This window comes from Marmota monax, unplaced genomic scaffold (assembly GCF_021218885.2).
Source record: "Marmota monax isolate L192 unplaced genomic scaffold, Marmota_monax_Labrador192_F-V1.1 WCK01_AAM20220418_F8-fsc00102, whole genome shotgun sequence".
In the NCBI taxonomy this organism is placed as follows: domain Eukaryota; kingdom Metazoa; phylum Chordata; class Mammalia; order Rodentia; family Sciuridae; genus Marmota; species Marmota monax.
This window is the reverse complement of record NW_026692494.1, coordinates 6,913,115-6,975,000: the sequence shown is the minus strand read 5'-3', so window position 1 is coordinate 6,975,000 and position 61,886 is coordinate 6,913,115. Positions and strand designations below refer to the sequence as shown.

Genomic DNA, 61,886 nt, shown 5'->3' with positions numbered 1-61,886 from the left:
ATCAGATTTAGATGATAAAGGATGAGTATTATATTAGTAATAAAGGAGGCAGTGCAGCTATTCATTTCACATACTATAATATGAATATCTTATTATTAAAAGCTTCATGGCATACATTATCTTAGGTTTTGATACAATAATATGCATATCATATTAGAATTAAAAAACACAGGCAGTTACTATATTCAATTTTGATGCTATAATATGAATATCATATCAGTATTTAAGCCCACAGGACACCTATAATATTAATTTTAGGTTCTATTGTATGGATATCTTATTAGTATTAAAGATCACAAGGCAGATATTGTATTAGATTTAGATTCTATAATATGAATATTATATTAGTACTAAAATCCACAGGGAACCTATTAAATTAGTTTTAGATGCCATAGTAAGGATAAAATATTAACACTAAATCCACAGGCAGGTAATATATCAATTTTCAAAGCTATCATATGGATAAAGTTAGTACTAAAGGTCACAGGACAGCTGTTGTATCAGTTTTACATGCCATTATATGGCTATCATGTTTGTGTTAAAGATCCACAGTGCAGCTATTTTGTCAGTATTATCTAATAATATGAATAAGATAGTATTGAAGGCCACATGGCAGCTATTCTATTTGTTTTAGATGCTGTAGTACTATATTACATTATTATTAAAGACTCCAGGGAAGCTATTTTATTATACTTAGATGGTAGAGTATGGATATCATGTTAGTATACTATAAAAGGCTGCAAGAAAACTATTATGCCACTTTTAACAGCTATAGTATGGATGTTTTATTAGTATTAAAGGCCATAGAAGAGCTATTCAGTTTTAGATACTATACCAAGGATGTTATATTAATATAATAATTAATAATAATATAATGATAATATAATGATTATATTAATATAATACACAGGGAATTTACAATATTAGTTTTATGGGTTATATTATTATTAAAAGTTATGGATGTTATATTATTATTAAAGTCAAAGGGTAGTTGGTCTGGGGTTGTGGCTCATTTGTAGAGTGCCTGCCTAGCACATGTGAGGCACTGAGTTCAATCCTCAGCACCACATTAAAAAACATAAATAAAGTAAAGGAATTGTGTCCATCAACAACTAAAACAATATTTTAAAAAATTCACAGGGTAGCTATTATATAGTTTTTTATGTCACAGTATGAATATTATATTAATATTTAAGGCCATAGGCAAGCTAATATATTGCTTTAGGTGGTATATGTGAATATCATATTAGTATTAAAGGTCACAGGCAAATATTTTATTAGTTTTAGATGCTAGTTTATCAATATCATATTAATATTAAGGGTCCTTGGCAAATGTTATAATTTGGATATCATATTAGTTCTAAAAGCCACAGGGCAGCTATTATATTAGTTTTAGATGCTATAATATGGATATTGTATTAAAATGAAAGACCACAGGAAAGGTATGTGATTAGTTTTAGGTCCATAGTATGGATATAATATTAACACTAAATTACACATTTCAGCTACTATGTCAGTTTTTGATGCCTTAATATGGATACCATATTAGTTATACAGTCCACAAAAGAGCTATTATATTCATTATAATTTCATAGTATGTTTGTATTAAAAGGTCACAGGCAGCTCTTCAGTTTTAAAACTAATATTATGTCCACATTATAGCATGTAAAACTGATATAACAGCTTCCCTTTGGCCTTAATTGTAAGGGTTCTGTGTTTGGGACTGGGGTCTCTGATGGCTTCATGAATGTGGCATACTTGGTGGCTAGGAAGTTTCTGTGCAAAGATGTGGAATGCCTGGATGCTAGGAAAACTTCTGTGCAAAGACACGGGATGCCTACCTGCTATAGCAATGTCCTGCATTAGAAGGCTTTGTGCTGGAGTCTTATCAGCTTTGGCCTTGATCTCAGGCACACAGCTCCTGGGAATAAAGAAACACTCTTGTTATACAATAAAAATGTTTCACCAAGCTCCCATGCTCCTGGACCTGTCCATCTAACAGTAACTGTAAACAACAAACTTTATTGATAGCTACACAAAGCTTCTAACATTGCATATTGTAACTGTAGAATGTAACTGAGGAATAAGCTGCATAACGATGCTAACTCTATAACCTTCCAAATAACACAATAAACATTAGTATATTACTGATGCCAATGACCTAATGCAACCTATTGATATAAATAAAGCTGGCAGCTTGACCATTCTGCCATTCTGTCATTCTGACTCTGCATCTTCTCTCTATGTCTCTTTTTATTTTCCTTACATTTAATATTAATATCCATACAATGATCTATAAAAGTAATATAATAGCTACCCTGTGACCACATTATTGATACTACATTAATATCAGAGGCCACAGAGAAGCTATAATATTAGTTTTACTTGCATTATCATGGATATCATAGTAGTATTAAAGGCCATTGCAGGTATTATCTAAGTTTTGGATGCTATAGTATTTATATCATAATATGATTAAATGCCACAGGGTAACTATTAATTTTAGATGCTATATTACTGATATAAGAGGCCAAAGGGCCACTATTATATTATTTCTAGATAGTACAGTATTGTTTTTGTAAGCTTTTTTGCCATTGTGTCAAAAATTCCTGACAAGAACAATTTTTAGAGAATTAAAATTTTATTTGACACTTATATTTTCCATGTCTCAGTCCATAGAAGACCAACTCCACAGCTCTTGACCAAACGATATAGAGGTAGGAAGCAAATCAGAACATGACAAAGAGGAAGCAGAGAGTTATGCTCACCAGAGACAAATATATACTCCAAAGAAATGCCCCCAGTGACCCACCTTCTCCAGCTACACACTTCCTTCCTACAGTTACCATCCAGTTAAACACTATCAGTGGATTAATGCACTCACTAGTTAAGGCTCTCATAACCAAATAATTTCACCTTTAAATCTTTCTTGCCTTTTCTCACACACGAGTTTTAGAGTAACACTTCATATCTAAACCATAACATTCTGCCCTTGGCCCCCAAAAGTTCATGTCCATCTCATGATGCAAAATACATTGAGTTCATATCCAGGAGTCCACATGTTCTTAACAGTTCCAGTATTACCTAAAAGTCTAAGTCCAAAACCTCTTCTGAAACTTAAGGAAAACTCAGCATGAGACCCCATAAAAATCAAAGCAAGCTATATAATCCAATATATAATGGCATGGATTAAACATTTCCATTCTACAAGTGATAAACAGGGACATAGAAAGAAGAGATGGGACCAAAACAAGACCAAAATCCAGCTGGGCAAACAAGATCTGTAGTTCCACATCAAGCATATTTGGGGCAAATAACATTGTGATATTCTCTCCAAAGGACTTGTGCATCTCCACTCCTATGGCTTTGTTAATAGAGGTCCACATGGCCTAGCTTGACTTGTGTTTGTTCAATTCCTATGGGTTTCCTTGGAAAATTATCCATGTTACTAGCATCTCTTAATCTCAGGAGTCCCCACTATAGTTTTCTTCATCCTCTCAGGGGCTGCCTGATGGTATTCCAACTCTAATACATTTTTCCTGACCTCCCAGGTTGTCCTTTGAAATCACAGTGGGAGCCTCCATGACCCCCTAATGCCAATGTCTTGCAAACTTAAAAAACCAGCACCATGTAGTTGATACCAAGATCTGCCACCATCTCAAGCAGTAGACAAACCTCCTAAAACCATGACTACAGCAACCTCTGAGTGCCTGGGCAGCTAAGCATGGTGAAATAACCTCTTAGGCCTCTCTCTTCAATCATGATGCCTCACTGATCTCTTCTCAAAGGAATTTTTATTTTTAAAACTTTGAGCAAGGCAAGATGGTGCCTGACTGTAATCCCAGCAGCTTAGTAGGCTGAGGCAAGAGGATTGCAAGTTCAAAGTCAGCCTCAGCAATTTAGCAAGGCCCTGAGCAACTCAATGAGATCCTGTCTCTAAATAAAATATTTAAAAAGGCTGAGGATGTGACTCAGTGGTTAAGTACCTCTGGGTTCAATTTCTGGTACAAAAAAAAAAAAAGAAAAAGAAAAATTAAATCTTTGAGCCTGAAACTGGGGTGGTTTTGCCAATTTCTGAGATGCACTCAAGTCTTCTTTCCTATTGTCTCTGGGCAAAGTATTTAGCATCTCTTTAGTGGTCATGATGTTTTAACAATCACACCTTCCTAAGCTCCAGTTTGACTCACACATTTAATTTGACTCTGAACAAATTAAAAGGTGTTCTTTTTTTAAAGATGGACACAATATCTTTATTTTATTTTATTATCTTATGTGGTGCTGAGAATCAAACCCATTGCCTCACATGTGCAAGGCAAATGCTCTACCACTGAGGTATAAATCCAGCTCCTACAGATATCATATTATTATTAAAGGCCATGTGGCAGCTACTATATTTGTAATAGATGCAAAATATGGTTATCACATTAGTATTAAAGGCCAATACGACATATATTATATATATTAATATGGTATAGTATGAATAGTTCATTTATATTAAAGACCACATGGCATCTATCATATTAGTTTTAGAATCTATAATATTGACAGTATATTAAGGAGAAGACAGCTATTACATTTGTTTTACATGCTATAGTATGGATATCACATTATTATTATTTTTAATATTTTTAGGTTTTGATGCACTTTATTTATTTATTTATATGTGGTGTTGAGGAATGAATCCAGCACCTCACACATGCTAGGCAAACAGTCTACTACTGAGCTACAACCCCAGCCCCTGAATATCACATTATTATTAAAGACCATAGGGAAGCTATTATGTCATGCTTACATGGTATAATATCAACATCATATTAATATAAAGGGCACTAGAACACGTATTTGATTACTTTTATTATTTTTAGATGCTATAGTACATATATTAATATTAAAGGCCTCAGGGAAGTTATTAATTTTTTATGTTAAATATGAATATTACATTAATAAAAAAATAGATGCTACAATATTAATGTTATATCAATTAAAGGCAAAAAGGTAGTTGTATTTAGTTTTAGATGCCATACTAGGATATCACAGTAATATTAAAGGCCACAGTATAGCTATTATATTAGCTTTAGATGCTATAGTATGGGTATTATAATAGTATTAAAGATCACAGGGCAGCAATTGCTTTACCTTTAGATTATATAATGTGAATAATATATTAATTTTAATCAACAATGGACTGCCAGTATATTAGTTTTGAATGCTATAGTATGATATCATATTAGCATCAAAGTTCACAGAATAGATATTACTTTTAGATCAATAGTATGAATATCATAGAAATATTAAAAGTGACAGTGCAGCTATTAAATCAATTTCAGAAGGCACACTATGAATATAATAATAGTATTAGAGGCCATAAGGCACCTATTGTTTTAGTAAGGATTCTACACTAGGGATATCATATTAGCATAAAACACCACTGTGTAGTTTTTTTAATTATTTTCAGATGCTACAATACGGATATTATATGAGTATTAAAGGCAATAAGACAGCTCTTATATCAGTTTTAGATGCCACATGTATATCACAATAGAATTAAAAGCCACAGGGCTGCTATTATATCCGTTTTCAATGCAATGCTATGGTTACATTAATACAAAAGGCCACAGAGAAGCTATAATATTCATTTTCAATACTATAATATAGATATAATAATAGTATTAAATACCATTATGCAGCTATTATATTTTATTTATTTACTTACATATTTATTTATTTATTTATCAGGGATTGAACTCAGGGGCACTTGACCACTGAGCAACATCATCAGCCCTATTTTGTAGTTTGTTTAGAGACAGGGTCTCACTGAGTTGCTTAATGCCTCACAGTGGCTGAGGCTGGCTTTGAACTCACAATTCTCCTGTCTCAGCCTCCCAAACCACTGGGATTACAGGCATGTACCACTGAGCCTGGCTTATAATGTTCTTAAATGCTTTAGTAAGGATGTCATATTACCTGTGAAATGCACATTGCAGATATTATATCAGCTTTGGACACTATATAATGGATATCATATAAATATTAAAGGCAGCTATCATATCAATTTTACATGCTGTAATAAGAACGTCATATTACTAATAAAGCCACAGGGAAGCTACTCTATCAGTTTTTAATGATCTAACATGAATATAATATCAGTATTAAAGACCACATGGTAGCTATTATATCACTTTTAGATGTAATTGTAAGAACATTACATTAGTATTAAAAGCTACAAAGATGTTATACTATATTTAGATGCTATGGTAAATATATAGGAATTAAAGGTCATAAGAGAACAATTATATTAGTTTAGATGCTATAATATGAATATCATAACAGTACAAAGGTAAGAGGACTGCTTTTAGATCATTAATAGATGCTATGATATGGATATCAGATTAGTACTAAACGCCATAGGGCAGGAATTATATTCATATAATTGCTATAAATGAACTTTATGTAATATTAAAAGGCCACAGGAGAATTATTATTTTAGTATTAGGGGTCACAGTATTGATACTGAATTAGTATTAAAGGCCATAGGGCATCTATTATATTAGCATTAGATGCTATTGAATGGATATTAATATGAACAGCCACAAAGAGCTATAATATTCCATTAACAGGCCACAGTATGGATAAAATATTAATGGCAAATGCACAGGATGCACAAGGATGCTCTTTCAGTATTTGAGATGTTGTAGTATACATATTACATTAATATTAAAGCTCCAAAGTTCAGTTATTATATTAGTTTTATATGCTATGTGATGACTATCTTATTAGTATAAGGAATTATATTAGTTTAGGTACTATACTTTGGATAACAGATTACTATTTTTTTTTAAAGAGAGAAGGAAAGAGAGGAGAGAGAGAGGGAAGAGAGAGAATTTTTAATATTTATTATTTATTATTTATTTTTCAGTTTTCAGTGGACACAACTGAAATCTTTATAAAATAATATGTGGTGCTGAGGATCGAGCCCAGTGCCAGGTTAGTGCATTACCACTTGAGCCACATCCCCAGCCCAAGAGATTACTATTAAATGCCAGAGGTCAGCTATTATGTTAACTTTATATGCTATCATATGGATATGCTATATTATAAGGTTTATTGCTATCATATGGATATTTCACTTAAAATGACAAGAAGCCTATTTTATTAGTTTTAGAGTGCATAATATGGATAAATTATTAATGTTAAATGCCACAGTCTAGCTATTAGATTAGTTTTAGGAGTTATAGTTTGGGTATCATATTACCTATAAGAGCCACAGGGCTAATATTTTATCAGTTTTAGATGCTACTATGGGTATCATATAAATATTAAGACCAAAGAGCAACTATTATATCAAGTTAAGATGCTATAATAAGGATGTCTATTGATATTAAAGGATACAGAGCAGCTATTATATCAATTTTAGATGCAATATTATGTATTACATTAGCTTTAAGGGCCACAGGGAAGATATTATATTAGATTGAAATGTTATAATAGGGATATTACTTTAGTATAAAAGGCTATAGGGAGGCTATAATGTTAGTTTTGGATGTTATGGCATGAATATTATATTAACATTAAATGTCACAGGGAAACTATTATATATCAGTTTTAGATGTTACACTCTTAATATCATATTAGTATTAAAGGCATCAGGGCAACTATTGTATTTGTTTTAGATCTATGACATGTATGTTATTATTTCAGTCATCTTTTTCACTGCTTTGACCAAAGGACCTGACAAGAACAATTTTAAAGGAGGAAAAGTTCATTTAGGGGCTCACAGTTTCAGAGATCTCAGCCAATAGATGGCCAACTCTATTCCTTGGGGCTTAAGGTGGGGCAGAAGAATGTGGTGAAGGAAAGTGGTGATCAGGAAGCAGAGAACCTAAGCTCAGCTCATCAAATATGTACCCCAAAGGCACAGCCTCAATGACCCACCTCCTCCAGCTACACACTATCAGCCTGCAGTTACCACTCAGTTAATTCCTTCAGAGGATTACTAATTTGGGTTAAGGCTCTCATAACCCATCATTTCACCTTTAAACTTCCTTAAATTGTCTCACACATGAGCATATCCAAACCAATTATTTGGTATTAAGGCCACAGTGCATCTATTATTTTAAATGCTGCAGTATGGATATTATATTAATATTAAAGGCCACAGGGTAGCTAATATATTTTATTAGCTTTGGATACTATAGGATGGATATCATATAAATATCAAAGGCCACAGGACAACTGTTGCATCAGTTTCAGATGTTCCAATATGAATATCATATTAAAATTAAACACTTCAGGTCAATAATTATGTACTATTAGATACTCAAGTATGGATATCATGTTAGCATTAAAGTCAACATGGCAGTATATTGATTTTAACACTATCCTATAAATATCATATTAGTTTAATGGCCACAAAGCTGATATTATATTAGTTTAAGGTGATACAATATCATATTAATACTATAGGACCTATTTACCAGTTTTATATGAAGCACGTATTTATCAGTTTTATATTTATAATATGTATATTAAATGAATATTAAATTTCATAAGAAACTTATTAAATTGGCTTCACAGGTTATAGGAATGATGTAACATTAATATTAAAGGCCACAGGACATCTATTACATCAGTTTTGGAGGCTATAATATTAGTATCAAAAGCTACAGGGGAGCTATTAGTTTAATATGCTTTAGTATGGATGTCACTTAGTATTAAATTCTATTGCACAGCTACTTACTTGTTTTAGATATTATAGTTTGCATCTATTAGTAATAAAGACCTCCGATATAATTTTTTTGCTATAATATGGAAATCGTATTAATATTAAAGGCCACAGAACAGTTATTTAATCAGTTTTCCATGCTATAGTATGAATAAAAAAACAGTAATAAAGGCCACAAGACAGCTATTGTATTAAATTTAGAGGTCAAAGTATGAATATTATGATATTAAAGTCTAGAGGGCAGCTATCATATTAGTTTTGAATGCTATACTATCAATATTAAAGGACACAAGGATGTTATAACATTAGTTTTTCATGGTATATTATATTAGCACTAAAGGCCACAGAGCAGTTATTACTTTAGTTTTAAAGAGCACAATATGTTTATCATATTACATATCATATTAAAGGGCCCAGGCAGCTACTATATTAAGTTGAGGAGCTACGGTATGGATATCATATTAGTATTAAAGTCCACAACGTATCTATTATACTAGTTTTAAATCCAACAGTATGGATATAATATTTGTCCTAAGGACACAGGACATATGTAATATTAATTTAAGATGCTATATTATGGATATAATATTAATATTTAAAGCCAGAAATCATCTATTATACAATATATGCTATTATATGGATATTATAGTAAGATTAAAAGACACAAATCATCTATTATGTTAGTTTGAGTTGCAGTAGCATGGATATCATATTGGTATTTAAAGCCACAGTGCCACTATTTTATTAGTATTGGATATACTGTAGCACAGATATCATATTAATATAAAAGCCACTGGGAAGCTATTATATTAATTTTGATGCTATACTATAAAAATTGTAATAGGTTTAAAGTTACAGGGCAGCTACTATATTAGTTTTAGATATAAATTAGCTATTATATCAGTTTCAGAGGCTACAGTACAAATATGTTAGTATTAAAGTGAACAGGTTAGATATTATATTGGCATATAAATGTCATAGGGAAGCTACTAAATTAGTTCAATATGCTATAATATTGACATTGCATTGATATGGAAGACCACAATTCAGCTATTGTATCAGCTTTAAATACTGTAGTATGAATACCTATTAACATTAAAGGCCACAGGGCACTATTATTCTAGTTTTAGAAGCTTTGGTATGGATATTTTATGGTTATTATAGATTACAGGCAGCCATTTCATCAGATTTAGATCAACAGTATATTTTATTAATATTAAAGTTTTATATTCTGTTATAATTATTATATGACTATGAAATTCTACAAGGCTGCTGTATTATCAGTTTTTGGTGCTATAGTATGTATGCACTATCAGTATTAAAACATCACTTGAAGCTATTACATTAATTTCAGAGGCCACAGTTTTTATCTCAATATTAAAGGCTACAAGGCAGCTATTATGCCAGTTTTAGATGCTACAGTATGGATATTGTGTTAATATTACAGGTCACAGAGCAGCTATTATATTAGTTTTTGGAAGGTATAGTATGGACATCTTTAATATTAAACACAACAGGCACCTATTAGTATTAGGTACTATAGCATGGATATTATTAGTATTAAAGACCACAGGGAAGCTATTATAATATTTTCTAGGTACCATAGAGCATATCATATTACCCTTGAAGGCAAAAAGGAAGCTATTTTATTTATTTTAGAGTCTACAGTATGAATATAATATTAGAATAAAAGGCTACATGGAGACTATAATGATGCTACATATGGATAAAATTAGTATTAAAAGGCTACAGGACAGCTTTTCTGTTAGTTTCAGAGGACAAAGTATTGATATTATACTAAAGTCAAAGGCTACAGGGCAGCCATTATATTAGTTTTAGATGCTATAGTATGGCTATCATATGACATTTATAGGACACAGGGCACATATTTTATTACTTTTAGATGCTATACTGTGGATATTAGTAGTAAGGACCAAAATTCAGATATTATATAAAATTCAAAGTATGTGGGCTGGGGTTGTAGCTCAGTGATAGAGAACTCACCTAGCATGTGTGAGGTGCTAGGTTTGAGCCTCAGCACCACATAAAAATAAATAAATGAAAATGAAGGCATTGTGTCCAACTACAACTAAAAAAATTTTTTTTTAAAACTTCAAAGTATATGCCCCTTTTACATATTTCATGTTGAAGTAATAACATATGTTAACTTATTATATTTTTATGCTGTCACTAGGTTCTAGGTTTTCCTTCTTAAAACGTGATCACTACACAGGAAAAAATGACATTTTGGAGATTTTATTTCAACTCATGATTTAACTTTCCTGAAAGAGTGACTTTATAAAAAATGTCTCTATTTTATTTCTATGCATACATTTTAGCAGCAATATAATCAAATATTTGTCACTGGGACAAATAGTCAAAGAACATCCATTTCCTCCAAGACCTCTACAGGAAGTGGTGAGACAAGAGAAGCAGAGGTGTCAGATCAGTCCCGGAGTGATATTAGATGCTGCTGTGTTGTGGGAAACTCTACCTTTTAGAAATCACAGGGAGCTATGGATGCCCAAACTCTTGCATGAGTATAAATCTAGTTGAAATTCTAAGTAATCTTATTGTCACTAGCTCATCATGAAGCTAATGATAACTAAAGGATCTATGGGGCTGGGGATGTAGATCAGTGGTAGAAAGATTTCCTAGCATGCAGGAAGCCCCAGAACCACAAAAGGAAAAAAAAAAGAATTTGTGTAATCAAATAGAAAATGAATAATTATTCCTCTTAAGGAAACATGTTGGACCTAAAACACTTGAGACTCTCAGAATCAAACTTCTCTCAATCAAAAACAAAGTAAGGTAAAAGTAATTTTTAAAATATTCCTTATAAAAAAATAGAAGTCCACAGAATTAAAAATTCTATAAAGGGCTAGAATGTGGTGCAAAGGCAGAGCATTTGCCTGGCATGTGTCAGGCCCTGGGTTCAATCCTCAGCACCACATATAAATAAACAAAATAAATAAATAAAATAAAAAGATCCACTGACAACTAAAAAAAATATTTTAAAATTTCTATAGAAAACTGAAAGAATATTAATCAAAAATTGAATTAGAAACACCTACTGCACAGAACTGGAGACCTGGAGGCCATGGGGAATTACATTACAAAATAACTCTGAAATAAGAAAATGAAACAATTAGCATACAAAACCTTGGACTGGTACTTAGAGTTCCCCCACTGGATAGGATCCTGGGATCATCAGGGCTCAAGGCTGACTGTCATCTGCCCTTTAACAAATTCTGATTTTATTTCAAATGTTCATGATCTACAGAGAAAATTAAAAAAGAGAAAAGTGACATTTCTAAAGTTATTTTATGGTATATCGCATTCTGATTCAGTCAAGATAATTCATCCAATGCAGGATGTCAGTGTTTACACAACGGACATTATTTGTGCACCATTACAAATATACTGCCAATTAGCACAGCAGCAAGGGAGCTGCTCATCCTAGACTAGAAGGAACAGAGTCTGGAGGAGGTGGAGGGAATGTCAGGAGGAGGAGGGGGCCTGGAAGATGGGTGGGGTCTGGAGAAGAGGCAGGGTCTTAAAGAGGAAGATGATTGGGCTGGAGTTATGGCTCCGTGGTAGAGGGCTTGCCTAGCATGTGTGAGGCACTGGGTTCAAACATTAGCACCACATAAAAATAAATAAACAAAATAAAGGCATTGTGTCCACGTGCAATTAAAAAAAAAGAGGAGGACGGTGAGGTCTGGAGGAGGGGCAGGACAGGAAGAAGGGAAAAATCTGGAGGAGAAACGGTCTGAAGGAGAGGGATAATGAGCTACAAGGGGGCAGGGCCTGGCAGATGGGTGAGACCTGAGGGAGGGACAGGCCCTAGAACATGAGTAGGATGTAGAGAGGCAGGGTAGGAAGGAGGGGGAAGGTGGTTCAGGAGGACAGGCAGGGCCAAAGAATATGGGTGGGGTCTGGAGAAGAGGCAGGACCCACGAGGGTCCCTTAGCAAGAGGGTCCTGGAGGGGTGGCTTTTTGCTAATTAAACTCTCCACCAAAATAAAAATGTGTGGCAGTGGTAGCTCAGTGGTAGAGTGCTTGCCTAGCATGTGTGAGGCACTGGGTTTGATCCTCAGCACCACATAAAAATAAATAAAATAAATGTATTTTGCCCTTCTACAACTAAAAAAAAAATTGGACAAAACTAAGCAAAGATTAAAGAAAAAATGTGGTTCATTATTAAAAATACAGGGGATGTATTTTTAATACATCCCCTGTATTTTTAATAAATTCTGGCTTTGTTAGAAGTAATATATTTAAACCTAAGTGGCTCAGAAGGCTGAGGCAGAAGGATCTTGAGTTCAAAACCAGTCTCAACAAAAGCAAGGCACGAAGCAACTCAGTGAAACCCTATCTCTATAATACAAAATAGAGCTGCCCCACACCAGGCATCTCCCTCAGGCTGCTCTGAGGAGAATGGAACACCAGGTGTCCCTAGAGACACGAACCACAAGGCTCCCCACACCAGGAGTCTTCCTCAGACAACTCTGAAGAGAAAGGAACCCCGGGCGTCACTAGAGACGTGACCCAAGAGAGTCCCCACACTGGCATCTCCTCCAGACGGCTCTGAGGAGAAGGGAACCCCAGGCCTACTTAGAGACATGACCTGTGAGGGTTCCCAACCCTGGTATCTCCCTCAGGAAACCCTAGAAACATGCCACACGAGGATCCCCAAGACAGGTGTCCCCCTTAGGCTGCTCTGAGGACAAAGAAACCCCAGGCATTCCTAGAGCCATGACTCACGAAGTCTCTAAGCCAAGAGTCCGCTGAGGCTTCTCTGAGGAGAAGGAAGCTCTGGGAGTCCCTGGAGGCATGACCCACGAGGGTCCCCAACCTGGGTGTCTCTCTCTCAATCTGCTCTGAGAAGGGAGCTCTGCCCCTCTCTGTGGAGTGACCCAACACTCCAGTGAACTGGGGCTCTCCAGGGTTGGTCCTGAGTGGGAAGCCAGCTCTCCTCACTCTCAGGGAGGCAGCATTAAAGATGGCGGCGAGGCCCTGCCCCTTCTTGACCACGCCCCTTTGGCCACGCGCAGGTGCTCCAGCCCCAAGCTGCTCACAGCTCAGAGGCGGGGCCTCACCCAGCTCCCTGGTGAATGTCAGTGCCTTCTTCCACCCTCAGCCGTTACTGAATAAAATCTGTTCCCACTGCTGTAACTAGGTCTGGCTGTGGCACCATGAGTAGTGGAATCTCAGGAGAGGAGAAATGGAGTCCAGGAGACCCCCTCCCTGCACTCCACCAGGCCAAGGGCTGCAGCAGCCTGAGCCAGGTGGGAAGAGGCACAGAGGGAGGCTTCCACAGGGAGTCTAGACCCTCACGCAGGTGCCCAAGGGCAGAGACCACCTCAAAGGCTTCTGGGACATGTAGTCTTTGAGACAGTGACTTAGCCAGGGTCTGTCCCATTTTAGAATCAGGGATTTTAAGAAAATCTGTTAATTCCCAGCCCAGGATGACCACTGTAGGAGGGTAGAAGAACCTGAGCTCAGACCAAATTCCCAGTAGCCTGTGGGAGCATTCCAGGTCATTCAGTCTGTCCTGCCTATACAGCTCTCACCATGGATGCCTCTGGGAACTGCAAGCTACACAGATGGGCTTCTCAGGGATTCTGGACAGTGTAGTCTGGTGCTCTACCCACACTGTCTTTGCCCTTCAGGACCATGGAAGCTGTTTGCCATGTGCTGGTCCAGGAACCCTGGAGGACCCTGGCAGTGGACTCTGGTGTTCTACCCATGCAGCCCTCACCCCAGAAGCCTAGGGGTTGCAAGTAGCACATTTACCCTCATAGTGCCAGGATTCTGGGTAGTGCAGTTTCGTATTCTACAATGCAGCCCAGCTGCAGAGGTCTCTGTGAGCTGCAGGCTACTCAGGCACCCCTAGTGATTCTGAACAGTGTAGTCTGGCATTCTGCCCATTCAGCCCTCACTCCAGAAGCCTATGGAGACTTCAAGTAGCACATTCACCCTCATACACCCACCCAGGATTCTGGGCAGTATAAACCAGCCTTCTACAATGCAGCCCCCCCCTCCCCTACAGAACTCTCTAGAAATTGCAGGCTACAAAGTCATTCAGGCATCCCTAGGGATTCTGGACAGTGTAGTCTGATGTTCTGCCCATGCAGCATCACTACAGTGGATTCTGGGAGCTGCAAGCCCCCAAGGATAATGGGTATTATAGCCTGGTGCTATGTTCAACTGTACAGTGACTACTTAGAGCTTGGAGCATCCAGGAATTCTGAGTATTGTAGTCAGTTCTACTCAGTCAGCCCTGACCGCAGAGGTCTCTGAGAGCTGTAGGCCATTGATTATTCTGGGTTGCGCAGTCCATCCTACCTAAGTGGACTTCACCATCAAAGCTCTGGGATCTGTGTAGCACAAGCCTGCCTAGACACCCTTGGGAGTCTGTGTAGTGCAATACAAAGCTTGCCCCAGCACTACTCAAAAGGTAGGTGTCTGGGAGCTGTAGGCCCCCAGGGATTCTGGGTAGCATAGTCCTGTCTTCTGCCTCCATAGCCCTCAGTGTGGAAGCCTCTGAGAGTTCCAGGCCACATGGACATGGGCACGTCCAAGAATTCTAGGTAGTGTAGTTCAGCTCCCTACCCTGTAGCCCTCACTATTGCAGATCCTGGAACTGTGATTCCCCCCTGAGGATTCTGGAGAAGGTAGTCCAGTGTTTTGCCTACATGCCCTTACTGCAAGGGCCATGAGAACTGAAGGCCACATGCTTGACTTGGTACTGAAGACCTCACTGTGGAAGCCTCCTGGAATTGCAGGCAGCACATTCACCAGTGTGTCCCCAGGAATTGTAGGTAGTATAGTCTGACCTGTATAATGCACAACTCTCACTTGGGAGGCCTCTGGGAGTTGCAGGCTGCATACTCACCTGGGAAACACACCTCACCAAGAACTCTGGATACTGTAGTTAAGCTCTCAGTCCAACAGTCCTCACAACAGAGGATCCTGAGAGCTGCTGATACCGAGATTTGTGGATAATACAGTCCTGTGTTTTTCCTACTCACTGCAGAAAATTCTGAAACTCAAATTCCCCCTTAGGATTGTGACTAATGCAGTTCAATAGTTTGCCCACTCACCACAGAGGATTCTGGGAGCTGCAGTCCCTGAGGGTTCTGGATAATGCAGTCTAGGGTTTGCCTGCACATTCCTGGTGAGGATCACAGGAGATGAAGACCCCATGCTTTCCCTGGGACCCTGGAGATTCTAGGAAGTGAGCTCTACCAACAAAACCATCACCACCAAATCCTCTGGGACTTACAGGGTTACAGGGTATGCAGGCATCCCCAGAGATTCTGAGCATTGAAGTCTGGTATTCTGCCCTTACAATTCTCACCCCCAGAGGCTCCTGGGCAGAGCAGGCACCCAAAAGTAATTGGCAGCATAGTTTGATTTTTTTGTCAGTACAGCCCTCTCTGCAGAGGTCTCTGCAAGTTGCAGGTCCCCAAGAATTATGGGTAGCACAGTCTGTCATTTGACCTATGTTGCCCTCACTGTAGAAGGCTCTGGTAACTGCAATGAGGATTCTGCAGTTACCCAGGATTCAGGTAGTACAATCCATCATATTCTTTGCATCTCTCATCCTAGAGGCTCCTGAGAGCTTCTTGCTGCATTTTCATGATTCCTTACCCTCAGGCCCCAGTGAGACTCCAGGCACTGGGTCCTCCCTGCATCATCTTGAGGGGGCATTTGTGTCCTCAGACACTCAAGCCACACAAAATACACTGACATACCATGATAATGAGCAGCCAAAGCCTCAGTAAGAAATACTGTTGTAAAATAAGTTCTCCTAAAATATTACCTGAGAAAGTAAAGAACATGGCAGAACTTACTTCTCAGCCCACCAGGCAGTGCACAGGAAGCTTCTTCCTCATGTTTTCCTCACATGGACCTCAGTCATCCTGAATCCACAGTGGAGCCTCCATGGGTAGGTGCCAAGGAGAAGGAAGCTCTGGTCCTCACCACAGACATATCCACCAGGCATCCCCAGTCCATGGTATCTTTCCAGGTGTCTCCCCAGGATTTAAAAAAAAAGATGGAAAAAAAAACCTCTGGTCTACACCTTAGATAGAGCCTCTAGGAGTCCCTAGATGTGGCATCTCTCAGGTGGATCCCCAGAAGAAGGAAGTTGGATTAGGGCACAGAACACAGCCCCCAAAAGCAGTTGATCACAGAAAGTTGTTCTGAGTGCCCCCTGCTGGCCACTGTGGGCAGTGCAGGATGCTGGGTGTTCACTGTTCAGAGCTGCACCCCCTTGTGCTAGGCACAATGAAGCTCTTAAATTCATAGTTCTGGCTATTCCAGGTCATGATTTTGGAAATTGAAAAGAAATAGAGCCTACCATCCTATGTCTTGATCAGAATGGATGGAGATAGCAAGTAGCAAAGTACATGACCCATACACAAAATTTCACTGATTTCCTATAATTCAGCCATCATGTAGGGGAAACAGTGAAATTTATAAACTGGAATAAGAAAAATTTTAAAGCATTAATATTTAAAATAGAGACCCCAAATTTGAAGTACTTACATGTAAATCTTAAAGTACAACCATACTTTCAGAAAATCTTGAAATGTTTATAAAGAAATCAAATGAAATATAAATAAATGCAGAGATAGTCTTTGCTCAGGTCTCAATATAATTAAGATGAAATTATCTCAAATCTGATCTGAAGATTCAGTGCATTCCAGAAATTCCCAACAAGCTATTTATAAACCTAGACTAGACAGCACTGACTGCAAAAGAATACACTTCAAGAAGCCACATATCTGGATGCCAGAACCTATCAAAATACTCCCTAGACTTGAATTTAAAATGTGAAACACTAAAACTCCAGAAGATATGCATGACCACATGTTTCATGATAAGGTTTGATATGTAGCCCCTGCAAAAAAAAAATCCATAAAAGATGGGGACGTGGCTCAGTGGTTAAGCTCTGGGTTCAATCCCAGCTACCAAGCAAACAAACAATAACAACAAGAAATCCATGAAAGAAAACCTGATGTGGACTATAGTAAATTTCTCTGTAAAAAAAAAAATCGTATAAAGGAAATGAAAAGACAAGTCAAACACTGGGGGAATCTTTGGAAGATATATGTCTAAAACAAACTTGTGTAAAAAATATACTGAGACATTCAACAATAAGAAAACATAATGGGTAAAGACATGAACAGACAACTCACAAGAAATATACGACATGGCAAAGAAGCATAGAAATGATTCTTAGTATCACCTGTCATGAGGAAAGCACAAACTAAGACCCCAAGGTGCACTGCACACCTACTGAGCTGCTAAGGTCTTTACTAAGTGTAGTATCAACCATGAGGATGATGAGCAGCCACAGGCACTCTTGTGCATTGCTGGAAGAGCACACAACAGTTCAACACTATCAAAAAACTGGGCATTTTCCCTAAAGTTAGACATGGTGTCACCACACAATCCTAAAAATATAGACAACTTCCTCAAAAATGTATATCTAGATAACAGCATGCAATTACATATAGTAGTTCTATTCACAATGCCCCAATACCTTAAGCAATCAGGATGTGCTTCAATGGGTGAACAAATAGCATAACTGCTATGAATCTATGCCATGGAGGCCCTGGTGTCTCTGAGCCGCAATCTTTAATCTTGGGGTCTCCACTACAGTTCCAGCTGCCTTCTCACTTCATACATCACACTCTCAGAGGCTGCCCACAGCAACTAACCATTTTCCTGGCCTCCCAGGTTTCCTTTGAAATCTCAGTGAAAGCCTCCATAACTCCCTAACTCCAATGTCCCCCAATCAAAAAAAAAGAAGATAATAGAAAAAGCACCATGTGGTTGATGCCAAGTTCTTTTACCATCTCAACCAGTAGGCAAGATTTCTATGACTATGGCTGTAGTATCCTCTGAGTGCCTGGCATGGTGAAACAACTTCCCAACCCCCTTGTTCAAGCAGGTGCACAAATGGTCTCAAAGAATTTTTACTTTTATAACCTTGAGCCAGAGATAGGTGAGATCTTTTCAATTCCTAAGATGCACACAAGCCATCTTTTATATTGTCTCTGGGTAAAGTAATTTAGCATCTCTGCAGTGGTGGTAATGTCCTGAACAATAACAACTTCCTTCACTCCAGTTTTACATTTTTCTGGGTAAACTGAAAATTGTTAAAATCTTTCTGCTCTGCTTTCTGATCTGATCCACAGTAAATTTGACTAAAGGTCACCAGCAATATCCATCTCACTACCTGAATGCTGTGTTGCCTTGAAATTTCCTTTGCCAGATTAATTAGTTGATCACCTTTTAATTCAACCTCATAGAATGTCTCAGGACACAGGCAAAATGTAGACAACTTCCTAGAAGGGTGTAATATGAATGCCCTCTAGTCGTATTTCAACACAGCCCTCTTCCTCTGAAACCTTACAACTCCATTCTTTGTTTTTTACAATCCTATTGGCATTTTAAACTTCTGAGAACCCACCAGAATCCCTCATTAAGCTCCACCTGCAGCATACTAAACCTTTCCCAGCTTTATCTCTAAATATTTCAAACTTCCTCCCCCCAAAAAAATCTCCAAAGACTACTGAATCGTATAGGTTATTCATAGCAAAAACCCACTCACTGATTTAGTCAGCTTTTTCACCACTGTGACCAAAAGATCTGAGAAGAAAAATTTTAAAAAGGAAAAGCTTATTTGCTGCTCATGGTTTCAGAGGTCTCACTACAAAGACACACAACCCAATTGCTCATTTAAAAGAATTTTTTTTTTTTTAGTAATCAATGGACTTTTATTTATTTATATGCAGTGCTGAGAATTGAGCCCAGTGCCTCACACATGCTAGGCAAGCACTCTACCACTGAGCTCTTGGTCCAAATTGAAGCAGAACATCATTGCCAAAACTGTAGAGAAGAAAAGCTGGCAAACAAGGAGAGGGAGGGAGGGAGGGAGGGAGAGAGAGGGGGGAGAGAGAGAGAGAGAGAGCACTCTTCTCCCCAGGGACAAAATATTAACCTCAAAGGAATGCCACCATTTACCCACCTTGTCCAGTTACACCCTACAGTTACCACCCAGTTAATCCCTATCAGTGGATAATTAGGTTAATGCTTTCATTAAGTTGGTGCACTGATGTAGGTTAATGCTCTCAGGATCCAGTCATTACACATTTAAATTTTATCTCATTGACTCACATGAGTTTTTTAAAGGATAACTCATATCTAAACCATAATAGCTATGGATACCATAAAAACATGAAAGGACACAGGGCAGCTATTATATTAGCCTTAGGTGCTACACTATGGATTTCATATTAGTATTAAAGATCACAGGGAGATACTATTTTGCTTTAGATGTTATAGTATGTATATTATATTTGGATTAGAGACCACAGGGCAGCTATTATATTAGTTTTTTACGTCATTTTGTGAATATTATTTTAGTATTAGAGGCCATGATGTGGACATTATATTAATATGGAAGCTGTTATATTAGTGTTCAAGGCTACTCTATGGACACTATATTTGTATTAGAGGCCACATATGGTCACAATAGCATCAAAGGCTACTATGGATAATACATTAGCATTAGAGGCTGCACACAGACAACATGTTAGCATTATCACTCCACCGTAACAGGATTATGACACTGCCATATCCAGGAAGGTGGCACATACCCTCTGGTGGTCATTAGGACCCAGCACAGAATGCTTCAATTCAGTGGTATATGGGCACCCCATGACATTCCTGAGAAATGGATGAAATTCAGTACTGTATCTAGATTACTCAAGGCCATGATTTTGGAAATTCAAACTAAAATGAAACCCAGTATCCTTGTTTTTTAAGAAATGGTGATTGAACAAATTATTCAAACCTTATTAAGTGAAATGAATGTAGACACAAACAGAAACTCCTACAAAAATTAACTCATAATAGTCCACAACTAAAATGTGATAAAACTAAAAAAAATCTGGAAAGAAATAAGAAAATCTATGTAATCTTAGATTTAGTAATGGTAGTGTATATTTGTTTCTGGGGGGTTTGAATGTAGGGCCTCACACTTGCTGTACAAACTTTCTAATACTGAGCTACATCGCCAGTCCTTGCTGATGAGATTTAACTCACAATACCAAATACCAACTGACTGAAAAAAAATACCAATAACATGGACTTTATAAAGTTCAATTTTTTACGAAGTGCACTGTTGCATGCCAACAACCCCAATTACTGAAAAGGTTGAGGCAGGAAGATTGCAAACTTGAGCCCAGCCTAGGAAATTTTTTAAAGGATGGGATTAGCTCAGTGGTAGAGCACTTGCCTAGTTTATGTGAGGCCTGTGGTACAATCCCCAGCACCACACACACACACACTCATACATGCACACATGCACACACACAGACACACACACACACACACACACTTTTTTCCTACTCTGTAAAAGATGGCACATAGTTATACAAAATGATGCTCAGCATCCCATATCATCAGGGAATCATAAATTAAAACAATAGTGAGGTAGTATGGCACATCTTTTAGAACTACTGAACTAAAGAAACAGCAGTGCACCAACAGCTGCAGGATGTGAGATACCAGCAGTCTCAGGCATTACTAGGAGAACATGTGGCATGGCCATTTTGGAAGATGATGTGCCAGTTCTTCCCAAAGCAAAAAAGTCCAATCTATAACCCAGTAGTGTCCCTATAAATCATCTTCTTTTAGAGAAATTCTTTGAAAAACTATGTCAAAACAAAACTAGCATGTAATTATGAATAGCAGCTCTATGATGCTGATCAGATCATAAATAAGAATGTCCTCCCAGGGCTGGGGATGTGGCTCAAGTGGTAGCGTGCTCGCTTGGCATACATGCAGCCCAGGTTCGATCCTCAGCACCACATACAAACAAAGATGTTGTGTCCGCCGAAAACTAAAAAATGAATATTAAAATTCAAAAAAAAATGTCCTCCCATACCTGAATGCATAACCAACACAGAATATAAAGGAATGAACTACCACCCTACACAGAGAAATAGATAAATTCTACCTGGTACACTAAGTGAAATAAGCCAGGCTGAAGAGGCTACATGCTGTATGGTTTACCTTTTATGACATTCTAGAAAAGACAAAATTACAGAGGAAGACTTGTGCAGGATGAGGCCCAGGTGCCTCCCAGCACAGGAGTCTCCATCTACATGGAGTTGCGGTGCACCACCCTTCCTGTGGTTTTTCTCATGACCATCCTCCATCCTGAAGCTTCCCTAGAGCCCACCAAAAGTCCTTATTAAAGCACAAGCCCCTCCTAGGCCCCCAGGAGATTCTGCAGGATTTAGGAGCTCTGTGCAAATAACCAAGGTAAAAGAATCAATATTAGGACAAAAAAATGCTCCAAACACCTCTGTCACTCAGCAAATATGAAGATTTTAGGAGTGCTGCACCAGGAACTGGGTGCAGAGGCTGAATGTGTATTTCTTATTATGTCACAGCCCATAATCTGGAGCAATAATGAATTCATTGCTCATAATGGAACAATGAATTAATTATATGGCAGAAACTGGGAGCTAGATTTCCCACTGATGGGGTGAGAAGTTATGATAAACAAGGGGTGAAGGCAGAGGGATCTATGTCATAATGGGTCAGAATCCACTGATTGCAGATCAGTATAAACTCACATTTTGCTTAATACATTCACAGATGGTTCCACATAAACATAGTTATAACTAGGGGGTATGAAAAGATTAGAATACACATAAACTTCTTTGCATTGTCAGTTGTGTGGATCAAGATGAAATATTTTTTATACACTGTTTAAAGACTTTTATTTTATTTGTTTATTTTTATGTGGTGCTGAGGATCGAACCCAGTGCCTCACACATGCCAGATGAGTACACTGCCACTGAGTCACAACCCCAGCCCCTGCCAGATGAAAGATTTTAATATCACTCTCCAATCAAGGAGCCATGACTCTTTGAAGAAATGGCTGATACTAAAAGTAAGACAGTAAATATATAAGTCAGGGTAATTTAAATATCAGAAAGAAAAAACTTTGGGACAAAACCAGAAAATATGTTAAAGGACAACAGGAGAGAATGGAAAGAATTCCCAATGGTTAAAGTAGGGATAAATTGAGCAGGAAAGTATTTTTTAAAAAGGGGGGGGGGGACAAAAATCAGCTTAAGCAAATTATCCAGATGACTGATATATATAAATGACTGAATACACAAACAAATGAGGTTGAGTAGAAACCTCTTGTGCAGAAGAATTCTATAGAATTGAGAGAGACACAGTCATCAAGGAGGTAGAGCTAACTCTCTGATCCCTAAGCGTGGGCTCTGCATTACGACTTCCTCCCGAAGAACAGACAATGTGGACATGCAAAAAAAGAGTAACTTCACAGTAAGAAACCTGAAAAGCCCTTCCTCAAGCAGGTGAGCACAATCAATACTACCATTTCACCTTGAGGGCATGAGATGATAGAGCTGCTTTTCATCTCAGTGACCAGCTTCCCCCAGTCCAATAGCCCCAGGCTAAATATGAGAAACACAAGGAAACCTGAAAGACACTGCCTCAGCCAGGTGAGCACAGTCAATACTAATAGGACAATAAGGACAAGAGATGACAGAGCAGCTCTTCACCTCTGTGACCTGCCTCCCCCAGACCCACAAACCCCAGTTTAAATATGAAAAAAAGGAAGATTCAAAAAAAAATTATAAAAATACCTGACAAGTCGTCCTCAATGCTCTCAAGGTCATCAGAACAAGGAAGTTCATAGAAACTGTCACCCCAAGAGAAGTCTATGGAGACATGATGACTGGATGTCATGTTGGCTCCTAGATGGGATCCTAGAACAGGAAGACACAGAACTGAGAATCCAAAGGATATGTGACTTCAGTTAATGTTAACATACCATTATTTTTTCTTCATGACAAATGGTCTAAGATGTTAACACTTTAGAGACAGCTCACCTAAGTCATAACAAGGGAAGAAACCAGGTTGAGGCTACCTGGGAAATCTCTGCACTTTCTTTTCAATTTCTGTATAAAAATAAAACTAAGCCTGGCATGGTGGCACATGCCTGTAATCTCAGCATCTTGGGAGGCTGAGGCAGGAGGATTTCGAGTTCAAAGCCAGCCTCAGCAACTTAGTGAGGCCTTAAGTAACTCTGTGAGACCCTGCCTCTAAATAAAATATAAAAAAGGGCTGGGGATGTGGCTCAATGATTAAGCGCCCCTGGATTCAATCCCCAGTACTTCCACACCAAAAAAAAAAACATTAAACTACTCTAAAGTAAAACCTTAGGACATGGTTATATTTTCTCAAACACTTACTTGTTTAATTATTCATACAGTTAATTACTGGTAATTGACACTCTTAGCTAGTTCTGTATTTTATTATGAACATTCATAACACAAAAATCAAATAGTTCAAACTAATATAAAATTCAAAGTATGTGCTTCTTTTACATATTTCATGTTGAAGTAATAACATAAGTAAACTCCTTATATTTTTACGCTTTCACTAGGTTCTAGGTTTGCCTTCTTAAAACTTTATCACTAGAGGAGAAAAAATGACATTTTAGAGATTCTATTTCAACTCCTGGTTTAACTTTCCTGAAAGAGTGACTTTATATAAAAAAAAGTCCTAATGGAAATTGACTCACTGTGACTGAATCATTTATCCCAAAGAATCCTTGTCTCTATTTTATTTCTATGCATACCTTTTTAGCAGCAATATAATCAAATATTTGTGACTGGGACAAATAGTCAAAGAAATAGTCATCTCCTCCAAGAACTCTGCAGGAAGTGGTGAGCCAAGAGAAGCAGAGGTGTCAGCTTGGTCCAGAAATTATATTACATGCTGCTGTGTTGTGAGAAAACACTCTACCTTTTAGAAATCACAAGGAGCTATGGATGTCCACACTCTTGTATGAGTCTAAATCTAGTTGAACTTCTAAGTAATTTTATTGTCACTAGCTCATCATGAAGCTAATGACAACTAAAGAATCTATGGAGCTGGGGATGTAGAAAGATTTCCTAGCATGCAGGAGTCCCTAGGACCAACACCTGGAACCACAAAAAAAAAAAAAAAAAAAGAATTTGTGTCTTATTTTTTGTAATCAAATAGAAAATGAATAATCACTCCTCTAAAGGAAACATGTTGGACCTAAAACACTTGAGACTCTCAGAATCAAAATACTCTCCTTACAATGTATTTCATAGCTAGATCACCATAAACAGTGGTGTCACGTCATAAACCATGTTCACATTAAGCATACCATCAAAAAACAACAAAAAGGCTTTATTGACTGTTGATAAGAAAAATGAACATAATCTAGCTTAGAAATTATTAACACATTGGAAACATATGATACTGACATCAAAATCCTCCAGGACAAGCCAGACACTTTGACTCATGCCTGTCATCTCAGCTATTTGGGAGGATAAAGCAGAAGGATCACAAATTTGAGGCTGACACTAGCAATTCAGCTAGACCCTGTCTCAAAATGAAATTGTAACAAAGACTGGGGACATAGGTAGTTCAGGGCTTGCATAGCACAAGCAAGGCCCTGGGTTTAATCCCCAGTGCCAAAAAAAAAATTCTCCAGGTGAGACATCTGACAACTATGGAAGGTACAGAACAAGGCAGAAGCCATTATGTCAACCTCCTCAAAATGATTAAAGTAAACCTGCACTTTGTTCAGCTCACAACACTAACATGTCTGATTTCTGCTTCTAATAATTCAAATGAAACCATTTAAATATGATCAAAAGTGCATGTACTTTTCTAATGAATCCAACAAATATGAGAGAGATACTCAACTGCATTCTGAAAGCCACCTTATAAGCACACAGGGGCACCAACATTAGGATACAATGTAATCATGGCATTTCCTACATGAAATACCCCTAAATACTAATAAATACATAATTTCAAAAAAAAGACAAATTTCTGAAATCAAAAGCAAATTGATACATTTTTAAATAATATTTTGAACAGAGGCAAAACACTTAAAGAGTTCTCCCACAAGAATTTCTGACAACATAAAGTATCATGCTCATTAGAAGGCCCATCCCTTTGTATGCAAGGAATAAGAGAACTTTCTGATGAATATAGAACTTTAATAGGACATATGGAAATGCTTTCTAAATTTGAAAAGAAGAAAATATCTGTTTTTTAAAAAGCTTATTTTTAGTAAATGTATCTGAATTACAAAAAAGCAGCTACTGACTTGTCTCTTACATTTTGTAATGATTTGCATCTCAGGAGATTTCATCTATAGTGGTTTTAAATATCATGAAATATCAATAGTTAACATTAAAAATATCATCATCCCTCTTCTCTTTTAAAACTGATTTGAAATTTTCTTAGAATAATTGGAAGAGGCACTTTGGTATATGTGTATATGTGTAAATACATGATCTTTTTTAAAATTTTTTTATTTATTTTTAGTTGTAGTTCAACACAATACCTTTGTTTTATTTACTTATTTTTATGTGGTGCCGAGGATCAAACCCATGGCCTTGCACATACTAGTCGAGTGCTCTACTGCTGAGTCACAATCCCAGCCCCAATACATGATCTTTTGAAACTATCTCTCATGCTTGAGTCCTGTCAAAGACATCTTCTGTGTGTGTGGTGCTGGGATGGACTCCATGGCCTCTCACATGCCAGGCAAGTGCTCTGCCACTGAGGTGCACACCCAGTCTCAAACATGTCTTAATAAATGGAAATTAATTAAAATCATTTGATTATGAGCCTTTCCAAACAAGACAATTCTCTCTAACAAAACAATTCTCTCAATCAAAAACAAAGTAAGCTAAAAGAAATTATTAAAATATTCCTTATTGGTGTAATCAAATAGAAAATGAATAAAAAATAGAAGTTCACAGAATTAAAAATCCTAAACAGGGCTAGAGTTGTGGCGCAAAGGCAGAGCATTTGCCTGGCATGTGTTAGGCCCTGGGTTCAATCCTCAGTACCACATATAAATAAACAAAATAAATAAATAAAATAAAAAGATCCACTGACAACTAAAAAAATATTTTTAAAATTCTGTAGAAAATTGAAAGAATATTAATTAAAAATTGAATAGCAAAAACCTATTACACAGAACCAAAGGCCATGGGGAATTACATAGCAAAATAACTCTAAAATAAGAAAAATAAATCAATTAGCATACAAAAGCTTGGACTGATACTTAGAGTTCTCCCACTGGATGGGATCCTGGGATCATCAGGGCTCAAGGCTGGCTGTCATCTGCCCTTTAACAAATTCTGATTTTATTTCAAATGTTCATGATCTATAGAGAATAAAAGAGAGAGAAAGGTGACTTTTCTAAATTTATTTTATGGTATGTCAAATTTTGATACTAGTCAAGATAATTCATCCAATGCAGGATGTCAGTGTTTATACAACAGATGTTATTTGTGCACCATTAAAAATATAATGCCAATTAGCACAACAGCCAGGGAGCTGCTCATCCTAGACTAGCAGGGGCAGAGTCTAGAGGAGGGGGACGGAAGGTCAGGAGGAGGGGGGAACCTGGAAGATAAGTGGGGTCTGGAGAAGAGTCAGGGTCTTAAAGAGGAGGAGGGTTGGGCTGGGGTTATGGCTCAGTGGTAGAGCACTTGCCTAGCATGTGTGAGGCACTGGGTTCAAACCTAAGCACCACATAAAAATAAATAAACAAAATAAAGGCATTGTGTCCATGTGCAACAACAAAAAAATTTTTAAAGAGGAGGGGTTAGGTCTGCAGGAGGGGCAGGACAGGAAGAAGGCAAAGATCTGGAGGAGAGACAGGGTCTGAAGGAGGGGGAGAATGAGTCACATGGGGGCAGGGCTTCACAGAGGGGTGGGACCTGAGGAAGGGACAGGCCCTGGAACATGAGTAGGACCTAGAGGAGAGGCAGGGTAGGAAAGAGGGGGAAGGGTGGTTCAGGAGGACAAGCAGGGCCATAGAATATAGGTGGGGTATAGAGGAGAGGCAGGGTCTGGAGGGGAAGGCCTTAGCAAGAGGGTCCTGGAGGGGTGGCTTCTTGCTAATTAAACTCTCCACCAAAAGAAAAACTTGTGGCTGTGGTAGCTCAGTGGTAGAGGGCTTGCCTAGCATGTGTGAGGCACTGGTTTTGATCCTCACCACCACATAAAAATAAATAAATAAAATAAATGTATTGTGCCCTTCTACAACTAAAAAAAAATTGAAAAAAAAAAAGTAAGCAGAGATTAAAGAAAAAGAAAAATGTGGTTCATGAGTTCGGTTCCACAAAAAACATGAGATGTATTTTTAATAAATTCTGGCTTTGTTAGAAGTAATATGTTTAAACTCAAGAGGCTCAAAAGGCTGAGGCAGAAGGATCTCAACTTCAAAACCAGCCTCAGCAAAAGCAAGGCATGAAGCACCTCAGTAAAACCCTGTCTCTATAATACAAAATAGGGCTGGAGATATGGCTCAGTGATCACATGCAACAACAACAACAACAAAAAAAAAAGATAAGTACTGAGTTCAATCCCCAGTACCCAAAAACAAAAATTAAAAAAGTTTTTTAAAATGACATAGTGGGCTGTTAACATATGTACTTTTCAATTTTTTTCTACTATTTTAACACTGCAAGAAAAAGCAAACCATTTAAACACTAAGGAAAACAAGGAAGTGGACTGGGGTCCCCTTCCCTTAGGCTGTACATTCCTCCCTCCCTACACATTCCTCCTTCCTCTCCAGCCAGGTTCCCTAGAAACCACCCTGGGTCACTATATTAAGATGATGAGGGTCATAGCCTAAGGAAGGGTCACTGCTGCACAGGGAGCCAGGATGAAATTGTGAAGGACAGAGAGGGGCTGACAGCCAAGGATGCCCTCAGCTCTCAGGTCCAGGACAGGGTTTGCTTCTCATGCTTCCCACCATCCCCTCACCAGCTGCCAGACCTGCCAGAAGCTTCTGAGCCATCTCTCTGAGGCTGCTCTAAGGAAAAGGGAATCACAGGTGTCCCTAGAGACATGACCCATGAGGGTCCCCATGCTACGCATCTCCTCAGGCTGCTCTGAGCAGAAAACCCCAGACTTCTCTAAAAATATAACCCATGAGGGTCCCCAAGCCAGGCATCTTCCCCAGGCTATTCAGAGGAGAAGGGAACCCCAGGCATCCAAAGAGACATAAACCACGAGGGTCCACACACCAGGCATCTCCCTCAGGCCATTCTGAGGAGAAGAAAAGCCAGGGCCTACATAGAGTTGTTACCCACAAGGCTCCCCACATCTGGCGTCTCCCTCAGGCCAATGTTAGGAGAAGGGAACCCCAGGCATCCCTAAGACATGACTCACAAAAGTCCCTAAGCCAAGAGTCCGCGCTGAGGCTGCTCTGAGAAGTGAGCTCCCTGAGCCCCTGGAGGCATGACCCACCAGAGTCCCCAACCTGGGTCTCTCTCAATCTGCTCTGAGAAGGGAGCTCTGCCCCTCCAAGTGGAGTGACCCAACACTCCCAGGAATGGGGCTCTCCCGGGTTGGTCCTGAGGGGGAAGCAGGCTCCTCACTTTCAAAAAGGCAGCATTAAAGATGGCGGCGAGGCCCCACCCCTTATTGACCACGCCCCCTTTGGCCAAGCACAGCAACCCTGGCAACCCCCCCAGGCAGCTCTGAGGAGAAGGGAAACCGGGGCTACTTAGAGACGTGACCCAGGAGGCTCCCCAGGCCTGGCATATCCCTCAGGCTGCAGTAAGGATGAGGCTGCCCTGCAGTGTCCCTAGAATGTGACCCAAGAGGGTCCCCAAACCAGGCGTCTCCCTCAGGCTGCTCTGAGAAGAGAACCCCAGGCATCCCTAGAGACATGACTCACAAAAGTTCCTAAGCCAAGAGTCCACTGAGACTGTTCTGAGGAGAAGAGAGTTCCGTGAGTCCCTGGAGGCATGACCCATAAGAGTCCGCAACCTGGGTGTCTCTCTCAATCAGCTCTGAGAAGGGAGCTCTGCCCCTCCCTGTGGAGTGACCCAATACTCCAAGGACTGGGACTCTCCTGGATTAGTCCTGAGGGAGGAGCCAGCTCCTCACTCTCAAGGAGGCGGCCTTAAAGATGGCGCTGAGGCCCCGCCCCTGGCTGGCCATGCCCCCTTCGACCACGCACAGCAACCCTGGCGCACAACAACCCTAGCGTCTGCCCCAGGCCGCTCAGAGGAGAAGGGAACCCCCAGCCTAATTAGAGACATGACCCCCAAGGCTCCTCAGGCCTGGCATCTCCCTCAGGCTGCTGTAAGGGTGAGGGAGCCCCCCAGTGTCCCTAGAATGTGACCCAAAATGGTCCCCACACCAGGCATCTACCTCAGGCTACTCTGAGGAGAACAGAACCCTGGGCGTCCCTAGAGACATGACACAAGAGGGTGCCCGCACCAGGCGTCTCCCTCAGGCCACTCTGAGTTGAAGGGAGCCCCAGGCACCCCTAGAGATGTGGCCCACAAGGGTCCCCACACCAAGTGTCTCTCTCAGGCTGCTGAGGAGAAGGGAACCCCGGGCATCCCCAGAGACAAGACTCACGAAAGTCCCTAAGCCAAGAATCCACACGCTGAGGCTGCTCTGAGAAGGGAGCTCCGTGAGCCCCTGGAGGCATGACCCATGAGAGTCCACAACCTGGGTGTCTCTCTCAATCTGCTCTGAGAAGGGGGCTCTGCCACTCCCTGTGGAGTGACCCAACACTCCCAGGACTGGGGCTCTCCCGGGTTGGTCCTGAGAGGGAAGTCAGCTCCTCATTCTCAAGGAGGCAGCATTAAAGATGGCGGCAAGGCCCTGCCCCTTATTGACCACGCCCCTTTGGCCATGCGCTGTACAGGAGCTCCTCCCAGCTCAGAGGCAGGGCCTGTCCTGGCTCCCTGGTGAATGTCAGCACCTTCTTCCACCCTCAGCAGTTAATGAATAAAATATGTTCCCACTGCTCTAACTAGGTCTGGCTGTGGCACCTGAGGAGTGAAATCTCAGAAGAGGAGAAATGGAGTCCAGGAGACCCCCTCCCTGCACTCTACCAGGCCAAGTGCTGCAGCAGCCTGAGACAGGCAGGCAGAGGCACAGAGGGAGGCAGCTACAGGGAGTCTAGACCCTAAGCCCAAGGGCAGAGGCCAGAAACAGACCACCTCAGAGGCTTCTGGGATGTGTAGTCTTTGAGACAGAGTGACTTAGCCAGGGACTGCTCCAATTCAGAATCAGGGGTTTTAAGAAAATCTGTTAATTCCCAGCCCAGGGTGACCACTGTAGGAGGGTAGAAGAACCTGAGCTCAGACCAAATTACCAGTAGCCTATGACAGCATTCTAGAACATTCAGTCTGTCCTGCCTGTCCAGCTCTCACCATGGATGCCTCTGGGAGCTTCAGGCTACACAGATTCAGGGTTCTCAGGGTTTCTGGACAGTGTAGTCTGGTGCTCTGCTCACACAGTCTTTGCCTTCAGGACCATGGAAGCTGTGTGCCATGTGCTGGCCCAGACACCCTGGAGAACCCTGGCAGTGGACTCTGGTGTTCTACCCATGCAGCCCTCACCCCAGAAGCCTAGGGGTTGCAAGTAGCACATTCACCCTCATACCACTAGGATTCTGGGTAGTGCAGTCTTGTATTCCACATTGCAGGCCAGCTGCAGAGGTCGCTGTGAGCTGCAGGCTACTCAGGCACCCCTAGCGATTCTGAACAGTGTAGACTGGCATTGTGCCCACTCAGCCCTCACTTCAGAGGTCTATGGGGGTTTCAAGTAGCACATTCACCCTCATACCCCCACCCAGGATTCTGGGTAGTGTAATCCAGTCTTCTACAATGCAGCCCCCACTGCAGAGGCCTCTAGAAATTGCAGGCTACACACTCACTCAGGCATCCCTAGGGATTCTAGACAGTGTATTCTGGTGTTCTGTCCATGCAGCATCACTACAGTGGATTCTGGGAGCTGCAAGCCCCCAAGGATCATGGGTATTATAGCCTGGGGCTATGTTCAACTGTACAGTGACTACCTAGAGCTCGGAGCCTCCAGGAATTCTGAGTATTGTAATCAGTTCTACTCAGTCAGCTCTGACCGCAGAGGTCACTGAGAGCTGTGGGCCATGATTATTCTGGGTCGTGCAATCCATCCTACCTATGTGGACTTCACCCCCATCATGGCTCTGGGATCTTTGTAGCACAAGCCTACCTAGACACCCCTGAGGAGTCTGTGTAGTGCAATACAAAGCTTGCCCTGGCGGTACTCAAAAGGAAGGTGTCTGGGAGTTGCAGGCCCCCAGGGATTCTGGGTAGTATAGTTTTGCCCTCTACCTCCATAGCCCTCAGTGTGGAAGCCTCTGAGAGTTCCAGGCCACATGGACACGGGGCACCTCCAAGAATTCTAGGTAGTATAGTTCAGCTCCCTACCCTGAAGCCCTCACTATTGCAGATCCTGGGAACTGCAATTCCCCCTGAGGACTCTGGATAAGGTAGTCCAGTGTTTTGCCTACATGCCCCTACTGCAAGGGCCATGAGAACTGAAGGCCACATGCTTGTCTTGGGACTGAAGACCTCACTGTGGAAGCCTCCTGGAATTGCAGGTGGCACACTCACCAGTGTGTCCCCAGGAATTTTAGGTAGTGTAGTCTGACCTGCATAATGCAGAGCTCTCACTTGGGAGGCCTCAGGGAGTTGCAGGCTGCATACTAACGGGCAACACACCCCACCAAGGATTCTGGATACTGTAGTTAAGCTCTCAGTCCAACAGTCCTCACAATGGAGGATCCTGACAGCTGCTGGCACTGAGATTTGTGGGTAATTTAGTCCTGTGTTTTTCCTACTCACTGCAGAAAATTCTGAAACTAAAGTTCCCCCTTAGGATTGTGGGTAATGCAGTTCAGTGGTTTGCCCCTCACCACAGAGGATTCTGGAAGCTGCAGTCCCTGAGGGTTCTAATAATGCAGTCTAGTGTTTGGCCTGCACAGTCCTGCTGAGGATCACAGGGGCTGAAGACCCCATGCTTTCCCTGGGACCCTGGAGATTCTAGGATGTGAGCTCTACCAACAAAACCATCACCACCAAATCCTCTGGGACTTACAGGGTTACAGGGTATGTAGGCATCCCCAGATATTCTGAGCATTGAAGTCTGGTATTCTGCCCTTACAATTCTCACCCCCAGAGGCTCCTGGGCAGAGCAGGCACCCAAAAGTAATTGGCAGCATAGTTTGATTTTTTGTCAGTACAGCCCTCTCTGCAGAGGTCTATGCAAGCTGCAGGTCCCCAAGAATTATGGGTAGCACAGTCTGTCATTTGACCCATGCTGCCCTCCCTGCAGAAGGCTCTGGTAACTGCAATGAGGATTCTACAGTTACCCAGGATTCTGGGTAGTGCAATCCATCATAATCTTTGCATCTCTCATCCTAGAGGCTCCTGAGAGCTTCTTGCTGCATTTTCATGAGCCCTTACCCTCAGGCCCCAGTGAGATTCCAGGCACTGGGCCCTCCCTGCACCATCTTGAGGGGGCATTTGTGTCCTCAGACACTCAAGCCATACAAAATACATTGACATACCATGATAATGAGCAGCCAAAGCCTCAGTAAGAAATACTGTTGTAAAATAAGTTCTCCTAAAATATTACCTGAGAAAGTAAAGAACATGGCAGAACTTACTTCTCAGCCCATCAGGCAGTGAACAGGAAACTTCTTCCTCATGTTTTCCTCACATGAACCTCAGGCATCCTGAATCCACAGTGGAGCCTCCATGGGTAGGTGCCAAGGAGAAGGAAGCTCTGGTCCTCACCACAGACATATCCACCAGGCATCCCTAGTCCATGGTATCTTTCCAGTGTCTCCCCAGGATTAAAAAAAAGAAAAGAAAAAAACCTCTGGTCTACACCTTAGATAGAGCCTCTAGGAGTCCCTAGATGTGGCATCTCTCAGGTGGGTCCCCAGGAGAAGGAAGTTTGATTAGGGCACAGAACACAGCCCCCAAAAGCAGTTGATCAGAGAAAGTTGTTCTGAGTGCCCCCTGCTGGCCACTGGGGGCAGTGCAGGATGCTGGGTGTTCACTGTTCAGAGCTGCACCCCCTTGTGCTAGGCACAATGAAGCTCTTAAATTCATAGTTCTGACTATTCCAGGTCATGATTTTGGAAATTGAAAAGAAATAGAGCCTACCTCCTATGTCTTGATCAGAATGGATGGAGATAGCAAGCAGCAAAGTACATGGCCCATAGACAAAATTTCATTGATTTCCTATATTTCAGCCATCATGTAGGGGAAATAGTGAAATATATAAACTGGAATAAGAAAAAATTTAAAGCATTAATATTTAAAATAGAGACCCCAAATTTGAAGTATTTACATGTAAGTATTAAAGTACAATCATACTTCAGAAATTCTTGAAATGTTTATATAGAAATCAAATGAAATATAAATAAATACAGAGATAGTCTTTGTTCAGGTCTCAATATAATTAAGATGAAACTACCTCAAACCTGATCTGAAGATTCAGTGCATTCCAGAAATTCCCACCACGCTCTTTTTAAACCTAGACTAGACATCACTGACTTCAAAAGGACACACACTTCAAGAAGCCACACATATGGATGCCAGAACCTATCAAACTACTCTCTAGATTTTCATTTAAAATGGAAAACTGTAAAACTCTAGAAGATGTGCATGACCACATGTTTCATGATGAGGTTCTAAATACAACCCACCCCCAAATTCCATGAAAGCTATGGATGTGGCTCAGTGGTTAAGCACCCTGGGTTCAATCCCTGCTATCAAACAAACAAACAATAACAACAAGAAATCCATGAAAGAAAAACCTGATAATGTGGACTGTATTAAATTCCTCTGTAAAAAAAAATCATATTAAGGAAATGAAAAGACAAGTCAAACACTGGGGGAATCTTTGGAAAGTATATGTCTAAAACAAACTTGTGTAAAAAATATAGTAAGACACTCAACAATAAGACAACATAATGGGTAAAGATATGAACAGACAACTCACAAGAAAGATACAAGATGGTAAAGAAGCATAGAAATGATTCTTAGTATCACCTGTCATGAGGAAAGCACAAACTAAGACCCCAAGTGCACTGCACACCTACTGAGCTGCTAAGGTCTTTAGTAAGTGTAGTATCAACCATGAGGATGATGAACAGCCACAGGCACTCTTGTGCGTTGCTGGAAGAGCACACAACAGTTCAACACTATCAAAAAACTGGGCATTTTCCCCAAAGTTAGACATGGTTTCACCACATGGTCCTAAAAATATAGACAACTGCCTCAAAAATGTATATCGAGAATACAGCACACCATTACATATAGTAGTTCTATTCACAATGCCCCAATACCTTAAGCAATCAGGATGTGCTTCAATGGGTGAACAAATAGCATAACTGCTATGAATCCATGCCATGGAGGCCCTGGTGTCTCTGAGCTCCCCCAGGTCTCTACTCTGGACTGCCTTTACCTTTTCACACCTCACAGAGGGAAAAGTGAATTCTGAATAGAAACACCTGTAAATGCAGCTGATAAACTCAGGCTCAGTATGCAGTTACTGCCTATGGAAAGAGATTAAAAAGTTCTGGATGTGGGCGGTAAACTCAGAAAAATGCAAGCACAACAACCCAGGCCTGCATCTTTGTTCATAGGAGCTTCCTGGGGAACAACAGAAAAACATGGAGGCAACTTCAGGATCCCCACAGAACCACATCTAGGGGAGAACCTGGAGGTGGTTGTCATTAGGGCCCCTATGTCTCACCTCTGATTAGCTTAGAGGACATTATGCTACAGCTTCATACCTCCGTCCCAACTTTTAATTTCATCTCTTTCCCAGGTTGCAAATGCATCCTGAGCTTGGATTCTGTTGATTGATTAGCTTGTTTAATGTTGCGAAGAGAGCTATTCCACTACCTGGTCCTGATGCACAACCTCTGAAATTCACTGTTCTGGTTATTCAACATACATTTGCATATTTTAGCTAAAATACAGCCCATCATCCCATGTTTTGATCTAAAAGGATGGTTTAGCAGTTGTTGGGGTTTGCACACTCTGCCATCTGAGCAACTTTCTCTGTGTCCAGAGGCTGCAGAGGTGTTATGTGTTGTTCCAATTAACTTTTCCCTTCATTTTCATTGAGCCATAGTGGCCCTGAGGTTAGCAACTGTAGCTCCAACCCACCAAAATCCTGCAGGTCTCCTCTGGGTGAGCAGAGTGTCCCTGCCTCCTGGGGACTGGTGGCATCTCTGTGGGAGTGGAGCAGAACAGGTGAGCGCCTCCTCGGGCTGGGGAGCCTGGAGGAGAAAGGGCAGAGCCGTGGTGTGCGGATGCCAGGCCCACAGTTTCCACTGCAGGATAAACCAAGCACCTTTCAGAAACTACAACCTGGCTTCTGTCCGCAGGTACCTCCTATGGGTGACACAAACAGAAGACCTTTTTGGCAGCAGAGCGTGGAGACCCGGAACCCCTGAAGCCACACCTGGGAAGGGCTAGTGCCCTCCAGGCTCCATAAAGTCAATCCAGGGCGCTGGAATGGGAGAAAGGGCTGCATTCCAGGTCGTGATTTCTGAGTTCTAATTCCGCTGCACCCTGGCCCAAGCCTGCATGATTTGGCTATGTGACTTAACAACTCTGAGCTGTAGTTTCCCCCCTGTGCCAGGCGGTGGCAGTGCTGTCCTGGTTCCCACCAGACGGGCAGCGAGGAGCTGGTGCTTTCAGGGTTGGAAAGCACTATGGGGCTTTAGCACTGCCACCCTCTGTGCATGGATCCTGCTCCCCTCTCCATAGCTCTGTATTCAGCTTGTTAACTTGTAATGCATTTATAAGTGTGTGTGTGTGTGTGTGTGTGTGTGTGTGTGTGTGTGTGTGTTGTGGTACTGAGGTGTGAGCCCAGGGATGTGGGCCACTGAGCTACATCCCCAGCCCTCTGTTTTATTTTGAAACCCAGGGTCTGGCTAAGTGTCCCAGGCTCTCCTCAAACTTTTGATCCACTTGCCTCAACTTCCCACGTCCCTAGGATTTATGAATGTGTGCCAATGTCAATTAGTAAATTACTAATTGTGATAAGCAGAATAATGGTCTTTCAAAGATATATACATGTTTCATCTGTGGCTCATTTGTAGAGTGCCTGCCTAGCACATGTGAGGCACTGAGTTAAATCCTCAGCACCACATTAAAAAAAAAAAAAGGTATTGTTTCCATATACAACTAAAACAATATTTTTTTTAAAAAATTCAGTGTAGCTATTATATTAGTTTCATATGTCACAGTATGAATATTATATTAATATTTAAGGCCATAGGGAAGCTAATATACTGTTTTTAGATGGTATATATGAATATATATATTTAATATATATATTTAAATATATTAAATTTTAAAAAGTATTAAAGCCCACGGGCAAATATTTTATTAGTTTTAGGTACTAGTTTATCAATATCATACTAATATTAACAGACCTTGGCAAATGTTATAATATGGATATCATATTAGTACTAAAAGCCACAGGACAGCTATTATATTAGTTTTAGATGCTATAATATGGACATTGTATTAATATGAAAGGCCACAGGAAAGGTATGTGATTAGTTTTAGGTCCACAGTATGGATATAATACTAAATTACACATTTCAGCTACTATGTCAGTTTTTGATGCCATAATATGGATACCATATTAGTTATAAAGTTCACAGGGGAGATATTATATCCATTACAATTTCATAGTATGGATGACATGTTTGTATTAAAAGGTCACAGGCAGCTCTTCAGTTTTAAAACTAATATTATATCCACATTATAGCATGTAAAACTGATATAACAGCTTTCCTTTGGCCTTAAAGCTTCCCTTTGGCCCACAAGGGTTCAGTGTTTGGGACTGGGGTCTCTGATGGCTTCATGAATGTGGCATGCTTGGTGGCTAGTAAGTTTCTGTGCCAAGACGAGGAATGTCTGGATGCTAGGAAAACTTCTGTGCAAAGACACGGGATGCCTACAAGCTGTAGCAATGCCCTGCATTAGAAGGCTTTGTGCTAGAGTCTTATCAGCTTTGACCTTGATCACAGGCACACAGGTCCTGGGAATAAAGAAACACTCTTGTTATACAATAAAAATGTTTCACCAAGCTCCCATGCTCCTGGACCTGCCCACCTAACAGTAACTGTAAACAATAAACTTTCTTGATAGCTACACAAATCTTCTAACATTGCATATTGTAACTGTAGAATGTAACTGAGGAATAAGCTGTATAACGTTGCTGACTCTATAACCTTCCAAATGACACAATAAACAATAGTATATTACTAATGCCAATGACCAAATACAACCTATTGATATAAATAAAGCTGGCAGCGTGACCATTCTGCCATTCTGTCTTTCTGACTTTGCATCTTCTCTCTTTCTTTTTATTTTCCTTACATTTAATATTAATATCCATACAGTTATCTATAAAGCTAATAGCTACCCTGTGACCACATTATTGATATTACATTATTAAAGGCCACAAGGAAGCTATAATATTAGTTTTAGTTGCAATATTATGGATATCATAGTAGTATTAAAAGCCATTGAAGGTATTATCTTAGTTTTGGATGCTATACTATTTATATCATAATATGATTAAACACCACAGGGTAACTATTAATTTTAGATGCTATATTATTGATATAAGAGGCCAAAGGGCCACTATTATTTCTATATAGTACAGTATTGTTTTAGTAAGCTTTTTTGCCATTGTGTCTAAAATTCCTGACAAGAACAATTTTTAGAGAATGAAAATTTTATTTGACACTTATATTTTCCAGGTCTCAGTCCATAGAAGACCAACTCCATGGCTCTTGCCCAAATGGTACAGAGGTAGGAAGCAAATCAAGACATAGCAAAGAGGAAGCAGATAGAGAGTTCTGCTTACCAGAGACAAATATACACTCCAAAGAAATGCCCCCAGTGACCCACCTTCTCCAGCTACACACTACCTTCCTACAGTTACCATCCAGTTCAACACTATCAGTGGATTAATGCACTCACTAGGTTAAGGCTCTCATAACCAAATAATTTCACTTTTAAATCTTTCTTGCCTTTTCTCATACATGAGCTTTAGAGTAACACTTCATATCTAAACCATAACATTGTGCCCTTGCCCCCACAAAAGTTCATGTCCATCTCATGATGCAAAATACATTGAGTTCATATCCAGGAGTCCACATGTTCTTAACAGTTCCAGTATTCCCCAAAAGTCAAAGTCCAAAACCTCTTCTGAAACTTAAGGAAACATCAGCATGAGAGCCCATAAAAATCAAAGCAAGCTACATAATCCAATATATAATGGCATAGATTAAACATTTCCATTCTACAAGTGATACATAGGGGCATAGAAAGAAGAGATGGGACCAAAACAAGACCAAAATCCAGCTGGGTAAACAAGATCTGTAGTTCCATATCAAGCATGCCAGGTGAGCGCATTACTGCTTGAGCCACATCCCCAGCCCAACAGATTACTATTAAATGCCAGAGGTCAGCTATTATGTTAACTTTATATGCTATTATATGGATATGCTATATTATATGGTTTATTGCTATCATATGGATATTTTACTTAAAATGACAAGGGGGCTATTTTATTAGTTTCAGAGGGCATAATATGGATAAAATATTAATATTAAATGCCACAGTCTAGCTATTATATTAGTTTTAGGAGATATAGTTTGGGTACCATATTACCTATAAGGGCCACAGGGCTAATATTTTATCAATTTTAGATGCTATTATGGGTATCATAAATATTAAAGCCAAAGAGCAACTATTATATCAAGTTAAGATGCTATAATAAGGATGTCTATTGATATTAAAGGATACAGAGCAGCTATTATATCAATTTTAGATGCAATAGTATGTATTACATTAGCTTTATGGGGCACAGGGAAGATATTATATTAGCTTGAAATGCTATAGTACGGATATTACTTTAGTATAAAAGGCTATAGGGAGGCTATAATGTTAGTTTTGGATGTTATGGCATGAATATTATAATAACATTAAATGTCACAGGGAAACTATTATATATCAGTTTTAGATGTTACACTCTTAATATCATACTAGTATTAAAGGCATCAGGGCAACTATTGTATTTGTTTTAGATCTATGTCATGTATGTTACTGTTTCAGTCATCTTTTTCACTGCTTTAACCAAAGGATCTGACAAGAACAATTTTAAAGGAGGAAAAGTTCATTTAGAGGCTCACAGTTTCAGAGATCTCAGCCAATAGATGGCCAACTCCATTCCTTGGGGCTTAAGGTGGGTCAGAAGAGTGTGGTGAAGGAAAGTGGTGATCAGGAAGCAGAGAACCTAGGTGCAGCTCACCAAATATGTACCCCAAAGGCATTGCCTCAATGACCCACCTCCTCCAGCTACACACTATCAGCCTGCAGTTTCCACTCAGTTAATTCCTATCAGAGGATTACTAATTTGGGTTAAGGCTCTCATAACCCATCATTTCACCTTTAAACTTTCTTACATTGTCTCACACATGAGCATATCCAAACCAATTATATGGTATTAAGGCCACAGTGCATCTATTATTTTAAATGCTGTAGTATGGATATTATATTAATATTAAAGGCCACAGGGTAGCTAATATATTTTATTAGCTTTGGATACTATAGGATGGATATCATATAAATATCAAAGGCCACAGGGCAACTATTGCATCAGTTTCAGATGTTCCAATATGAATATCATATTAGAATTAAACACTCCAGATCAATAATTATGTACTATTAGATACTCAAGTATGGATATCATGTTAGCATTAAAGTCAACATGGCAGTTTATTGATTTTAATACTATCCTATAAATATCATATTAGTTTAATGGCCACAAAGCTAACATTATATTAGTTTAAGGTGATACAATATCATATTAATACTATAGGACCTATTTACCAGTTTTATATGGAGCACCTGTTTATCAGTTTTAGATTTATAATATGGATATTAAATGAATATTAAATTTCATAAGAAACTTATTAAATTGGTTTCACAGGTTATAGGAATGATGTAACATTAATATTAAAGGCCACAGGACATCTATTACATCAGTTTTGGAGGCTATAATATTAGTATCAAAAGCTACAGGGGAGCTATTAGTTTAACATGCTTTAGCATGGATGTGACTTAGTATTAAATTCTATTGCACAGCTACTTACTTGTTTTAGATATTATAGCTTGCATCTATTAGTAATAAAGACCTCTGATATCAGTTTTTTTTGCTATAATATGTAAATCATATTAATATTAAAGGCCACAGAATGGTTATTTAATCAGTTTTCCATGCTATAGTATGAATAACATACCAGTAATAAAGGCCACAAGACAGCTATTGTATTAAATTTAGAGGTCACAGTATGAATATTATGATATTAAAATCTAGAGGGTAGCTATCATATTAGTTTTGGATGCTACACTATCAATATTAAAGGACACAAGGAAGTTATTACATTAGTTTTACATGGTGTATTATAAATATTATATTAGCACTAAAGGCCACAGAGCAGTTATTACTTTAGTTTTAAAGAGCACAATATGTTTATCATATTACATATCATATTAAAGGGCCCAGGCAGCTACTATATTAAGTTTAGGAGCTACAGTATGGCTAGCATATTAGTATTAAAGTCCACAAGGTATCTATTATACTAGTTTTAAATCCAACAGTATGGATATAATATTTGTCATAAGGACACAGGATATATGTAATATTAATTTAAGATGCTATATTTATAGATATAATATTAATATTTAAAGCCAGAAATCATCTATTATGTAATATATGCTAAAAGGCCAAAAGGAAGCTATTTTATTCATTTTAGAGTCTACAGTATGAATATAATATTAGAATAAAAGGCTACATGGAGACTATAATGATGCTACATATGGATAAAATTAGTATTAAAAGGCTACAGGACAGCTATTCTGTTAGTTTCAGAGGACAAAGTATTGATATTATACTAAAGTCAAAGGCTATAGGTCAGCTATTATATTAGTATTAGATGCCATAGTATGGCTATCATATGACATTTATAGGCCACAGGGCACCTATTTTATTACTTTTAGATGCCATAATATGGATATGGTTCCCATTGGTTGGGGAAGTGCAGGAGGAGGGATTTCCGGGAGAGATATTTCCGGCTGGGGGTTCCTGTTCAAGCCTCCTGGCGCATTCGGGAGGATTCCCCGGGAGCTGTGTGAAGTGTTTTCCTGCAGTTTAAAAATAAAGTTTGTTCCTGCTTCAGTGGCTCGTGATTTGTGCCCAGCCAGACTGCGGCAGATATTAGTAGTAAAGACCAAAATTCAGATATTATATTGAATTTATGTGCTATAGTATGGCTATTATAAAGGTATTAAAAACCACAGGGCAGCTGCTATAGTACTTTAGGATGCTATAGTATGCATATTACATTAATATTAAAAACCAAAGTCAGCTACTGTTACTTTTAGATTGCATATAGTAGATATCATATTATCATGAAAAGACACAAAACAGCTCTTATATTAAGTTTATGTGCTACTCTGTGGAGATTTTATTATTACTGCAATTCACTGGGCAGATAGTATATTAGTCTTAGATGCTATAATCTGGATATTACATTATAATATCAATAGTATGGGTAAATATTAAAGGCCACAGGGAAGATATTATTATATTAGCATTAGATGCTACAATATGGATATCATGTTGGTATGAAGTCCACAGGACAGCTAATATATTACTATAAAATACTATAGAATGGACATAACATCAGTATTAAAGGCTACAGTAGAGCTATCATATTTATTTTACATGGTATACTAGGATATTATATTCGTATTAAATTCCACGGGGAATCAATTATATTAGTTTGTCATGCTATACTATTGATACCACATTGATGTTAAATGTCACTTTCCTGCTACAATATTAGCTTTAGATTCTAGAATAAGGATATTACATTAGTAATTGCCACAGGGAAGATATTTTATCAATTTTATAATAGATGGATATCATGTAAGTATTTGAAGTCACAAGGTAGCATTTATATCACTTACATTTTATAGTATTGATTTTATACTAGTATTAAAGTCCACAGGGCAGTTATTATATCACTTTTTGATGCAACAGTATGGGTAAATATTAATATTAAAGGCCAAAGGATTAGGGTTAGCGCCCATGGATTTAATCCCCAGTACCATCCCCCAAAAAAGATTAAACTATTCTAAAGTAAAACCTCAGGACATGGTTATATTTTCTCAAACTTGTTTAATTATTCATACAGTTAATTACTAGTAACTGACACTCTTAGCTGTATTTTATTATGAACATTTATAACACAAAAATCAAATAGTTCAAACTAATATAAAATTCAAAGTATGTGGGCTGGGGTTGTAGCTCAGTGGTAGAGCACTCACCTAGCATGTGTGAAGTGGTAGGTTTGAGCCTGAGCACCACATAAAAATAAATAAATGAAAATGAAAGCATTGTGTCCAACTACAACTAAAAAAAACTTTTAAAAAATTCAAAGTATGTGCCTCTTTTACATATTTCATGTTGAAGTAATAACATATGTTAACTTATTATATTTTTATGCTGTCACTAGGTTCAAGGTTTTCCTTCTTAAAACATGATCACTACAGGGGAAAAAAATGACATTTTAGAGATTCTATTTCAACTCATGGTTTAACTTTCCCTAAAGAATGACTTTATTTTTAAAAAAGTCCTAATACAAATTGACTCACTGTGACTGAATCACTTATCCCAAAGAATCCTTGTCTCTATTTTATTTCTATACATACTTTTTAGCAGCAATATAATCAAATATTTGTCACTGGGACAAATAGTCAAAGAATGTCTATCTCCTCCAAGACCTCTACAGAAAGTGGTGAGCCAAGAGAAGCAGAGGTGTCAACTCAGTCCAGGAGTGATAATAGATGCTTCTGTGTTGTGGGAAAACACTCTAACTTTTAGAAATCACAAGGAGCTATGGATGCCCAAACTCTTGCATGAGTCTAAATCTAGTTGAAACTCTAAGTAATTTTATTGTCACTAGCTCATCATGAAGCTAATGACAACTAAAGGATCTATGGGGCTTGGGATGTAGCTAAGTGGTAGAAAGATTTCCTAGCATGCAGGAGGCCCTAGGACCAACCCCCAGAACCACAAAAGGAAAAAAAAAAAAAAAGAATTTGTGTCTTATTTGTGTAATCAAATAGAAAATGAATAATCATTCCTCTTAAGGAAACATGTTGGACCTAAAACACTTGAGACTCTCAGAATCAAAATACTCTCCTTATAGTGTATTGCATACCTAGACCATCATGAACGGTGGTGTCACATCATAAAGCATGTTCACATTAAGAATACCATCAAAACAACACAAAAGGCTTTATTGACTGTTGGTAAGAAAAATGAACATAATATAGCTTAGGAAATTATTAACACAACATTAGGATAACATTAGGATAAAATGTAATCACGGCATTTCCCACATGAAATAACCCTAAATACTAATAAATACCTAATTTCTAAAGAAAGTCAAATTTCTGAAATCAAAAGCAAATTGATACATTTTTAAATAATATTTTGAACAGAGGCAAAACACTTAAAGAGTTCTCCCACAAGAATTCCTGACAACATAAAGTATCATGCTCATTAGAAGGCCCATCCCTTTGTATGCAAGGAATAAGAGAACTTTCTGATGAATGTAGAACTGTAATAGGACATATGGACATGCTTTCTAAATTTTAAAGAAGAAAAAATATCTTTTTTAAAAAAACCTTATTTTTAGAAAATGTATCTGAATTACAAAAAAGCAGCTACTGACTTGTCTCTTACATTTTGTAATGATTTGCATCTCTGGAAATTTCATCTATAGTGGTTATAAATATCATGAAATATCAATAGTTGACATTAAAAATATCATCATCCCTCTTCTCTTTTAAAACTGATTTGAAATTTTCTTAGAATAATTTCATATGAATTTGGAAGAGGCACTGTGGTGTGTGTGTATATATATATATATGGAAATACATGACCTTTTTAAAAAAAAAATCTTTATTTTTAGTTGTAGTTGGACACAGTACCTTTGTTTTATTTACTTATTTTTATGTGGTGCCAAGGATCGAACCCAGGTCCTCGCATGTGGTAGGTGACTGCTCTACTACTGAGCCACAACCCCAGCCCCAATACATGATCTTTTTAAAGCATACCTCTCATGCTTGAGTCCTGTCAAAGACATCTTCTGTGTGTATGGTCCTGGGATGGACTCCATGGCCTCTCACATGCCAGGCAAGTGCTCTGCCACTGAGCTACACATCGGTCTCCAAAGATACCTTAATAAGTGGAAATTAATTAAAATCATTTGATTATGAGCATTTTCAAACAATACAATTCTCTCAAACAAGCCAATTCTCTCAATCAAAAACAAAGTAAGCTAAAAGTAATTTTTAAAACATTCCTTATAAAAAATAGAAGTTCACAGAATTAAAAATTCTATTAAAGGCTAGATTTGTGGTGCAAAGGCAGATCGTTTGTTTGGCATGTGTTAGGCCCTGGGTTTAATCCTCAGCACCACATATAAATAAATAAAATAAAAAGATCCACTGACAACTTAAAAATATTTTTAAAAATTCTGTAGAAAACTGAAAGAATATTAATCAAGAATTGAATTGGAAAATCCTACTGCCCAGAACTGGATACCTGGAGGCTATAGGGAATTACATTACAAAATAAGTCTAAAATAAGAAAATGAATCAATTAGCATACAAAACCTTGGACTGCTACTTAGAGTCCTCCCAAGGGATGGGATCCTGGGATCATCAGGGTTCAAGGCTGACTGTCATCTGCCCTTTAACAAATTCTGATTTTATTTCAAATGTTCATGATCTATACAGAAAGGTGACTTTTCTAAAGTTATTTTATGGTATATCAAATTCTGATATAGTCAAGATAATTCATCCAATGCAGGATGTCAGTGTTTATACAACGAACGTTATTTGTACACCATTTCAAATATACTGCCAATTAGCACAGCAGCCAGGGAGTTGCTCATCCTAGACCAGCAGGAACAGAGTCTGGAAGAGGTGGAGGGAAGGTCAGGAGGAGGAGGGGGCCTGGAAGATGGGCGGGGTCTGGAGAAGAGGCAGGGTCTTAAAGAGGAGGAGGATTGGGCTGGAGTTATGGCTCCATGGTAGATCACTTGCCTAGCATGTTGAGGCTAGGGTTCAAACCTTAGCACCACATAAAAATAAATAAACAAAATAAAGGCATTGTGTCCATGTGCAAAAACAAAAATGAAAAAAAAGAGAGAGAGGAAGGTGAGGTCTGCAAGAGGAGCAGGACAGGAAGAAGGGAAAGATCTGGAGGAGAGAAAGGGTCTGAAGGAGAGGGAGAATGAATCACAAGGGGGCAGGGCTTGGCAGATGGATGGGACCTGAGGTAGGGACAGGCCATAGAACATGATTAGGACCTAGAGGAGAGGCAGGGTAGGAAGGAGGGGGAAGGTGGTTCAGGAGGACAGGCAGGGCCGAAGAATATGGGTGGGGTCTGGAGAAGTGGCAGGGTCTGGAGGGGGAGGCCTTAGCAAGAGGGTCCTGGAGGGGTGGCTTCTTGCTAATTAAACTTTCCACCAAAAGAAAAATGTGTGGCAGTGGTAGCTCAGTGGTACAGTGCTTGCCTAGCATGTGTGAGGCACTGGGTTTGATCCTCAGCACCACATAAAAATAAATAAAATAAATGTATTGTGCCCTTCTACAACTAAAAAAAAAAATTAAACTAAACTAAGCAAAGATTAAAGAAAAAATGTGGTTCATTATTAAAAATACAGGGGATGTATTTTTAATAAATTCTGGCTTTGTTAGAAGTAATATATTTAAACTTAAGAGGCTCAGAAGGCTGAGACAGAAGGATCTTGAGTTCAAAACCAGTCTCAGCAAAAGCAAGGCACAAAGCAATGCACTGAAACCCTGTCTCTATAATACAAAATGGGCTGCACCACACCAGGTATCTCCCTCAGGCTGCTCTTAGGAGAACAGAACCCCGGATGTCCCTACAGACACAACCCATGAGGCTCCCCAGACCAGGAGTCTTCCTCAGACCACTCTGAAGAAAAGAGAACCCTGGGCGTCCCTAGAGACGTGACCCAAGAGAGTCCCCACACTGGCGTCTCCTCCAGACTGCTCTAAGAAGGTAACCCCAGGCCTACTTCGAGACATGATCTGTGAGGGTCCCCAACCCTGGCAACTCCCTCAGGAAACCCTGGAAGCCCTAGAAACATGCCACATGAGAGTCCCCAAGATAGGCATCCCCCTCAGGCTGTTCTGAGGACAAAGGAACCCCAGGCATTCCTAGAGCCATGACTCACGAAGTCTCTAAGCCAAGAGTCCCCTGAGGCTGCTCTGAGGAGAAGGGAGCTCTGGGAGTCCCTGGAGGCATGACCCACGAGGGTCCCCAACCTGGGTGTCTCTCTCAATCTGCTCTGAGAAGGGAGCTCTGCCCCTCTCTGTGAAGTGACCCAATATTCCAGTGAGCTGGGGCTCTCCCAGGTTGGTCCTGAGTGGGAAGCCAGCTTTCCTCACTCTCAGGGAGGCAGCATTAAAGATGGCGGTGAGGCCCCACCCCTTCTTGACCACACCCGTCAAAGCTCAGAGGCGGGGCCTCTCCCAGCTCCCTGGTGAATGTCAGCACCTTCTTCCACCCTCAGCAGTTACTGAATAAAATCTGTTCCCACTGCTATAACTAGATCTGGCTGTGGCACCATGAAGAGTGGAATCTCAGGAGAGAAGAAATGGAGTCCAGGAAACCCCCTCCCTGCACTCCACCAGGCCAAGGGCTGCAGCAGGCTGAGCCAGGTGGGCAGAGGAACAGAGGGAGGCTTCCACAGGGAGTCTAGACCCTCACTCAGGCACCCGAGGGCAGAGACCACCACAAAGGCTTCTGGGACATGTAGTCTTTGAGACAGTGACTTAGCCAGGGTCTGCCCCATTTTAGAATCAGGGATTTTTAAAAAAAATCTGTTAATTCCCAGCCCAGGGTGACCACTGTAGGAGGGTAGAAGAACCTGAGCTCAGACCAAATTCCCAGTAGACTCTGAGAGCATTCTAGGTCGTTCAGTCTGTCCTGCCTGTCCAGCTCTCACCATAGATGCCTCTTGGAGCTGCAGGCTACACAGATTCAGGGTTCTCAGGGATTCTAGACAATGTAGTCTGGTGCTCTGCTCACACAGTCTTTGCCCTTCAGGACCATGGAAGCTATTTGCCATGTGCTGGACCAGGCAACCTGGAGGACCCTGACAGTGGACTCTGGTGTTCTACCCATGCAGCCCTCACCCCAAAAGCCTAGAGGCTACAAGTAGCACATTTACCCTGCTACCCTCAGGATTTTGGGAAGTGCAGTCTTGTATTCTACAATGCAGCCCAGCTGCAGAGGTCTCTGTGAGCTGCAGGCTACTCAGGCACCCCTAGTGATTCTGAAGAGTGTAGTCTGGCATTCTGGCCATTCAGCGCTCACTCCAGAAGCCTATGGGTGCTTCAAGTAGCACATTCACCCTCATACACCCACCCAGAATTCTGGGCAGTGTAATCCAGTCTCTATAATGCAGCCCCCACCCCCTGCAGAGGTCTCTAGAAACTGCAGGCTACACAGTCACTCAGGCATCCCTAGGGATTTTGGACAGTTTAGTCTGGTGTTCTGCCAATGCAGCCATCACTACAGTGGATTCTTGGAGCTGCAAGCCCCCAAGGATCATGGGTATTATAGCCTGGTGCTATGATCAACTCTACAGTGACTACTTAGAGCTCAGAGCTCCCAGGAATTCTGAGTATGGTTGTCAGTTCTACTCAGTCAGCCCTGACCACAGAGGTCTCTGAGAGCTGTAGGCCATTGATTATTCTTGGTTGTGCAGTCCATCTTACCTAAGTGGACTTCACCATCAAAGCTCTGGGATCTGTGTAGCACAAGCCTGCCTAGACACCCCTGGGAGTCTGTGTAGTGCAATACAAAGCTTGCCTGGCAGTACTCAAAAGGTAGGTGTCTCAGAGCTGCAGACCCCCAGGGATTCTGGGTAGCATAGTCCTGTCTTCTGCCTCCATAGCCATCACTGTGGAAGCCTCTGAGAGTTCCAGGCTACATGAACATGGGCACGTCCAAGAATTCTAGGTAGTGTAGTTCAGCTCCCTATCCTGTAGCCCTCACTATTGCAGATCCTGGAACTGCGATTCCCCCCTGAGGATTCTGGATAAGGTAGTCCAGTGTTTTGCCTACGTGCCCTTACTGCAAGGGCCATGAGAACTGAAGGCCACATGCTTGCCTTGGTACTGAAGACCTCACTGTGGAAGCCTCCTGGAATTGCGGGCAGCACATTCACCAGTGTGTCCCCAGGAATTGTAGGTAGTGTAGTCTGACCTGCATAATGCACAGCTCTCACTTGGGAGGCCTCTGGGAGTTGCAGGCTGCATACTCACCTGGGAAACACACCTCACCAAGGATTCTGGACACTGTAGTTAAGCTCTCAGTCCAACAGTCCTCACAACAGAGGATCCTGACAGCTGCTGACACCGAGATTTGTTGATAATATAGTCCTGTGTTTTTCCTACTCAGTGCAGAAAATTCTGAAACTCAAATTCCCCCTTAGGATTGTGAGTAATGCAGTTCAATAGTTTGCCCACTCACCACAGAGGATTCTGGGAGCTGCAGTCCCTGACGGTTCTGGATAATGCAGTCTAGGGTTTGCCTGCACAGTCCTGCTGAGGATCACAGGAGCTGAAGACCCCATGCTTTCCCTGGTACCCTAGAGATTCTAGGTAGTGTGTTCTACCAATACAACTGTCACCACGGAAACCTCTGGGACTTACAGGGTTACAGGGTATGTAGGCATTCCCAGAAGTTCTGAGCATTGAAGTCTGGTATTCTGCCCTTGCAATTCTCACCCCAGAGGCTCTTGGGCAAAGCAGGCACCCAAAAGTAATTGGTAGCATAGTTTGATTTTTTGTCAGTATAGCCCTCTCTGCAGAGGTCTCTGCAAGCTGCAGGTCCCCAAGAATTATGGGTAGTACATTTTGTCATTTGACCCATGCTGCCCTCACTTCAGAAGGCTCTGGTAACTGCAATGATGATTCTGTAGTTACCCAGGATTCAGGGTAGTGCAATCCATCATAATCCTTACATCTCTCACCCTAGAGGCTCCTGAGAGCTTCTTACTGCATTTTCATGAGCCCTTACCCACAGGCCCCAGTGAGACTCCAGACACTGGGCCCTCCCTGCACCACCTTGAGGGGGCATTTGTGTCCTTAGACACTCAAGCCACACAAAATACACTGACATACCATGATAATGAGCAGCCAAAGCCTCAGTAAGAAATACTGTTGTTGTTGTGGGGCTGGGGATGTGGCTCAAGAGGTAGTGCGCTCGCCTGGCATGTGTGGGGTGCTGGGTTTGATCCTCAGCACCACATAAAAATAAATAAAGATGTTTTGCCACCAAAAACTAAAAAATAAATATTAAAAAAAGAAATACTGTTGTAAAATAAGTTCTGCTGAAATATTACCTGAGAGAGTAAGGAACATGGCAGAACTTCCTTCTCAGCACACCAGGCAGTGCACAGGAAGCTTCTTCCTCATGTTTTCCTCAGTCATCCTGAATCCACAGTGGAGTCTCCATGGGTAGGTGCCAAGGAGAAGGAAGCTCTGGTCCTCACCATAGATATATCCACCAGGCATACCCAGGCCATGGTATCTTTCTAGGTGTGTCCCCAGGATTAAAAAAAATACCACTGGTCTACGCCTTAGATAGAGCCCCTAGGAGTCCCTAGATGTGGCATCTCTCAGGTGGGTCCCCAGGAGAAGGAAGTTTGATTAGGGCACAGAACACAGCCCCCAAATGCAGCTGATCAGAGAAAGTTGTTCTGAGTGCCCCCTGCTGGCCACTGTAGACAGTGCAGGATGCTGGGTATTCACTCTTCAGAGCTGCACCCCCTTGTGCTAGGCATAGTGAAGCTCTAAAATTCATAGTTCTGACTGTTCCAGGTCATGATTTTGGAAATAAAAAAGAAATAGAGCCTACGATCCTATGTCTTGATCAGAATGGATGGAGATAGCAAGCAGCAAAATACATGGCCCATAGACAAAATTTCATTGATTTCAGCAATCATGTAGAGGAAACAGTGAAATTTATAAACTGGAATAAGAAAAATTTTAAAACATTAATATTTAAAATAGACACCCCAAATTAAAGTACTTTCATGTAAGTCTTAAATTACAATCATTCTTTTAGAAAATCTTGAAATGTTTAGAAATAAATCAAATGAAATATAAATAAGTGCAGATATACTTTGTTCAGGTCTCAAGATAATTAAGATGAAATTATCTCAAACCTGAACTGAAGATTCAGTGCATTCCAGAAATTCCCAACAAGCTGTTTTTAAACCTAGACTAGACAGCACTGACTGCAAAAGGACACACTTCAAGAAGCCACACATATGGGCGCCAGTACCTATCAAAATACTCTCTAGACTTGCATTTAAAATGGGAAACTGTAAAACTCTAGAAGATGTGCATGACCACATGTTTCATGATGAGGTTCTAAATACAGCCCCCCCCCCCAAAAAAAAAAAATCCATGAAAGCTGGGGATGTGGCTCAGTGGTTAAGCACCCCTGGGTTCAATCCCTGCTACCAAATAAACAAACAATAACAACAACAAATCCATGAAAGAAAAACCTGATAATGTGGACTGTATTAAACTGTTCTGTAAAAAAAAAATCATATTAAGGAAATAAAAAGACAAGTCAAAGACCGGGGGAATCTTTGGGAGGTATATGTCTAAAACAAACTTGTGCACAAAATATAGTAAGACACTCAACAATAAGACAACATAGTGGGTAAAGATCTGAACATACAATGCACAAGAAAGATACAAGATGGCAAAGAAGCATAGAAATGACTCTTAGTATCACCTGTCATGAGGAAAGCACAAATCCCAAGATGCACTGCACAACTATTAAGCTGCTAAGGTCTTTACTAAAGTGTAGTATCAACCATGAGGATGATGAGCAGCCACAAGAACTCTTGTGCATTGCTGGTAGAGCACACAACAGCTCACCACTATCAAAAAAAACTGGCCATTTTCCCCAAAGTTAGACATGGTGTCAACACATGATCCTAAAAATATAGACAACTGCCTCAAAAATGTATATCTAGATAACAGCACGCCATTACATATAGTAGTTCTATTCACAATGCCCCAATACCTTAAGCAATCAGGATGTGCTTCAATGGGTGAACAAATAGCATAACTGCTATGAATCCATGCCATGGAGGCCCTGGTGTCTCTGAGCTCCCTCCAGTCTCTAGTCTGGTCTGGACCCTGGACTGCCTTTACCTTTTCACACCTCACAGAGGGAAAAGTGAATTCTGAATAGAAACACCTGTATATGCAGCTGATAAACTCAGGCTCAGTATGCAGTTACTGCCTATGGAAAGAGATTAAAAAGTTCTGTATGTGGTGGTAAACTCAGAAAAATGCAAGCACAACAATCCAGGCCTGCATCTTTGTCAATAGGAACTTCCTGGGAACAACAGGCAAACATGGAGGCAACTCCAGGATCCCCACAGAACCACATCTAGGGGAGAACCTGGAGGAAGCTGCCATTAGGGCCCCTGTGACCCACCTCTGATTAGCTTAAAGGACATTATGCTACATCTTCATACCCCCATCCCGATTTTAATTTCATCTCTTTCCTCAGGTTGCAAATGCACCCTGAGCTTGGGTTCTATTGATTGATTAGCTTGTTTAGTGTTGCAGAGAGTTGTGCCACTACCTAGTCCTGATGCATAACCTCAGAAATTCACTGTTCTGGTTATTCAACATATGTTTGCATATTTTAGCTAAATAGAGGCCATCATCCCATGTTTTGAGCCATCATAATCTTTATCTTTATACCCTAATCTTTATCTTTATATCCTACAGCTACCACCCACTTAATCCCAGTCAGTGGATAATTAGGTTAATGCTTTCATTAGGTTTCACTGATGTAGGTTAATGCTCTCAGGATCCAGTCATTACACATCTAAACTTTCTCTCATTGGCTCACATATGAGTTTTTTAAAGGACAACTCATATCTAAACCACAATATCTATGGATACCATAAGAACATGAAAGGACACAGGGCAGCTATTATATTAGCCTTAGGTGCTACACTATGGATATCATATTAGTATTAAAGATCATAGGGAGATACTACTTTGTTTTAGAAGTTATAGTATGTATATTATATTTGGATTAGAGACCACAGGGCAGCTATTATATTAGTTTTTGATGCCATATTGTGAATATTATTTTAGTATTAGAGGCCATGATGTAGACATTATATTAATATGGAAGCTCTTTTATTAGTGCTCAAGTCCACTCTATGGATACTATATTTGTATCAGAGGCCACATGTGGACACAATAACATCAAAGGCTACTATGGATAATACATTAGCATTAGAGGCTGCACATGGACAACATGTTAGCATTATCACTCCACCATAAAAGTATTATGACACTGCCACATCCAGGAAGGTGGCACATACCCTCTGGTGATCATTAGGACCAAGCACAAAATGCTTCAACTCAGTGGTGTATGGCCACCCCCTGACATTCCTGAGAAATGGATGAAATTCAGTACTATATCTAGATTACTCAAGGCCATGATTTTGGAAATTCAAACTAAAATGAAACCCAGTATCCTTGTTTTTTTTAAAAAAATGGTGATTGAACAGGTTATTCAAACCATATTGAGTGAAATGAATGTAGACAAAAACAGAAACTCCTACAAAAATTAACTCATAATAGTCCATAACAAAAATTGGTAAAACTAAAAGAAATCTGGAAAGAAATAAGAAAATCTATGTGATCTTAGATTTAGTGATGGTAGTGTATATTTGTTTCTGGTACAAGGGACTGAATGCAGGGCCTCACACATGCTATACAAACTTTCTAATACTGAGCTACTTCCCCAGTCCTTGATGATGAGTTTTAACACAAAATACCAAATACCAACTGACTGAAAAAAAATACCAATAACATGGACTTTATAAAGTTCAATTTTTACAAAGTGCACTGTTGCAGGCCAACAATCCCAATTACTCAAAAGGCTGGGGCAGGAAGATTGCAAACTTGAGCCCAGCCTAGGAAAATTTTTAAAGGGTGGGATACAGCTCAATGGTAGAGCACTTGCCTAGTTTATGCGAGGTCTGGGGTTCAATCCCCAGCACTACACACACATACACACACACACACATTTTTTTTCCTACTCTGTAAAACATGGCAAATAGTTATACAAAATGATGTTCAGCATCCCATATCATCAGGGAATCATAAATTAAAACAATAGTGAGGTAGTATGGCACAGCTATTAGAACTGCTGATCTCTAAGAAACAGCAGTGCACCAACAGCTGCAGGACGTGATACCAGCAGTCTCAGGCATTACTAGAAGAACATATGGCATGGCCACTTTGGAAGATGATGTGCCAGTTCTTCCCAAAGCAGAAAAATCCAATCTATGACCCAACAGTGTCCCTATAAATTATCTTCATTTAGAGAAATCCTTTGAAAAACTATGTCAAAACAAAACTAGTATGTAATTATGCATAGCAGCTCTATGATGCTGATCAGATCATAAATAAGAACATCCTCCCATAGCTGAATGCATAACCAACACAGAATATAAAGGAATGAACTACCACCCTACACAGAGACATAGATAAATCCTACCTGGTATACTGCTAAGTGAAATAAGCCAGGCTGAAGAGACTACATACCGTATGGTTTATCTTTTATGACATTCTAGAAAAGACCAAATTACAGAGGAAGAGTTGTGCAGGATGAAGCCCAGGAATCTCCCAGCATGGGAGTCTCCATCTACATGGAGTTGGGGTGTACCACCCTTCCTGTGGTTTTTCTCATGACCATCCTCCATCCTGAAGCTGTCCTAGTGCCCACCAAAAGTCCTTATTAAAGCACAAGCCCCTCCTAGGCCCACAGGAGATTCTGCAGGACTTAGGAGCTCTGTGCAAATAACCAAGGTAAAAGAATCAATATTAGAACAAAAGATGTTCCTAACACCTCAGTCACTCAGCAAATATGAAGATTTTAGGAGTGCTGAACCAGGAACTGGGTGCAGAGGCTGAATGTGTATTTCTTATTATGTCACAGTCCATAAGCTGGAGCAATAATGAATTCATTGCTCATAATGGAACAATGAATTAATTATATGGCAGAAACTGGGAGCTAGATGGGGTGAGAAGTTACGATAAACAAGGGGTGAAGGCAGAGGGATCTATGTCATAAGGGGTCAAAATCCACTGACTGCAGATCAGTATACACTCACATTTTGCTTAATACATTCACAGATGGTTCCACATAAACATAGTTATAACTAGGGGATATAAAAAGATTAGAATACACATACACTTCTTTGCATTGTCAGTTGTGTGTATCAAGATGCAAGATGAAATATTTTTATAGACTTTTTAAAGACCTTTATTTTATTTGTTTATTTTTATGTGGTGCTGAGGATTGAACCCAGTGCCTCACACATGCCAGATGAGTGCACTACCACTGAGACACAACCCCAGCCCCTGCCAGATGAAAGATTTTAATATCACTCTCTAATCAAAGGATCCAGGACTCTTTAAAGAAATGGCTGATACTAAGAGTAAGACAGTAAATATATAAGTCATGGTAATTTAAATATCAGAAAGAAAAAACTTTGGAATAAAACCAGAAAATATGTTAAAAGACAACAAGAGATAATGGAAATATCTCCAATGGAAAGAATTCCCAATGGTTAAAATAGGGATGAATTGAGCAGCAAAGTACTATTTAAAAAAAAAAGAACAAAAAACAGCTTAAGGGGCTGGGGATGTGGCTCAAGCAGTAGCATGCCTGTCTGGCATGCGTGCAGCCCGGGTTCGATCCTCAGCACCACATACAAACAAGGATGTTGTGTCTGCCGAAAACTAAAAAATAAAAAAATATTAAAAGTCTCTCTCTCTCTCTCTTTCCTCACTCTCTCTTTAAAAAAAAAAAAAACAGCTTAAGGGAACTATCCAGATGACTGGTATAAATAAATGACTGAATACACAAACAAATGAGGTTGAGTAGAAACCTCTTGTGCAGAAGAGTTCCATATAATTGAGAAAGACACAGCCATCAAGGAGGTAGAGCTAACTCTCTGATGCCTAAGTGTGGGCTCTGCATTGTTACTTCCTCCAGAAGAACAGACAATGTGGACATGCAAAAAAGAGTAACTTCACAGTAAGAAACATGAAAGGCCCTTTCTCAAACAGGTGAGCACAATCAATACTAACATTTCACCTTGAGGACATGAGATGATAGAGCTGCTTTTCATCTCAGTGACCAGCTTCCCCCAGTCCAATAGCCCTGGGCTAAATAGGAGAAAAACAAGGAAACCTGAAAGGCACTGCCTCAGCCAGGTGAGCACAGTCAATACTAATATGACAATAAGGACAAGAGATGACAGAGCAGTTCTCAACCTCTGTGACATGCCTCCCCCAGACCCACAGTCCCACTTTAAATATGAAAAAAAAAGGAAAATTCAATGGAGAACAATCTAAAAAATACCTGATAAGTCCTCCTCAATACTGTCAAGGTCATCAGAACAAGGAAGTTCATAGAAACTGTCACCCCAAGAGAAGTCTATGGAGACATGATGACTGGATGTCATCTTGGCTCCTAAATGGTATCCTAGAACAGGAAGACACAGAACTGAGAATCCAAAGGACATATGATTTCAGTTAATTGTAACATACCAGTATTTTTTCTTCATGACAAATGGTCTAAGATGTTAACACTTTAGAGACAGCTCACCTAAATCATAACAAGGGAAGAAACCAGGTTGAGGCTACCTGGGAAATCTCTGCACTTTCTTTTCAATTTCTGTATAAAGATAAAACTAAGCCTGGCATGGTGGAACATGCCTTTAATCCCAGTGTCTTGGGGGCTGAGGCAGGATGATTTCAAGTTCAAACTCAGCCTCAGCAACTTAGTGAGGCCCTAAGTAACTCTGTGAGACCCTGCCTCTAAATAAAATACAAAAAAAGGGCTGGGGATGTGGCTCAGTGATTAAGTGCCCCTGGATTCAATCCCCAGTACCCCCACACTAAAAAAAAAAAAAGATTAAACTACTCTAAAGTAAAATCTTAGGACATGGTTATATTTTCTCAAACACCTACTTGTTTAATTATTCATACAGTTAATTACTGGTAACCGACACTCTTGGCTACTTCTGTATTTTATTAGGAATATTTATAACACAAAAATCAAATAGTTCAAACTCATATAAAATTGAAAGTATGTGGCTCTTTTACATATTTCATGTTGAAGTAATAACATATGTTAACTTATTATATTTTTATGCTGTCACTAGGTTCTAGGTTTGTCTTCTTAAAACTTGATCATTAGAGGGGGAAAAATGTCATTTTAGAGATTCTATTTCAACTCATGGTTTAACTTTCCCTAAAGAATGACTTTATTTTTAAAAAAGTCCTAATACAAATTGACTCACTGTGACTGAATCACTTATCCCAAAGAATCCTGGTCTCTATTTTATTTCTATGCATACCTTTTAGCAGCAATATACTCAAATATTTGTCACTGGGACAAATAGTCAAAGAAATAGTCATCTCCTCAAACACCTCTACAGGAAGTGGTGAGCCAAGAGAAGCAAAGGTGTCAGCTCAGTCCAGGAGTGATAATAGATGCTGCTGTGATGTGGGAAAACACTCTACCTTTTAGAAATCACAAGGAGTTATGGATGTCCAAACTCTTGCATGAGTCTAAATCTAGTTGAAATTCTAAGTAATTTTATTGTCACTAGCTCATCATGAAGCTAATGACAACTAAAGGATCTATGGGGCTTGGGATGTAGCTAAGTGGTAGAAAGATTTCCTAGCATGCAGGAGGCCCTAGGACCAATCCCCAGAACCACAAAAGGAAAAAAAAGAATTTGTGTCTTATTTGTGTAATCAAATAGAAAATGAATAATCATTCCTCTTAAGGAAACATGTTGGACCTAAAACACTTGAGACTCTCAGAATCAAAATACTCTCCTTATAGTGTATTGCATACCTAGACCATCATGAATGGTGGTGTCACATCATAAAGCATGTTCACATTAAGCATACCATCAAAACAACAAAAAGGCTTTATTGACTGTAGATAAGAAAAATGAACATAATCTAGCTTAGGAAATTATTAACACACTGGAAACAAGTGATACTGACATCAAAATCCTCCAGGACAAGCCAGACACTTTGACACATACCTCTCATCTCAGCTATTTGGGAGGATAAAGCAGAAGGATCACAAATTTGAGGCTAACATTAGCAATTCAGCTAGACCCTGTATCAAAATGAAATTGTAATGAGGACTGGGGACATATGTAGCTCAGGGCTTGCATAGCACATGCAAGGCCCTGGGTTTAATCCCCAGTGCCAAAAAAAAAAAATTCCAGGTGAGACAACTATGGCAGGTTCAGAACAGGGCAGTAGCTATTATGTCAACCTCCTCAAAATAATTAAAGTAAACCTGCACTTTGTTCAGCTCACAATACTAACATGTCTGATTTCTGCTTCTAATAATTCAAACATAACCATTAAATATGATCAAAAGTGGATGTACTTTTCTAATGAATCCAACAAATATGAGAAAGATACTCAAGTGCATTCTGAAAGCCACCTTATAAGCACATAGGGTCACCAACATTAGGATAAAATGAAATCATGGCATTTCCCAAATGAAATAACCCTAAATATTAATACATACATAATTTCAAAAGAAAGACAAATTTCTGAAATCAAAAGCAATATCAAAATGATATTTTGAACAAAGGCAAAACACTTAAAGAGTTCTCGCACAAGAATTCCTGACAACAAAAAGTATCATGCTCATTAGAAGGACCATCCCTTTGAATGCAAGGAATAAGAGAACTTTCTGATGAATATAAAACTTTAATAGGACATATGGAAATTCTTTCTAAATTTGAAAAGAAGAAAATATCTGTTTTTTAAAAAGCTTATTTTTAGTAAATGTATCTGAATTACAAAAAAGCAGCCACTGACTTGTCTCTTACATTTTGTAATGATTTGCATCTCTGGAGATTTCATCTATAGTGGTTATAAATATCATGAAATATCAATAGTTGATATTAAAAATATCATCATCCCTCTTCTCTTTTAAAACTGATTTGAAATTTTCTTAGAATAATTTCATATGAATTTGGAAGAGGCACTGTGGTATATGTATGTATGTGTAAATACATGACCTTTTTAAAAAAATTTTATTTATTTTTAGTTGTAGTTGGACACAATGCCTTTGTTTTATTTTCTTATTTTTATGTGGTGCTGAGGATTGAACTCAGGGCCTCGAACGAGCTAGGTGAGTGCTCTACTACTGAGCCACAACCCCAGCCCCAATACATGATCTTTTTAAAGCATACCTCTCATGCTTGAGTCCTGTCAAAGACATCTTCTGTGTGTATGGTCCTGGGATGGACTCCATGGCCTCTCACATGCCAGGCAAGTGCTCTGCCACTGAGCTACACATCCGGTCTCCAAAGATACCTTAATAAGTGGAAATTAATTAAAATCATTTGATTATGAGCATTTCCAAACAATACAATTCTCTCAAACAAGCCAATTCTCTCAATCAAAAACAAAGTAAGCTAAAAGTAATTTTTAAAATATTCCTTATAAAAAAATAGAAGTTCACAGAATTAAAAATTCTATACAGGGCTACAGTTGTGGCACAAAGGCAGAGCATTTGCCTGGCATGTGTTAGGCCCTGGGTTCAATCCTCAGCACCACATATAAACAAAATAAATAAATAAAATAAAAAGATCCACTGACAACTAAAAAAAATATTTTAAAAATTATGTAGAAAACTGAAAGAATATTAAATAAAAATTGAATAGGAAAAACCTACTGCACAGACTTGAGGCCATGAGGAATTACATAGTAAAATAACTCTAAAATAAGAAAACTAAATGAATCAATTAGTATACAAAACCTTGGACTGGTACTTAGAGTCCTCCCACTGGATGGGATCCTGGGATCATCAGGGCTCAAGGCTGGCTGTCATCTGCCCTTTAACAAATTCTGGTTTTATTTCAAATGTCCATGATCTATAAAGAAAAAAAGAAAGAGAGAAAGGTGATTTTTCTAAATTTATTTTATGGCATATCAAATTCTGATATAGTCAAGATAATTCATCCAATGCAGGATGTGTTTGTACAACAGACATTATTTGTGCACAATTACAAATATACTGCCAATTAGCACAGCAGCCAGGAGCTGCTCATCCTAGACTAGCAGGGGCAGAGTCTGGAGGAGGGGGAAGGAAGGTCAGGAGGAGGATGAGGGGGCCTGGAAGATGGGTGGGTTCTGGAGAAGAGGCAGGGACTTAAAGAGGAGGAGGGTTGGGCTGGGTTTATGGCTCAGTGGTAGAGCACTTGCCTAGCATGTTGAGGCACTGGGTTCAATATTCAGCACCACATAATAATAAATAAACAAAATAAAGGCATTGTGTCCATGTGCAATTAAAAAAAAATAAAAATAAAAGGAGGAGGGTGAGGTCTGGAGGAGGTGCAGGACAGGAAGAAGGGAAAGGTCTGGAGGAGAGGCAGGGTCTGAAGGAGGGGGAGAATGGGTCACAAGGGGGCAGGGCCTGGCAGATGGGTGGGACCTGAAGGAGGGGGCAGGTCCTAGAACATGAGTAGGACCTAGAGGAGAGGCAGGGTAGGAAAAAGGGGCAAGGGTGGTTCAGGAGGATGTGCAGAGCCATAGAATATTGGTGGGGTCTGGAGGGGGAGGCCTTAGGGGAAGGGTCCTGGAGGGGTGGCTTCTTGCTAATTAAACTCTCCACCAAAAGAAAAAGGTTGGCTGTGGTAGCTCAGTGGTAGAGTGCTTGCCTAGCATGTGTGAGGCAGGGTTTGATCCTCAGCACCACATAAAAATAAATAAATAAAATAAATGTATTGTGCCCTTCTACAACTAAAAAAGAATTTTAAAAAACTAAGCAAAGGATAAAGAAAGAGAAAAATGTAGTTCATGAGTTCAGTTCCATAAAAAAATTGAATGTATTTTTAATAAATTCTGGCTTTGTTAGAAGTGATATATTTAAATTTAAGCGGCTCAGAAGGATGAGGCAGAAGAATCTTGAGTTCAAAACCAGCCTGAGCAAAAAGCAAGGCATGAAGCAACTCAGTGAAACCCTATCTCTATAATACAAAATAGGGTTGCCCCACACCAGGCATCTCCCTCAGGCTACTCTAGGAGAACGGAACCCTGGGCATCCCTACAGACATGACCCATGAGGCTCCCCACACCAGGAGTCTTCCTCAGACAACTCTGAAGACAAGGGAACCCCAGGCGTCCCTAGAGACATGACCCAAGAGAGTCGCACACTGGCGTCTCCTCCAGGCCGCTCTGAGAAGGGAACCCCAGGCCTACTAAGAGACATGAGAATGAGGGTCCCCAACCCTGGCATCTCCCTCAGGAAATCCTGGAAACCCTAGAAACGTGCCACATGAGGGTCCCCAAGACAGGCGTCCCCCTCAAGCTACTCTGAGGACAAAGGAACCCCAGGCATTCCTAGAGCCTTGACTCACGAAGTCTCTAAGCCAAGAGTCCGCTGAGGTTGCTCTGAGGAGAAGGGAGCTCCGAGAGTCCCTGGAGGCATGACCCACGAGAGTCCCCAACCTGGGTGTCTCTCTCAATTGCTCTGAGAAGGGAGCTCTGCCCCTCTCTGTGGAGTGACCCAACATTCCAGTAAGCTGGGGCTCTCCCGGGTTGGCCCTGAATGGGAAGCCAGCTCTCCTCACTCTCAGGGAGGCAGCATTAAAGATGGCGGTGAGGTCCCGCCCCTTCTTAACCACGCCCCTTTGGCCACATGCGCATGTGCACGAGCTGCTCCTGGCTCACAGGTGGGGCCTCTCCCAGCTCCTTGGTGAATGTCAGCACATTCTTTCACCCTCAGCAGTTACTGAATAAAATATGTTCCCACTGCTGTAACTTGGTCTGGCTATGGCACAATGAGGAGTGGAATCTCAGGAGAGGAGAAATGGAGTCCAGGAGACCCCCTCCCTGCACTCCACCAGGCCAAGTGCTGCAGCAGCCTGAGCCAGGTGGGCAGA

General features: G+C 40.0%; 3 long non-coding RNA genes across 4 annotated transcripts; all 3 read right to left on the bottom strand.

Annotated features, from left to right (window-relative positions):
* Positions 1-1,141: 1,141 nt before the first annotated feature.
* LOC131424173 (uncharacterized) lies at positions 1,142-30,454 on the bottom strand. Of its 2 annotated transcripts, XR_009226799.1 has the most exons (6): positions 30,242-30,454; positions 26,901-27,020; positions 23,440-23,562; positions 16,585-16,671; positions 11,885-11,999; positions 1,142-1,921 (listed from the first exon to the last, which is right to left on the bottom strand). It is a non-coding gene; the product is annotated as an uncharacterized LOC131424173 (long non-coding RNA). The 2 variants fall into 2 exon arrangements; XR_009226798.1 differs by lacking the exon at positions 16,585-16,671.
* A 2,915-nt stretch (positions 30,455-33,369) lies between these two features.
* On the bottom strand, positions 33,370-45,009 carry LOC131424176 (uncharacterized). Its single transcript, XR_009226803.1, has 3 exons — positions 44,902-45,009; positions 33,832-33,953; positions 33,370-33,505 (listed from the first exon to the last, which is right to left on the bottom strand). It is a non-coding gene; the product is annotated as an uncharacterized LOC131424176 (long non-coding RNA).
* An 11,318-nt stretch (positions 45,010-56,327) lies between these two features.
* On the bottom strand, positions 56,328-61,536 carry LOC131424175 (uncharacterized). The gene is made up of 4 exons (XR_009226802.1): positions 61,362-61,536; positions 59,762-59,876; positions 59,193-59,316; positions 56,328-56,440 (listed from the first exon to the last, which is right to left on the bottom strand). It is a non-coding gene; the product is annotated as an uncharacterized LOC131424175 (long non-coding RNA).
* Between the last annotated feature and the right edge of the window lie 350 nt (positions 61,537-61,886).